General features: G+C 42.3%; 2 protein-coding genes across 4 annotated transcripts; one reads left to right on the top strand and one right to left on the bottom strand.

Moving 5' to 3' along the window:
- The first annotated feature begins 35,194 nt into the window (after window positions 1–35,194).
- Pp2d1 (protein phosphatase 2C like domain containing 1) lies at window positions 35,195–43,548 on the top strand. Its single transcript, XM_075979162.1, has 3 exons — window positions 35,195–35,238; window positions 36,707–37,776; window positions 41,996–43,548. Exons 1-3 carry the CDS (start codon window positions 35,195–35,197, stop codon window positions 42,763–42,765), a joined length of 1,884 nt encoding a protein of 627 aa, XP_075835277.1. The 3' UTR covers window positions 42,766–43,548.
- On the bottom strand, window positions 42,947–70,220 carry Rab5a (RAB5A, member RAS oncogene family). Of its 3 annotated transcripts, XM_075980978.1 has the most exons (9): window positions 70,084–70,220; window positions 69,043–69,134; window positions 68,807–68,896; window positions 66,613–66,674; window positions 65,701–65,955; window positions 50,584–50,735; window positions 49,975–50,097; window positions 47,855–47,948; window positions 42,947–44,310 (listed from the first exon to the last, which is right to left on the bottom strand). In XM_075980978.1, the coding sequence occupies exons 5-9, from the start codon at window positions 65,861–65,863 to the stop codon at window positions 44,195–44,197; spliced, it is 648 nt and encodes a 215-aa protein (XP_075837093.1). In that variant the 5' UTR covers window positions 65,864–65,955; window positions 66,613–66,674; window positions 68,807–68,896; window positions 69,043–69,134; window positions 70,084–70,220; the 3' UTR covers window positions 42,947–44,194. The 3 variants fall into 3 exon arrangements, with proteins under 3 accessions (XP_075837093.1, XP_075837094.1, XP_075837095.1); XM_075980979.1 differs by lacking the exon at window positions 68,807–68,896; XM_075980980.1 differs by lacking the exons at window positions 66,613–66,674; window positions 68,807–68,896; window positions 69,043–69,134.
- Window positions 70,221–71,849: the final 1,629 nt, after the last annotated feature.

The raw sequence follows: 71,849 nt of genomic DNA, 5'->3' as shown, positions 1-71,849 counted from the left end.
AGCTGGACCAAAACTGACCTCTCCGGCACATTCTCTGGAGTTGAGGATCAACACTCCCGGTGTCTACAGTAAAAGAGATTTGTCTTCATAATACTAAACTTGTCTCTTATGAAAAGGCATGTGTTTCTTAGGGCTGAGTTAAGCTCTTTGTAGTCAATAGACTATTATTGCCACAGTGTTGGGTGCTATTCTCGGGTCTACAATGGTTCACAATGTCTACCATATAGTTACTTTCAAGCCTCATTCAGACAATTTTGCCAAGAGCTATTTTGCACACCCTAGAGGTGTTCTACTGTCTTCTCAACAAAGATAGTTTAAAGGATGGTTTATAAACCGCCTGGTACAATTTATAAAAGACAGACTTTCAGCTATCCAAACCTTGGTCCTCACTCAGCAATATCATCAGCTTAAACAATATGATCCAAAACATGTTAAGAATGCCCGCTAGTTGAATAAATGATTTTATTCAAATTCACAAAAAGAAATGGGGGGATGAAAGACCCCTACTTAACAGCATTAAGTTAGCAGCAGCAATAACGCTATTTTACAAGGCTTGAATTTTTGAGCAATATAACTAAAAGCTAAGACAGGGGAGTTTAATTTAGAGATAAGGGCTGTGGTCAGCTTAGGGGCAGGGGCGCTGAGCAAGGCAAGATATCTCTGGCCAACCATCTGGACTGCCAGCAGGGGACTTGGGGTCCAAAGGAAGAATGGCACCCTAGATAGGCCAGGGCAGCATGTATATCTGATTTCTTGGAAACCACGAAATTGTACTCAGTTTGAACCCGAGCCTTGTTTGAATTGCCCAATCAGAACCCTGTAACTATGCATCTCGCTTCTGTTCCCACGCTTCTGCTTCCCTACCCTATAAAAAACCCACTGTTCCAACCTGAAGGTGCGCAAGTCCTCCGAAAGACTTGTTGCCCGCAGGTACCTGTGTTAACTCAATAAACCTCTTGCTGTTGCAGCCGTATGAGTGGCCTCGCTGTTCCTTGGGAGGGTCTCCCCAGACTGAAAGGCAGCCCACCTTGGGGGTCTTTCAAGAGCATTGCCTGCTCTTCCAAAGGTCCTGAGTTCAATTCCCAGCGACCACATGGTGGCCCACAACCATCTGTAATGAGGTCTGGTTCCCTCTTAAAAAGAAAAAAAAAGAAAAAAAGAAAAAGATTTATTTATTTATTTGTTATGTATGCCGTGTTCTGCCTGCACACCAGAAGAGAGCACTAGATCTCATTACAGATGATTGTGAGGCACCATGTGGTTGCTGGGAATTGAATTCAGGACCTCTGAAAATGCTGCCAGTGCTCTTAACCTCTGAGCCATTTCTCTAGCTCGCCTGGAACAATCTTAATATCATAAATTTTATTATTGTTAATGCTAGATAATTGTTTAAAATAACTTACATTCTAAATCCTATCTGTATAAAAAGGTTTAAACAAACATATATAAAATTTCATTTAAAAACTTTACAGTACTTCTTGATGATAGGCAAGCATTCTTCCTCAGTCCTCATCACTTTTTTTTTTTTTTTGATTTTTCGAAACAGGGTTTCTCTGTAGCTTTGGTGCCTGTCCCGGAACTAGCTCTTGTAGACCAGGTGAACTCCCAGAGATCCGCCTGCCTCTGCTGGGATCAAAGGCGTGTGCCACCACCTCCGGGCCTCCTCATCACTTTTTACAAAATGTTCAGACAGCTGAAGGGACCTCAAGACCAAGCTCTCATCACAAAGGAGATTTATTTGTCTCAGAGGGACAAAGGGCAGAGAATAAGAGACAAAGACAGGAGATAGAGGACGAGTGAGAAGGGGGGGGAAGGAACAAGAATATTTGCCCTGGAGGACAGTGACTGCCTCTGGATAGAGAGGAGACAGATGTAGCACACAAAAGGCAGTTTATAAAGGTATACAGGGAAGCCTTGGTGGCAGTTTTACCAATGTAATGTAAAGTGATTTTACAAAGGTAGAGAGAATGGAGGAAAAGAACAAGGCCTGCCAGATACATGTTTGCCATGATGGGGACAGCTAGAGTTAAGGCCTTCCACAGTGTTCCACAAAGTTGGGTCGACTGGCCTTGAATTCTCCTGCCTCAGCAGAGAAACTGGGATGTCAGGGACCATTGTCCTAAAGATGATAGCAGGGACCATTGTCCTAAGAATGTTTGCAGAGAGCCCCATATCCCAACTATCTTGAGAACTGTTTGTTAATGGAACCACAAAAGAGTGTTTCCGCTTACACAAAAAACTGGTGACCTTTGCTACCCCCTACCCCCCACCCCAAGGCAAGTTCCTCATTCAAGGGCTGTATAAACTGTAACCATTACCCTAATAAACGGAGACCTTGACAATTGAATTCTGCTTGGTCTCCTTCTTTTCTCTCACCCATGATTCTTACAGATAGAGCCTCTTCAGTCCCTGAATAACTGGACCTGCTGGATGGGTCACTGGGATTATGAACTGGCTATACAAGTAAAATCCTGCCTCGCTTACTTTTCTTTGTAGCAGAGTCCCATAGCCTAGGCTGAACTCCTGATTCTCCTTCCTCCACATCCTGAGTTCTGGGATTGCAGAAGGAATATATCTAATTACAAAAGTTTTGGTTACACTTCCAAAGCTACATGTAACCCAGTTTTGCAGAGTTAGAAGCTGGAAAATCAGATATTCAAGTCTGAGCAATCTCATCAGACAGATGTGGATTCATGTTTCTAATTCCAGCACTCAGGGCAGGGCTAGGCAGATCTCTCTGAGATAGAGACCAGCATGTCTACATAGTGAGTTCCAAGCCAGCCATTGCTACACATTTAGTGCCAGGCTACCAGGATTACAAAGTGAGACTTTGTCTCAAAAAACAAATAGAGGGCTGGAGAGATGGCTCAGTGGTTAAGAGCTCTGCCTGCTCTTCCAAAGGTCCTGAGTTCAATTCCCAGCAGCCACATGGTGGCTCACAGCCATCTGTAATGAGACTTAGTGCCCTCTTCTGGCCTGCACCGTATACGTAATAAATAAATAAATCTTAAAAAAAAATAGACGCAGTTGGGTGGTGGTGGTGCAAGCCTTTAATTATAGCATTTGAGAGGCAGAGGCAGGTGGATCTCTGTGAGTTCGAGGCCCGCCTAGTCTACAAGAGCTAGTTCCAGGACAGGCTCCAAAGCTACAGAAAAACTTTTTCTTGAAAAAACAAAACAGAGGGCTGGAGAGATGGCTCAGAGGTTAAGAGCACTGACTGCTCTTCCAGAGGTCCTGAGTTCAATTCCCAGCAACCACATGGTGGCTCTCAGCCATCTATAATGAGATCTGGTGCCCTCTTCTGGCATGCAACCATACAGGAAAGGAATGCTGTATACATAATAAGTAAATAAAACCAAATAGGGGCTATTGAAATGGGTCCATGATTAATTGCACTGAGTTTTTTCTTTTCTTTCTTTCTTTCTTTCTTTCTTTCTTTCTTTCTTTCTTTTTTTTTGTGGATTTTTGAGACAGGGTTTCTCCGTAGCTTTTGGTTCCTGTCCTGGAACTAGCTCTTGTAGACCAGGCTGGCCTCGAACTCACAGAGATCTGCCTGCCTCTGCCTCCCGAGTCCTGGGATTAAATTGCACTGAGTTTTGTAGCAAAAAATTTTCCTGGAGAGATGCAACACTAGATAGGGAACCTCTAACAGACCAAAGTATGGATACCACTGAAGTCCAACATTGTGGTGATATTTTGTTTGTGCTTTAACAAATGAAGCTTGCCTGGCAATCAGAGTGTGGAGTCAGCCACTAGATAGCCATAGAGACCAGGCAGTGGGGGCACACACCTTTAATCCCAGCACTTGGGAGGCAGAGGGATCTCTGTGAGCCATCACTGCCTGACTCTGATTCTCTTTTAGACTGGATAGATCTTGTGTAGCCCAAGGTGGTCTTAAACTCACAGAGATCTGTTTGCATCTGCCCCCCAAGTGCTGGGATTAATGGTGTGTGCCCCCACTGCCTGGTCTTTGTGGCTAACTAGTGGCTCGCTCTGCATTCTGATCCTCAGACAAGCTTTATTAGTTATCACACAAACAAAATATCACTATACAACATGGTGAACCAGTGAGTTTTATTGGGGTTACTTACAGAAGCAGAAATGACTCAGAGACAGACACACCACTAAAGCCCATCCAAGCATAGGCAATGGCTTACAAAATTGGGAACCTGGAGTATACTACACAGCCTATAGGCAGAGTGTTCTTTCCAAGTACCTCTTCCAGGTAGCTGAACCTGGTCTGAGGGTCTTCTTTGCAGTTCTGGCAGGGAGGGTCCAAGTGAATCTGGTAAGTTTCATGGATTTCCTGAATCTATTTTGAGTAATTTACCTTCATTAAGGAGCTTTGTTGCAAAGTGGAATATGTTGGAGGAAATTGTTATGTAACAACTGGCTGTTTTTAAGAGGACCTGGGTTCAACCTCATCAAACATCCCCATGTTTGTTTTTGTTTTATTTTGTTTTTTGTTTTTTTGAGGCAAGGTCTCACTACATAATTTTTCCTATCCTGAACCTCACAATGTAGACCAGGCTGGCTTTGAACTCACAAAGGTCCAACCATCTCTGCCTCCCAAGTGCTGGAATTAATGGTATATACTGACCCTTCTCCTTGTTTGTTCCCAATATTGTCTAAACTTTTAATGAATTAACTCATGCTACTGGGAATGGCAAGGTTTTGCCCATGCTAAGCTCGTGCTCTCTCAGTTACTGCTCTCAGATACTTCCAGTCCTAGAATTTTTGTTTTTGAATATTTTTAAAAAAGTATTCCAAGCCGGGCGGTGGTGGCGCACGCCTTTAATCCCAGCACTCGGGAGGCAGAGGCAGGCGGATCTCTGTGAGTTCGAGGCCAGCCTGGTCTACAAGAGCTAGTTCCAGGACAGGAACCAAAAGCTACAGAGAAACCCTGTCTCGAAAAATCAAAAAAAAAAAAAAGTATTCCATGTTTTCATGGGTGTCATGAATGCAATGGCATGTATGGAGGTCAGTTCTCTCCTATTGCTAAAACTACGTAATTTTATTTTGATTACTTGTGTTTATTTATGTGGGTATAGATATGTATATGTGTGTGGACATGCACCCACACAGAAGTTAAGTGTAACTTTCAGGAGTCCTCTCCTCTGCCATGAGCGTTCCAGGGATCAAAGTCAGACTGTCAGGCCTTGGAACGAGTACCTTTACACAATGCACTGTATCACTGACCCTATTTTTGTATTTTGAGAGAATATTTTGCCAAGTAGCCCTAACTGGCCTAGAATTTGCTATGTAGAACAGAGTGGGCTCTAACTTGCATCAATCCTCTTGCCTTTTCCTCTTGAATGTTGTCAACTTTTCTATTTATTTTTGAGAAAAGGTTTAATTCTGCAGTGCCTGCTGGCCCACAACTCATGAGGCAGTCCAATTCAGGAATTCAGGAAACTCCTACCACTTCGACCTTTAGAATACTGGGGTTACAGGCATGTACCATTAAATGTGGCTCCAACATTTTATTTATTTATTCACTGTATTGGCTCTCTTTGTCCACCAGGTCAGTCCCTAGCTCAAACTCAGGTATTTTCCTTGGCAGCAAACACCTTTGCCCACTGTGCCATCTAAGTACTCCGTTTGTTCCTTTTTCTGCTTTTTTGAGAAAGTGATTTAGCCAGGTATGGTGACGCTATGCCTTTAATCCAAGCATTTGAGAAGCAAAGGCAGGTAGATCTGAGTTCAAGGCCAGCCTGGTCTACAGAGTGAGTTCCAGGACAGCCAGGGCTACACAGGGAAACCCTGTCTAGAAGGAAAAGGAAAGGAAAGGTCTTGTTAGGAAGGCAGCCTGACCTTAAACTGGAGGCTTCTTAGGTCTGCTTCCTGAGTGATGGGATTAAGGATATGTTTTTACCATGGTTGCTGCACTCTCCATTTAGTAAGATAAAACAAAGGAAAAGAAATAGTCTGCCTAAGCCTGTGTCTGAGACCTGTAATACCAATTATTCTGGTAAGGTAGTGTGTTCAAGCGTGTCTCAAAAGCGAAAATGTAAAAACGTGTCCTAAGGGGGCTGGAGAGATGGCTCAGTGGTTAAGAGCATTGCCTGCTCTTCCAAAGGTCCTGAGTTCAATTCCCGGCAACCACATGGTGGCTCACAACCATCTGTAATGGGGTCTGGTGCCCTCTTCTGGCCTGCAGACATACACAAAGACAGGATATTGTATGCATAATAAATAAATAAATATTTTTTTAAAGTGTCCTAAGGTATAAATTAGTGGTCACGCACTTGTCTTAAATGCATGAAGCCTTGGGTTCAATCCATGGAAACAGTCCTTTGATTACTGGTGGCTTTATTTTCTATTAGGATGCCGGGGTGGAGCTTGGAGACTAAAAACGGTAGAAAATCACTTTGATCACTGCACCACTCCCAGCCCTGAATTGTTCTGCTTTGTTTTCCTCTTGGCTTTGTGTATTAACATCACACTCTCCAACCAAAGTTATACTAGAATACTCCATGATCCTCCTGCCTCCACCTCTCAAAACTAGAATTTCAGAGTGTGTCTTCCTGGGCTCTGCTCAAAATTAATACTTAGAGAGCTTTGACCCTCTGGGACACATAGTGGAGAGTGCCTTGTGTCAGTAGACGTAGGAGTACGGGTCCCTTGGTATTCCTTTCAGATAGGGTGACCTCACAAATCTAGACAGTCCCATCTCCACCCCACCCCAGGTGGTGAGGCACGCCTCACAGCTCTTTGTCCTAAATCCTCAAGCAACAGACACCTGCATTGATGTGTTCAGTTTTCTGGCTTGGAAATGCATAAGGGATTTGAGTGGCAGAAGTACCTAGGTAAGTAAAAAGACAAATTAATTAACTTGTCAAATCCTCCTTCTTAGCATGAATGAGAAAGATCCCTGCATAAGAAAGCATTGTTCCCAGCAGCCCAGCAGCTCTTTTCTTCTCTTCTTTGTACTCAATTCATGGTTCTGCTTATCTCATGAATTGGCTCCTCTCCAGGCAGAGTGGGGCTGGGGAACTCTTGGTAAAATGGATTTATTTCACCCTCGGTTTCATATGCAGAGAGATACAGGAAGTGTGCTTGGAGTCCTTGTTGGCTGAGATCAACTGGCTTTGTAGAGCTGCTGTAGTAAAAGCCAGGGGTGTGCAGCTGTGCTTACTTATCTTTTGACAAGACTCAAAATTCTAGGCTTTTTATATGTTTTATTCATGGTTTTTCTTTGTTTTAAATGAACTAAAAGTGTGATAGTGTTGGACTCTAGCGTCCAAACACCGAGAAGGAGTCGCCCCCAGAGACCATCTCACACACCACAGCCGATGCAAAAGCATGAGGATTTTATTAATTCTGTCATGACAGGGTCCCCCAGCATTCGGGAAGCCAAGGGACCTCGAATAGCTGGTACAGTCTACTTTTAAAGGGGCCACAGAAGCAAGGGGGGTTGTTCTTTGACTATTCTGATTGGCTTATTCGAAAGGGCTATTACCAATAATTGACTGGAGAGCTGTTGCCAGATCAGATGAGGTAAGAGGTCATTTTGACCCCGTTTCCCAGGGGACCAAACCAAAACGTACGTATATGGGTAATTGTTCAGGAACTGAGTACGTGCGAGTGTAGCTGTTAGGTCCTTGGTTCCCAGGGGAGGAGGGGAAGCACTAAGGCACAGAGGCTGAGAGGATTCAGAATTGTCAGAAATGGCTTCAGGATTGTCTTAAAGTCTTACAATAGTTACTTACAATATGACAATATCATTTAGTCATTTTGTTTTTGGAGTTTTGATAGACAGTCTCTGAATAGTTTAATTGCCCTGGTTTGTTTTTCATTGTTTTGTTTGGTCTTTCTGTGATTTTGACACCCATACACACTTGCTGGGGACAGATTCCAGGATGGGCTCGGATGAGCCAGGGTGGGCCAGGGCAGGTCAGGGCTGCTGTTGAGCTAATTCCCCAGTCCTGATATTGAATACTTCAGAATGCCCTCTCTTCGTTGCTTTTTCGAGACAGGTCACACTGTGAACAGTAATCCACACAAGCCCATTCTGGCCTTAAAATTACTATAGAGTCTAGACTGACCTTAAACTCTGTCTCAGTCACTGCTCTATTGCTGTGAGAAAAACCATGACCAAGACAACACATAAAAGAAAGCATTTAACTGGGGTCTTGCTTACAATTTCAGAGGTTTAGTCCATTATTGTTAGGAATATTCCTAAAAAACGAGCCTCTCAGCCAGTGCAAATAATTCCAATCAGACCAAATCAAACCAAATTAAAAGATATCTAGAGCCGGGCGGTGGTGGCACACGCCTTTAATCCCAGCACTTGGGAGGCAGAGGCGGGCGGATCTCTGGGAGTTCGAGACCAGCCTGCTCTACAAGAGCTAGTTCTGGGACAGGCACCAAAGCCACAGAGAAACCCTGTATCGAAAATCAAAAAAAAAAAAAAAAAGAAAGAAAAAGCTATCTAGATTTAATTGAAGGTCTGTACTCTCAGGTGGCCTGAGGGGGAACAGAAAGCCCAAACAACCTCCAAAGAGGAAGAGGGAAGACCAAGTGCTAATTTTCTGGGGAGCAGTTTAAATAGCCTGTGGGAATGGCCACGACCCCTCCTGGGGAGGGGTCAAGGTTTGGTGAGCTCAGTGGGGGAGGAGGCTTCAAAGATGGATGCCTGGGGCTGAGATTACATTCCAGACTCTTTGTATAAGGGGTTAGAGGAAGCTGAGGTTATACTTATGGCCAACATTTTAGGCTGGCATGGGGCAACATGGGGGAGGGGAAAGCTGGTTGTTGGCTGGAGAGGCATACTGTCATCCCTGAGGGAGCAGGCATCTGTTCCTTAAGAGAGATGAGAAGGCAGGTGAATGAGTTCAATGGAGAGCTTGATTAGCTATTGTTTAATGAGTCCATTGGCCCTCTCCTCCTTTCCCAAGGACTGTGGATGGTAGGGGTTGTGGAATTTCCAGGAGATGTTGAGAGCTTCAGACACAAGCTCTGTGAACCTGGAAGTGAAGGCTGGCCCATTGTCCACCTGGATCGTCAGTGGGATGCCAAACCAAGGAATGATGTGGTTCAGCAGACCTGAGCCACCACATCTCCCATTTCCCTGGAGGCCAGAAACGCTTCTATCCATCCTGTGAAAGTGTCCACAAGTGTTAGGAGATAACGGAGTTTTTTGAGTAGGCATGAAAGACCCCCCAAGGTGGGCTGCCTTTCAGTCTGGGGAGACCCTCCCAAGGAACAGCGAGGCCACTCATACGGCTGCAACAGCAAGAGGTTTATTGAGTTAACACAGGTACCTGCGGGCAACAAGTCTTTCGGAGGACTTGCGCACCTTCAGGTTGGAATAGTGGGTTTTTTATAGGGTAGGGAAGCAGAAGCGTGGGAACAGAAGCGAGAGGCATAGTTACAGGGTTCTGATTGGGCAATTCAAACAAGGCTCGGGTTCAAACTGAGTACAATTTCGTGGTTTCCAAGAAATCAGATATACATGCTGCCCTGGCCTATCTAGGGTGCCATTCTTCCTTTGGACCCCAAGTCCCCTGCTGGCAGTCCAGATGGTTGACCAGAGATATCTTGCCTTGCTCAGCGCCCCTGCCCCTAAGCTGACCACAGCCCTTATCTCTAAATTAAACTCCCCTGTCCTAGCTTTCAGTTATATTGCTCAAAAATTCAAGCCTTGTAAAATAGCGTTATTGCTGCTGCTAACTTAATGCTGCTAAGTAGGGGTCTTTCAGGCATATGGGTGAAATCAACCTGCCAGTCTCCATCCGGTTGGTATCTACGAAGCTGGTGTAGAGACTGACATGTGGAGGGCCCCCTGTGGACAGGCCTAGGCACACGTCTGTCAGGAGGAGTGAACCTGTGAAATATGATCTCAGAGATAAGTGGGGTCAAAGAGGGGCTCCAAGAAGCAGAACAAAGCTTTGGAGCCTGTGTGTAAGGTCTGGTGGATGTCTGAAATGATCGACAATGCCTGTTCTTGAGGAAGGATGAGACGGTTATTTAAGTAGAACCATCCATCCTTTCCTTTTGTGGCCCCTATTTTATGAGCTTGTCCTTTTTTTTTTGATTGGTAACAGGGCTGGTAGGAGGGAGTTAAGAACAAAATATGTTCTGTGGAAGCAGAGGCTAGACCCCAGGCCACTGAGTCAGTCTTGGCATTGCCTAAGGCCACTGGGTTTTTGGAGGATTGGTGTCCCCAACAGTGAATAATGGCTACTTTTGCAGGGAGCTGGAGGGCCTCCAAGAGTTTGGCTATAAGGGGTCCATTAATTATGGGAGTGCCCTTGGTAGTAAGGAAGCCCCTTTCCTTCCAGAGTGCACAATGGGTATGGGCTATTAAGAAGGCATATTTAGAATCAGTGTAGATGTTAGCCTGTTGGCCTTGGCTATTTGGAGTGACCTAGTCAAGGCAATTAATTTGGGCTTTTGTGAGGAGGTTCCCATTGGCAGGCAGGTCACTTCAACTGTGTTAGTAGAAGTGACCACGGCATATGCTGCCTGATGGTTTCCTGATTTATCTGTAAGGAACTTCTGTCAACAAACAGGGTGAGTTGGGGATCTGTAAGTGGCTGGTCTAGAAGACCTAGCCTAGGTGTGAGGTTAAAGCCTCTACAGAGTCTTGGAGAGGAGGTACCAGAGGGGTAGAGAGCAGAAAGGAGAGTTGTGGGGTTTAGGGAAGGACTGGAGGTCAAAATAATTTGGGGTTTTTCTAGAAACAGTAAGTGAAAAACCTGGACTCATGAAGGTCCAAAGAGAGAGAGGGAAAGAGAAGTGTCTCAGAAGGTGCGAGAGGCGGCAGGTGGAATATACTGTGATTGGCCTAGGCTACGAGAGGGCTATGGGAGTCACCAAGTCTGGGCTGCATCAATCCTCTGCAAGGTGGAGAAGTTCAAAGGCTGGCACAGTCTCCCTTGCTGATGTTGGTGAGGCTGTACCTCCGTGGCATGGCATAGAGGACAAGCCCACACAGGGGCATTGTTATTTCCAGAGTCCAGGTTGCTGGCAGATAGGGCATGACGTTGTAGGTGGAGGCCCAGGGCAATATCATGCCAAATGGCCATTTAGACCATGTTTGAAGCAGCCTACACAAGGCTGACTTAGGCTGAGCTCCAGTGGGATGGAGCCTCGTGGTTGACTTCCCTTGTTCCCCTTCTGGGGATCCTGGTGGGGCTTGGGCTTGGAGTGTTGCCACCTATTGCAGCCTCGTCCTTCGGGAGGACTCAGCAGTTTCTTCTCAGGCCTTAAAAACTTCAAAGGCCATTTTCCCCAATTCCTGTAGAGGGGTTGGGGACCTTCCTCAGTCTTTTAAAACTTTTTTAAAAAAAATATCTGGTGCTGAAAATAAAATGGGTAGCTGTGATGGAAAAATTAAAAATCCTGCAGGTTCCCTGGTGGCAGCAGGCAGCAGAAATGATGTAGGTCCCCAAGCCATGGTAGTGGGCCATGTGGCAGCAGGCAGCAGGCCCTGAGAGCGACCAGTCTCAGGCAGAGATGGCTGCCCATCCTCCAGAGTTGGCTGGTCCCCAGAAGGGAGACACATGGCGGACAGGCAAGAGACAAGACATGGATAGGCACGACACTTAGAGTGAGGCTGGGTATTTAATAAGTGGGTTATGGAAGTATGGAAGGGAAGGGGAAGAAGAGAGAAGAGGAGAGAGAGAGAGAGAGAGAGAGAGAGAGAGAGAGAGAGAGAGAGAGAGAGAGGAGAGGCCGAAGCTGCCTCTCTTGAGAGGGAGATGGAGAGAGACTAAGGCTACAAGCAGGAAGACCTGCCTGCCTCAGCAGGTGGGAGAGGGAGTGGGCGTGGCTTGTCTCTTAAAGAGACAGAACAACCATTACAGAAGCCAGTATCGTGGCTCTCCCTGGGGAGGTTCAGTCCAGTCTAGTATATTGGACCATGGTCTCTTAGAATCCACTTAAAAAAATGGCTGGGTTTTTGTCAGCTAGCTATGTGATCTTTCGAAGTTTGTCAAAATTAACTACTTTTCCTGAGACTATCTCCTTACCCTGAAGGAGGTATCAAACCATGATGTCCCACTTCTGTCATACCGGGTTGATAATCCCAGTATGGTTCTGTGACTGGCAGGGCCACTTCTCCCACAGGAACCGTACTATCTAGTAGGTGAGTCTGGTCTGCCTACTGTCTAGCTGCTGCCTGAATTCTTCTTCGCTCTTCAGGAGTGAGAGTAGAAGTCTGGATGACATAGAAGTCATGCAAGGTTAGATCGTAGGCGTGGGACAGATAGTGAAACTCGTTAATATAAATGGAAGGAACCCAACCACTTTTCTATCTGAGAGAGATCTGGAAGAGAGAAGAGAATGTGGACTTTAATAATGCCATCGGCTCCTGCTTCTTTCTGGAGAGGGCAGAGAAGGGCAGGGTTAAGGTGAGATCTGGTATGAGAGGAGATGGAGGAGGATTGGGAGGGGTTAGTCTAGTGTGTAGAGGGGGCCCAAGAAGTAAGGTGAGGTGTGTGGGGGTTAGGGAGATGGGTAGGAGGGAGGGGAGGGAGAGGAAGGTGGGTAGGGAGAAAGTTAAGCTTGAACTTTAGGTTTGAATGGGGAGGGGTCAGGTGGGGGTGGGTAAGGGGACAAATGTGGAGAATTGTTCCACAGGAGGGGGATGGGTAGTCAGGGTACCAGGGAGTGGGGGGGGGCAGTGCCTTTGGAAGCATGGTCATGGTGGAGGGTATTTAAGTGGGCTCCCCGAGGAGAAACACGTGTGCCCTGCTTTCCTGTCTCCCCGCCATGTGCTCCGCCACCTGAGAGTGCCGTATTTAATAAAACAATGGGCGTTTTAATTTGGTTTGATCTGACCTAATTGGATTTCTTTGTGCCAGTGGAGCTGCCCCTCTTAGGCTATTTTCCCTTGACCCCTTCCCAGGAAAAGTCAAGACCACTCCCACAGACTATTTAACCTGCTCCTCAGAAAGTAAACACGTGGTCTTCCCTCTTCCTTTTTGGTGGTCTTGTTGACTTTCCGTTCCCCCACTCAGGCCACCTGAGAGTGCAGATATCCAATTAAACCTGGATACTTTTTAATTTAGTTTGATTTGGTCTGATTGGAATTACTTGCATCGGCTGAGAGGCTCGTTTTTAGGAATATTTGTAACATTTATCATCATGTTTGGTAATATGGAGGATGCTGGAGAAGTAGCCCAGAATTCTACTTCCTGATCTGCAGGCAGAAGTGAGAGAAAGAACTGAGCCTCAAAGTACACCCCCATAGACACATTTCTTCCAACAAAGCCACTCCCCTAATCCTTCTCAAATAGTCCCATTCACTCATGACTAAGGATCCAAACATATGAGCACATAGGGGTAAATCTTATTCACAACACCGCAAACTCTGGTTTTGTTTTTATTTATTTTTATGTATGTTGCTGGGGAGTAAGCCAACCCTTGAGCAAGTGCTCAACCTAGAAGCTATACTCCCAGCCCTGACCTGGAACTTCTGACCTTAGTGCACCATATTCCTGAATGCTGAAACTATAGGTGTTTGCTGCCCCACTCAGCCTACAATTACATTTAGCCATATAAACACAGTAACACTTTAATCATGCACATTATTACTTCGAATTAAAAAATTAAACAAATACAAAGAAAATCTATTGCTTTTGAAGGCAAACTATTGCTATGCTCAGATAGCTGAGAATAGAGGATTTCTTGAATCCATGAATTTGAGAACCAGCTATCTCAATAACAACAACACAACACACACACACAGCATAACAACACATGCACTCACACACAGGACACACAAACACATACACACACACACACCACACACACACACGAGCATGTGTGCACACTGAATAAAAACTGGCCATCTAAATCAGTTGGCAGAGGGTACACATGAAACCCTTGATTCAATGGTCAGTAACTACATAAAGTGTGGTGACATGCACCTGTGATCTCAGCAAGTAGAGGTGGAGGCAGCAGGATCAAAAAAAATCTTCAAGAGCATCTTCACAGAGTTTGGGCCAGCCTGGACTGGGTGAAACCATAGCCCAACATCAGAGAAGTAAAGGAACAGCTACAGTCACCTCTTACCTCTCAGAATCCTCAGAATGGAAGGGCCGAGATCTTATCACTTCCTGTCTCCTGTCTGTGGAGACTCCACACCTCTGTGGTTAACTAGTGGCTAACTCCATCTGATCTTTAGGCAAGCTTCATTTGTCAGAACATAAAATATCACAACAAAAATGAATAAAGAAACCAACAAATAAGGTTCAGAGCCATGTTTAGAAACACTGGATTTTCAGTAAATATTAGGGGTATTCTAATTTGAAATTAGCTAAAATATGGCTTCTTTTCTTCCTTGTCTTCTTCCTTCTTCCATACATACACACACAGCCTGTTTGGAACTGAGTTTCCTTTATCAAAACAGGTCTGAGACGAGAAGACAACAGCCGGCTAACGAAGCCCTCTGAATCTGTTAGCAGAGTTTTGACTTCTAGGCCTCATGAGGAGATCTAGCACTCAGAAATGTGGGTGTGGCAAAGGAGAAGCTAATTCTTTTAAGTATGATTTCATGTTGGTTTGCCAATTGTTGGCAGAAATGAAGGAAAGTGCTGGAAGTTTGCATTGCTTGTGCTCTCCACACACCCTCAGATGCACATCTGGGCTGTCTTCAAGTCTGAAATCTAATTTCTGAAGCAATTCATGAAAAACTAAGATCAGAAAAAGAGCTAGCTGAGGTATCTCAGTGTGACCTAGCATCAAGGCAGACTGCCAGACAGGTCAAAACTAGCTTGATTTATTTGGTGAGTTCTAGGCCTGCCTGTGAAAAGCTATGAAGGATGAAGGAGCAAAACAAACTCCATTTTGGAAAAAAAAAAAACTTCATTTTAGACAGAACCTAACTAGGGGGCTGAAGGCCGTCCAGCAAAGTCAAAAACGTTCCCAAGAGACTGTGTCTGCCCTGGTCAAAGTGGCCCCACCAGGGTACTCAAACAACATCTGTTTACATCTGCTTGCTTCAAATGTCCTTGTCGGTACCTGACTAACCACTGTTTCACCTCTGTGGTTAGCACAGAGTCAGCAGATATCTGGAGGAGATAACGGGGGGTGGGGTGGGGGTGAGACTGTTGCTATCCCCTCTTAGATACTAATAGCCTATCAGGAACTAACAGCTGAGGTGAGGTAAAAACCTCACCTTTAGCCATTGTGATAAGTATTTTGTATTTTGAGACTGTAACCTTGTGACTGCTTTGTGGCTTTTGTCTTTATAAACCCCTTACAAAAATAAACAGGGTCCTTCTTCCTCTGTCTGCTGTGTCAGACTGTGTGACAGGAGACCCATGTTAGCCTGTACTTAATAAACAAAACCTTGCTTTTGCATTCAGAAGTGTGGCTCCATGGTGGTCTTCTTGGAGATAGATAGATAGATAGATAGATAGATAGATAGATAGATAGATAGATAGACAGATAAAGCAGGTGGAGATAGAAGAGATCTTTGTGGAATGAATTTTTATGTTTTGGTTTTTTTGTTTTTGTTTTTTTTTTCCCCAAGACAGGGTTTCTCTGTGGTTTTGGAGCCTGTCCTGGAAGTAGTTCTTGTAGACCAGGCTGGCCTCGAACTCACAGAAATCCACCTGCCTCTGCCTCCCGAGTGCTGAGATGAAAGGCATGTGCCACCATCGCCCGGCTGTGTAAAGAATTTAACAGGTGGTTTTTAAACAGATTTGTGGCCAGGTGATGGCGACACAAGCCTTTAATCCCAGCACTCAGAAGGCAGAGGCAGGCAGATCTCTGTGAGTTAGAGACCAGCCTGGTTTACAAGAGTTAGTTCCAGCATATGCTCCAAAAGCTACAGAGAAACCCTGTCTCGAAAAAATAAAATAAAAAGATTTGTGTGTGTCAAGTATATGTATATGAAACACACATGTAATGTCTAAATGGGCCACGAGAGGAGGTGAGGTCTCTACAGTTACAGGCAGTTGTAAACTACCTGTGGATACTGGGAATTGAACTCCAGTACTCTCTGAGACTGGAATTCAAATCTAAGAGATGCTCTTAACTGTTGAGCTTGCACTCCAGCCGGAACATATGCTTCTTACATTTTTTTTTCTTATTGAATGTCAGTCTGTAAGTGTGGGTTAACTTGCGCCACAGTCTTGTGATTGTTTTGTTTTGTAGTGCTAGGGAATAAGCCCCATGTCTCGTGTAGCTTGAATAATAAAAACCCAGAGTCAGAAACTGGGGTTCAACCCGAAAACCAAAAAAGCAAAGCAACCAAGCTACTAGAGAAGTCTTACCTCTACCAAGGCTGAGCGACCATAAACTTAGCAGCCTACTCCAAAACCACAGAGAAACCCTGTCTCGAAAAACCACACACACACACACACACACACACACACACACCAAAAAAAAAAAACAACTAAGCAGCCTAAGCTTCTCTCACCTCCCATTTTATATTCCCTCTAGTGCTGAGAATAAAGGTGTGTGACTCCCTAGGACTGGGATTAAAGGTGTGAGCCACCACCACCTGGATTTGTTTCTGCATTGATCTTGTGTAGCCAAAGGTTTTGCCTTAAACTCACAGAGATTCATCTGACCGTGTCTCCCAAATCCTGGGATTAAAGGTGTGCGTCACCATTATCTGACCTCTAGTGGCTTTAGTTTTGCCTCAGGTCTTCAGATAAGATTTATTTATCAAAATACAAATAATACACCCCCTACAGTCTCACACGAGGCAGACAAACTTTCTAACAATAATCTAAAGAACAGAATTCTTTCATTGTCAGGTATTGCAGTATTTTTTTTTATAATCAAACCCAGCATGTGCTAAGCAGGGCCCTGAATGAATTACACCCTCAGCCAAGACAACACACACCTTCACTATATTTTTGTGTTTGTTTAGCTTTATTGTGGCACCAGTGATTGAAACAAGGTGGGCCTCCACGCATTTATGGGGCAAATGCCTACCACATAGAAATATTCTGGGCAGTTTTTGGTTGGAGGGGACAAGGTCTAAGTAAATTACCCACTCTGTCCTTGAACTCATTCTGTAATCCGGGCAGGCTTTGAATTTGGGGGATCTTCGTAGCTCAAAACTTCCCAGAAGCCAAAACTTCAGGTCCAGGTAAAGCAGTAAGGTTTTAAAGAGTAACACTGCTTGGTAGCTAAGCTCTTAACAGAGTTCTCATTGTTTTGTTTTAGCTTGTGTGACTTACCTGAAGCTTTCCAAAGCCCCGGGGACACATGCCAGTGAATACCAAAGTCTATATTCTCTGTTTGTTACACACAATATGCCTGTGAAAAAGTTAATTTGTAGATTAGGCACAATAAGAAATTACCAGTAACTAGTAAGAAACAACTATAATAACAAACTACAAAGGCTAGCCAAGTGTGGCACTGCACATCTTTAATCCAAGTACTTGGAAGGCAGAGGCAGACAGATTCCAGGCCAGCTAGGGCTATGTAGTGAGTTCTTATCTCAGATAAGCAATATATACCGCAATGAATGTGTTGTGAATGTGGTGTTCCACTCTCGTCTTTTCACTGCTCTTGTTTTGTTGTCTTCTTTTGCTTTCTTTTCTCTTTCTTTTTTTTTTTTTTTTTGAGACAGGATCTCCTATGTAGTTTAGGCTGACCTTCAATTTGCAGGGATTCTCCTGCCTCTGCCTCTTCAGCATTGGAACTATGGGCTGGTACCACTTCCTTCTGGCAATGTTGAGGATTACTTGTGGAAGTGAGAAAAAAAATTGAGAAAGCAAGGACTAACTGGCCACCATGAAGGACATGGCTGTGAGGGTGGTGGCTTTGGGGAGTGCAGGTTTAAGGAGTGTACAGTGCATGCTTGAAGGTCCTTAGAGGATGGGAAAGTGCAGAGACAGGAAGGGTCTGACTTTCACCAGATCCTATAGACCTTGTGACTCACTGTAGGATCACTGACTTTTGCCCTGAAAGCAGAGCTGTTGAGAAGTCAGGCAGAATGACAGACTTAGAAAATAAGCTGACAAAGGAAAGAAGCTGGCAGAGTAAACGTGGCTCTTTACAACAGTGGCATTGTTCTTTGTTTGCTCCGTCCACCTCAGCAGGCTGGCAACTCAGGCCTGAAGCTGGCACAGAGGCGACTCCTCTGAATACACTAGCAGGCTTGATCTGGGACCATGAGCTGAGCAGGCTAAGCAGGCGTTTTCTCTAATGTGTTCTCTCTGTGTTTCTACTATTAAATAAACATCTTATTAAATAAGATGTTTATAAGACCAGACCCAAAAAGAGGAATATGGGATGTACTCACTCATATTTGGTTTCTAGCCATAAATAAAGGACATTGAGCCTATAATTCGTGATCCTAGATAAGCTAAATAAGGAGAACCCAAAGAAAAACATATAGGCATCCTCCTGAATATTAACCTTCATCAGGCGATGAAAGGAGACAGAGACCCACATTGGAGCACCGGACAGAAATCTCAAGGTCCAAATCAGGAGCAGAAGGAGAGAGAGCATGAGCAAGGAACTCAGGACCACACACTGAGACAATGGGGATGTTCTATCGGGAACTCACCAAGGCCAGCTGGCCTGGGTCTGAAAAAGCATGGGATAAAACCGGACTTGCTGAACATAGCAGAAAATGAGGACTACTGAGAACTCAAGAACAATGGCAATGGGTTTTTGATCCTACTGCACATAGTGGCTTTGTGGGAGCCTAGGCAGTTTGGATGCTCACCTTACTAGACCTGGATGGAGGTGAGTGGTCCTTGGACTTCCCACAGGTCAGGGAACCCTGATTGCTCTTTGGCCTGATGAGGGAGGGGGACTTGATTGGGGGAGAGGGAGGGAAATGGGAGGCGGTGGCTGGGAAGAGACAGAAATCTTTAATAAATAAATAAATAAAAGAAATAAAAAAGAATAAAGAAACATGGATAAACAGGAAAAAAAAAAGAAGTGCAAGATGATCCTTGGAAGTACTCAGTTGTTAACATGGTCCAAGAATAGAGGTGTGTGAAGAGTATTCTGAGTGTTTGTGAGAAAACAAGGCGAGTCCTGTGACCTCAGTTTCTTTAAAAACATGGAATTGTTCTTGGACTGTGCGTTTGTGCCCTCCCTGGTGTAGTGGATAAGAGTGAGTTTACAGCAGGCTATTATTATTTGTTTCTATGCTTCTATGGAAAAACATATTTTTGCCACATGCATCTTGTCCTTGTGATTAAATACTCATTATGACTTGAACTCATGAGACTTTACTCAATTGACCTTTCTTAACTAACACTCAGAGAATAAATTGTCTAATGTTCTGAGTAAAGTTGGCTATATCCTGAAACTTTAGTCCACCTCTATTTTAGACTCCACTCTCCCAGATTCATGCTTTCAACTGATGGCCAGCCTAACTCCATCTTAAGATTAAAAGTCCTCTTGTTCCGAGATCAAAATAAATTCATTCCTGTTTTTTTTTTTTTAAACTTGGGTTGGACCAGGTCTTGACCCATTTTCTGGAATGTGATATTTTCCACACACTGTGCCCTGACCACCACCCTTACAAGATGTTCTGCTAAGTATCTTGAAGTGTTAAGTCAAATTCTTTTTTAAAAATATTTATTTATTCATTATGTATACAATATTCTGTCTGTGTGTATGCCTGCAGGCCAGAAGAGGGCACCAGACCCAATTACAGATGATTGTGAGCCACCATGTGATTGCTAGGAATTGAACTCAGGACCTTTAAAGAGCAGGCAATGCTCTTAACCTCTGAGCCATCTCTCCAGCCCTTAAGTCAAATTCTTATGTAACCAAAATTCATCTTGAAATCCTCCAACCTTGAAAACTGCCTAGTCTTACACTTTGTTTTGGGCTATGTGAACCCACTGTCTCATATGGTCACTGCTAGTTTCTCAAATTCTGCTTTAGGGACATAGCCCTGACTGTCAGAAAATAAAGCTTGCTTAATTTGACCAAATGAATTTGGCTAATGGTCTTTATACTCTTCCAGTGGGATTGATACAGCTAGAGCAGTAAGCACATAGTGACTGTCAGACGGGGTGGATGAGACCTTGTTTCTTCTAGGCCAACAGGGCTACATGAGATCTGTCCCTAAGCAAAATTATTTGGTGTTTTCATATATATATATGTATATGTATTGATTACATCATGTCTCTTTTCCCTTTCCTCCCTCCAACCTTTTCATGCCCTCTTTAAGTTCTTGACCTTTTTTCATTATTATTTTATATATAGTGAGAGATACACACATATATAATACAATCTGCTGGGTCTATTTTTGTTGTTTGTGTGTATATGATTTCAGGGCTTATCACTTTGAATTGGATAACAAATTAAGGGTGTCATCCCTAGGAAAGATTAATTGCCCTTCTCTCAGGAGTCATTAGTTGTCTGGATATCTGTGTATAGTTGCCTGTGAAATTTCCTACCTTCTGAACTAGCATTTCTATTGATATTGTTACTGTTTAGGTATTACTGTAACAGGGCCCCATAATTTATTAGGCTCCCAAACCTTAACACAACTGACCCCATGATGGAAGTAACATTCAGGTTGTAAAACTCAGTATATAGACAGTTCCACCTGCCCAAACTAAAAGGTCAAATCCATCAAAGTCTATATAGTTCTGGGAAAATCTCAAAGTGTACTAACATTGACTTTTTGCTTCTGTAGTTCCACTTCTGACTAACTGTTCTTGTTAACTAAAATATGTCAACCCAGAACGTACATGTGTATGTGTATATGTGTGTGTGTGTGCATGTGTGCTTAAAAGCTCACCCTGAGAAATGCCCAGTGCTACACTGTGATCTTGAACACCCAGTGTTGCTGGCCATCTGATAAACACTTTGTCTTGGATCCACATCTGAGCAGTTGTCTCTGGTGAACATTACTAAGACAGTCATTTCTAGGAAACCTAGTCTCACGTTAGACTTCCCTGTCCTTCTGCTATTACAATCATTTCATTTATTTGTTTGTTTGGTTTATGACAGAGGGTTTCTGTAGACTGCCCTGGTGGGTCAGTTAGTCTAGGGGTGGTAACCCGCCTGGCAGGTCAGTTATTCCAGGGTCCCGAAGAGGAGCTATCTGAAAAGACACGGGCGGGAGAGAGGAAGGAGGCCAAGCAAAATTCTTTTGTCAAAGTCTCCCTTTATTAGCGTCATGGCTAATGCTTATATAGCCCCTGGATGAGGAATTTGGGTTGGGATGGGAGGCAGGGGTATGGGCAGGAAGGAATCTTGCAGAGGTAGTTCAAGCTGGTCACAAGGTCATCTGCCAGGAGGTTACAATCGGTCACGATTCCTCTCAGGTCACGATTCCTCGGTCAGGAAGTCCCGAGCTGACACACCTAGTTCTCTAGATAGTTGGAATGTGGGGCAGGTTCCGCTAACAGATAGCTCTCAAGATAGTTGGGTGTGGGGTAGGCTCTGCCAACAAAACAGTTCTAAATACTGTTGGGGTGTGGGGCTCTCTGCAAACTCCCCAGGACAATGGTCCCTGCAATATTTTTTGGGGAAATGGCTCCTGACAGGTTTCTCTATGTAGCTCTGGTTGTCCTGGAACTCTCTTTGTAGACCAGGCTGGCCTCACATTCAGATCTGTCGAATTCTGCCTCCCAAGTGCTGTGATTAAATGTGTGTGCCACCACATCCAGCTTTTTGCTTTTTATGGACTTTTTGCCCTCTCTTCCTAGATATTTCCTTAGCCTCAAGTATAGGCATTGTGCTGTAGACGCAACCACTGGGCCAGGCTAACTTCCCAAGATTGGTTGAACTCTGTGTTGTATCCAGTTGTGATTGTTTTTTTGTATTTATCTCTATATGATGTAAAGAGAAACTTATTTGATGAAGGGTAAAGTTATAATTACCTATGATTATAAGGATGATTTTTAGAATGTAGTTATGAATTATGCTCCTCTAATAAAGTGGTAGGTTCACTTCTTAGATCCATGACTCACTATCCCTGGATAGCAGGCTAGGTTTCTTTTGTTGTCTGGGTCTTAAGTATAATTTGACAACTTTTGGTTGTCACCAACATACAAATGCCACCATTTCACCTTTTAGAATATCTGGCCATGCTGACCATTATTGTGGCTCATAGATAACATAGCTAGAGGGCTATGGATTGCTTTCTTCTCCTGGCAATTTGCAGAGTACTTTCTGGCACTATAGAAGCTGGACTACAGGAAAGAAGCTGTCAGATGAGATCAAGCCTAAGTCACTGAAGTTTTATGTCCTAACAAAATTTATTTTTATTATTCTTAACTATGTCTATATGTGTGTCCGTGTATCTGTGTTCAGGTGTGATGGAGGTGGGTCTTGTATCTTATCTGTTGCTTTCATTGTTTAGCTAATAAAGAAAACTGCTTGGCCTGATAGGACAGAAAAATTAGGTAGGCGGAGTAGACAGAACAGAATGCTGGGAGAAAGAAGCCGAGCCAGGCAGTCGCCATGATTCTCCCACTCCAGACAGACGCAGGTTAAGATCTTTCCTGGTAAGCCACCTTGTGGTGTTACACAGATTATTAGAAATGGGTTAGATCAATATGTAAGAGCTAGCCAATAAGAGGCTGGAACTAATGGGCCAGGCAGTGTTTAAAAGAATACAGTTTCCCCCAGCACTTGGGAGGCAGAGGCAGGCGGATCTCTGTGAGTTCAAGACCAGCCTGGTCTACAAGAGCTAGTGCCAGGACAGGCTCCAAAACCACAGAGAAACCCTGTCTCGAAAAACCAAAAAAAAAAAAAAAAAAAAAAAAAAAAAGAATACAGTTTCCATGTAATCATTTTGGGTAAAGCTAGCTGGGAGCCAGGCTGCGGGAAGTGGCCCACCTCCGCTCCATCTACACAGGTGTCTGCAGAAGTATGAGATGTTGGGTCTTCTGGAACTGGAGTTGTAAGCTGCCCTGTGTGGGTGCTGGGAACTGAACTCAGGTCCTCTATAAGAGCAGCAAGTGCTCTTAACCACTGAGCAAGCCCCAATTTCAAAAGGTTTTAAAATTAAACTTTAAAAATATATCAATATAAATTATATAATCAAACTCAAGGCCAATGTTTCGCATCCTCGGTGATTTATTTTCTATTTGTTGATTGATTGGTTGTTTTTTTCTCTATGTAGCCTTGGCTGTCCTAGGCTCTCCCTTTGAGACCAGACAGAGATCTGTCTCTGTCTCCCCTGCGTGGTAGGATTAAAAGTGGGCATCACCAGCACTCAGCTCACTTAGTTATTTTTGAAATAAAGTCTCATGCAGCCTAAGATGGCCTAGAACATGACATTCTCCTACCCACAGTCCATGTACTTAGATCATAGACCTTTACCACCAAACCAAAATGGGTTGTTTTTAAAAGACAGAAATTCATTAAAGTTTATATGTAATGTCTTTAAAAGAGTAAGACATAGTGTTATAACCTACAATCCTGACAAGTGGAGGCCAAGATGGAACTCAAGGCTAGGCTAGATACATTACAAGATATTGTCTCAAAACTAATAAAGGCAGACCTCTGAGAGTTTGAGGCCACTCTGGTCTACAAGAACGAGTTTCAGGACAGGCTCCAAAGTTACAGAGAAACCCTGTCTTAAAAACTAAACCAAACCAAACCAACAAAACAAAAACCCCAAATCCCCAAAAATCTAATGATTGGGAATGAAACTCAATGGTAAACCTTTTTATTTTGTTATCTATTATATGTGTGTGTATATGTGCACATGTGTGCAGATGCACATAGAGGCCAGAAGAGGTCATAATTCCTGAAACTAGAATTACAGATGATTTTTTTAGCCCACAGTGGGTGCTGGAAATCAAACTCCGGTCTTCAGCAAGAGTACTGTATACTCTCAACTACGGAACTGTCTCTCCAACCTTTGGTTTTGTTTTAAAATTTAAAATTATTATTTTCTCCCAAGGATGATCTGATTGTCCTGCTTGGGTTACAGACATTGCTTTTTTTTTTTATTCATTTGTTTTTGAGGAGGTGCGATGTAGCTGTGCAGCCTAGTGGGTTTGAACTCTTGCTGCTCCACTTGCCTCCCTGCTGGGCTATAGGATTAGAGGTGTATATACTACACTTTTAAAATGTGGTGCTTAGAATAAACTCGAGAGCCTCACATATGCTAACAAGTGCTATATTTGACTTCTATCTTTCAGTCCTAAACATAAAACTCAATTTAGCAGTTTGGAAAACATCATAATGATTTCTTTCTTCTGTTTTTCTTTCTTTTTAACTACAGAAAGAAGTTTACAGGCTGGTTTTCATTGATATATATATATATATATATATATATATATATATATATATATATATATATATGTTGGTATATTCTTGCAGCCCCAGGACTTTGGGGAGGATTAGCACAAGACAGGTGACTTGGGAGACGGAATTCTTGCTGACTGAGTCACAGGGTGGTTCAGGGCATCACATGACAAGGAGTAGGGAGTAGGTGGTGTAATCCCTTAGAAGTAGAGGCAGAAGAGCAAGTTCAGGATAGACTAGACTACTTAGGCAAATGACGTGTCTACAAGCCAAATCCATGTTTTAATTAAGGTTTCTTTTTTTTATCTTTATTTTTATTGAGAAAATGAGAAAAAAGAAAACAAGTTTCCACCTCCTCCCAGCCTCCCATTTCCCTCCCCCTCCCCCCACCCTTCTCCCCCTCTCCCCCTCCTCCCACCCTTCTCCCCCTCCCCCCACTCCTTTCCCCCTCCCTCTCCAGTCCAAAGAGCAGTCAGGGTTCCCTGCCCTGTGGTAAGTCCTAGGTCCTCCCCCCTCCGTCTATATCTAGGAAGGTGAACATCCAAACTGGCTAGGCTCCCACAAAGCCAGCACATTACGTAGGATCAAAACCCCTTGCAATTGTCCTTGGCGTCTCATCAGCTCTCATTGTTTGCCATGTTCCGAGAGTCCAGTTTTATCCCATGCTTTTTCAGTCACAGTCCAGCTGGCCTTGGTGAGCTCCCAATAGATCAGCTCCACTGTCTCAGTGGGTGGGTGCACCCCTCGTGGTTTCTAGCCATAAATAAGGGACACAGAGCCTACAATTGGTGATCCTAAAGAAGCTAAGTAAGAAGGTGAACCAAAGGAAAAACATATAGTTATCCTCTTGGCTATGGGAAGTAGACAAAGTTGCCGGGGAGAAAATTGAGATCTTGGGGGTGGGGTGGGATGGGGGTAAGGGGAGATGGGGAGAGAAAAGGGAGAAGGGGAGGAAGGGGGAAACTTGGGGAAAAAGGAGGATTGGGATAAAGGAAGGTTGGATAGGGGAGCACGGAAGCACAATTCTTAGTTAAGGGAGCCACCTTAGGGTTGGCAAGAGATTTGAACCTAGAGTGGCTCCCAGGTGCCCAAGCCGAGGTCCCCAGTTGATTCCTTGGGCAGCTGGGGATAGGGAACCTGAAATGACCCTAGCCTATAGCAATACTGACGAATATCTTGCATATCATCATAGAACCTTCATCTGGTGATGGATGGAGATATAGACAGAGACCCACACTGGAGCACTGGACTGAGCTCCCAAGGTCCCAATGAGGAGCAGAAGGAGGGAGAACAAGAGCAAAGAAGTAAGGTTTCTTTTTTTAAAATTTATTTATTTATTATGTATACAATATTCTGTCTGTATGTACGTCTGCAGGCCAGAAGAGGGCACCAGACCTTATTACAGTGGTTGTGAGCCACCATGTGGTTGCCGGGAATTGAACTCGGCGGGACCTTTGGAAGAGCAGGCAATGCTCTTAACCACTGAGCCATCTCTCCAGCCCCTAATTAAGGTTTCTGTTGCTGTGATAAAACTCTATGACCAAAAGCAAGTTGGAGAGGAAAGGACAAGTTATAAATCACTAATCTCTCCTAAAAAAACATCTCTCTCCCATTCTTCCCCTCTTTCTCTCTCTCTATCTTTTTCTGTGTGTGTGTGGTCAGAGACAACGTAGCAGAGTTTGCTTTCTCTTACTATGTGGATTCTGAGGTCCAGCTTAGGTTGTCAGGCTTACCAAAGGCTACTGAGTCATCTCACTGGCCAGCCCTCCCTTTTGACTGTGACTGTGATGCGACCAGCAAGCCATCTCATTGGCCTGCTCTCTGCTTATTACAAGTTCCTATTGTCTAGATTTTTCAGTTGTGACAGACCATCATCTGGAATCGTGAGCCGCATGACCCCCTCCCCCTACAGCTCTTTCTGCAGAGTCTGTGTGCATGTGCCTGCATGGTGATGGCCGAGGAGGACAGAAGAGTGCCAGGTCCCCTGAGACTGGAGTTACAGGTGGTTGGGAGCCACCATTTGGGGAGAGGGAATCAAACTTGGGCCCAGTGCTCTTAACCCCTGAGTCATTTCTCTAGTGTCCCATAATCATTGTTTTCAAAATCCCACAATTAACCAGAAATAAAATAAGAAAGCCAACCTCTGATACTTTTATTCTGTGGAATAAGTGTGAGATGGTGCATTTCAAGCTTGAGCCTCCTTTAGAAACCCCACTGGGAAGTTGGCTAACACTCTTGGGACCTACTGTTTTAGATCCTGGATCACAAAGGTTGCTGTGGCTGGAATTCTAGGTGAGATGGTCAACATTCTAACAGGGAGCCTCCATTAATCAGGGAAGACCTCACCTCCTCCATCACCACCCCCTTCACTGTTTGCCATAACCACTTCTTCTTCACGCCTCCTTTTTTCCTCTTCCCATCCTCCTTATACTCCTCTTCTTCCTCCACCTGTGCACAAGATAGAAGAACAAACGCTCTGAGACTGGAGTAAACTAAGAACAGAGAAAAGTATTGTGTCCAAAGAAACATGGAAATGGACCTGACTAGTGCTTTAAGGTATTTATTTATTTTGACTCTTAAAAAGAGTGATTGATTGATATGTGCATGTTCCCAGGGGCCAAAAGAGAGCATCAAATATCCTTCCCCATCACTCCTTGCCTGTTGCTATTGAGGCACCACTTCCTGACCCTGAGCTTTGGGTTTTCTTGTCTGGACTGTAAGCCAGCAAGCTCTAGTGATCTTCCTATCTTTACGGTCCTTGGAGTTGGGGTTATGGGTATGCATGTGACACCCAGTTGTTTAGTGGGTGCTGGAATCTCACAATTGCTCAGCAAGTGCGCTTAACCTCTGAGTCATCTGTTTTGATTAATTTTTCTTTGTTTGTTTGTTTGAGACAAGGTTTCTTTGTAGCCTTGGAGCCTGTCCTGTAACTAGCTCTTGTAGACCAGGTTGGCCTTGAACTCACAGAGATCAGCCTGCCTCTGCCTCCTAAATCCTGGGATTAAAGGCGTGCACCACCACCACCTGGATGTTTTGATGAATTTTTTTTTTTTGGTTTTTTTCTAGACAGGGTTTCTCTGTGGCTTTGGAGCCTGTCCTGGAACTAGCTCTTGTAGACCAGGCTGGTCTCGAACTCACAGAGATCCGCCTGCCTCTGCCTCCCGAGTGCTGGGATTAAAGGCGTGCGCCACCACCGCCCGGCTATGAATTTTTTAAAGATTTGTTTTTTAATTATGTGTATATGTGGTGTGTGTGTGTGTGTGTGTGTGTGTGTGTGTGTGTGTGTGTGTGTGTATGCAGGTGCCCAAGGTGTTCAGAAGAAGAAACATAATCAGGTTTCCCTAGAACTGGAGTTACAGGCAGTTATGAGCAACCTAACATGGGGGCTGGAGTTGAAATCAGGCTCTGTACAAGAGCAGTAAGCACTCTTAACTGCAGAGCTATCTCTCTAGTCCCCTAAAATATTAAAATATATTGTTACTATCATTTTGGTTTTTTGACTTACGATCTTTCTCGGTAGTTCTGGCTGTTCTGGAACTTGCTATGTATAACAGGCTAGCCTTAAAATGTATTATTATAGTATATATTTGTGCTCATGAGGTGTGTGTGCATACGTACCATTGGTGCACATGTGGAGAGCAAAGGACAGATTCCACCTGTACACTTGTGGAATGGAGCTCAGGTTAGCAGGCTTGTGTGGTAAGTACCCCACAGTTTTTCAAGTTTTTACACCCTCCCCATTTTAACTTTTCTTTCTATCTTTCCTTCCTTTTTTCCTTCCTTCCTTCCTTCTTCCTTTTTTTTTTGTTCAAGACAGGGTTTCTCTGTTATTTTGGAGTCTGTCCTGGAACTAGCTCAAGGCTATTGAGTTCAGGCTCACTAGGCTGACCTTGAATTTACAGAGATCTGCCTGCCTCCACCTCCTGAGTGCTGGGATTAAAGGCGTGCACCACCACCACACGGCTTATTTTCTATTTTTTAATTTAATGTGTACGGCTGTTTTGCTGGCAAGCGTGTGCATGCTTGGCATCTTCTGAAGCTGGAAAGAGGGTGTCAGATCTCGTGGAACTGGAGCCATGTGGGTACTGGGAGCTGAACCCACAGTCTCTGCAAGAGTATCAAGTATAACTGCTAAGTCAAGTCTACAGCCCTTATTTAACTTAATTTTGTTGTTGTTTGTTTGCTGTGGTGCCCTGGCTGACCTTGCGTTCACTCATTGTGTATATCAGGTTGGCCTATCTGCTAGCCTATGATCCTGAGGGCTGGGGTTAAAGACTTGTGCCACCATGCCCACATCTTTCTTTCTTTCTTTCTTTCTTTCTTTCTTTCTTTCTTTCTTTCTTTCTTTCTTTCTTTCTTTCTTTCTTTCTTTCTGAGACAGGTTTTTGGGTATCACTGGAAGTCCTGTAACTCACCCTGTAAACCAGGCCAGCCTTGAACTCAGTTGCTTGATTGCTTGGATTAAAGGCGTGCACCACCAGCACCCAGGCCAGTTCACATTTGAAATTATGTATATGTGTGGGTATTTGCACATAAGACCAGAGATGTAAAATTTTCTCAGAAGTAGACCAGAATGGGTGTTGGGAACTTCACTTAGGTTCTCTGAGAGAACTCTGGACATTTGTAACCATTAAGCTATCTTTCCAGTATCCCTCATTCTGTTAGCCAGGCTGATTTGACATCATAATAATCCACCTTCTTCAGCCTCTTCAGTACTAGGATTATAGATGTGAGCCATTGGTAAAGTCTGACAATTTTACAAAAAGAGAGAAAGAAAAGAAATGAAACGAAAACTTGAAGGCCAGGCAGAATGATTCACAGGAGGATCAGAAATTCAAGGCCAGACTTGTCTAACCTATCAAGTTAGAGACGAGTCAGTTTTGTATAAGATCCTGTTGTAAAAACCAAAGCAAAACAAACAAAATCCCTAAGCTACAAAGGGCCTAAGATGGCACTTGCCACCTACCCTGATAGTCTGTCTGAATTTGCTTCCGAACTACATAGTGGAAGGAGAAATTCCTCTAATTTTCACACTTGGGCTGTGGTCTATGCACATCCACACATATACACACAGATAAATAACAAATATTTTTACATTAAAACCTAGTTGGATAGTAAATATCATCATTAGATAATTATATCCACAATATTCTTTTTTCAGTATTTAATGGAAAATAATTTTATACGGTATATTCTGATTATGGTTCCCTTCCCTCACCTTCTATATCCTCCCCACTCCCCTACCCACCCAATTCCATACTTTCTTTTTCTGTCTTTCTCTTTAGAAAACAGGCCAAAAAACCAAACAAACAAAAACCCCACAAACTACAAAAAACAAATAAAAAATAGAATAAAAACAAATCAAAAGCTCAAGAAGCACACAATACAAACCCCATAAAAATATAAAATCAAAAACCATAATGCATAGCAAAAGACTGGTTAGATTCAAAAAATGCCCAAACAAAGTTAAAAAAAATAGTTGCAGAAATACCTTTGAGTTCATTTTGTCTTGGCCATCTACTGTTGTGTGTTGAGGTTTGCCCTGATGTGGAATATATATATATATATATATATTCTCAGCAAGAGACCCCTTTGGAGAAAGTTAACTTTCTCTTTGCAGGCAATTGTCAATTGGTGATAGCTTCTATCTTTGGAATAGGGGCTTCTGTCTTCTTCTCCCTCTTAGCACTGGTGTTATGCCCATGTCATGGGGCCCCCAAAGACCATCACAGAGCCAGCACTGAATGCAAATACACTGGGGTTTATTGATTACAAGTTAGTTCACTCGGACAACTATCCAACACACCAACTGCAAGGTAGGGTAGCACAAACCTTGGCATTTTGGGATTGGATAAAAGTATACAACTTTTGAATTTGTGGGTTGGGGTATAGAGGAATTTCAAAACAGTCAAAACAGTGGTCAATCAGGACCTACAAGGAGGTTTGAAGCAAGCAGATGTTGCTTGGATAGCCTGCTGGGTCACTTTGACCAGGGCAGGCACAGTTTCTTGAGAATGCTTATGACTTTGCTGGGCTACATTTACCCCCTTAGTAAGGTCCTGTCTAAAATGGAGTTCTTTCTCAAAATGGAGTTTGTTCTTATCCTTCAATGGGACCCTGTGTAGTTTGGACTTGTGCAGGTCCTGTGCATGCTGTCACGGTCTCTGTAAACATGTATGTAAGACTGTCAGAAGCCGTGAGAGTTACTGCAGATGAAAAGTGGTATGTAGTCAACCCAGCAGAGGAGGGGTTCTCTGGTGGAGGTTAATCCTGTCCAGGCAAGGCCTGCTGGACCATCAACTCTGGAAACTGTTATTCACATTTGCCAAAGCATCTTGGTGTCTCCCCAATACCACCTGGATTGTAGTGTGTACTCTCATGTGATGTGTATATGTAATCTCATGATCACATCTCAGTTTTATTGTGGGTGGTCAGGAAGATGACTTTTCATTTATTGTACAATATTGAAATATAGAAATATATTAGAACATGCTTCATAACTAGATCTATTTGTCCCACAAGAATTGTAGATACTTAAAAGCCTGCTTTGTTCTTTTCGCTCAGACTGACTGCACACAATTAGCTCACTTTCACCTCAGGGCAAGTATAAATTAGACTAAAGGCTTCTTGTAAATAGATAATAAGTTGAAAACTTTACGGCTATGCACAAGGTCAGAGTTACAGGTGTCCAACCAAGGTTGCTACACAAAGCACCCTAAGAAAAGCATGCCAATTCTTCGCTTGCCAAGTCTAGCTGATAAAAGACCTACGGACACTGTGCCACTGGGCTCTGATTACAGTCTTACTTCTGTAACTTTAGAATCCTGTGTTGCCATGGTAAATGGCTCAGCTACTTATTGCTTACCTTAGGAATGTGCTTTTGACAATTGAGAGGTTAACTTTTGTAAATTTTTTGTTGCTCCAAGCCTCCTGTAAAAAGAGAGGTTTTAGGCTAGAGGAGAAGCTAGGGGGAATTAGAATTAGGACAGGAGAACTATAATAGAGACAAAAGAATAAAGAGACTTGTTTACAACAGCATGGAGTGAGAGGATTCATTCTCCCTCAAATACAATGAAGAAAAAAGTTCATTTCACTTCCTGTAGTATCCGATCTGAACCTTGAAGAGGAACTTGGGGCTGAACCTCAAATGCCTCATTATTGACCTATTGTGTCTGATATCACTGACTCCTTTGAGTTATCCATTACTTCTGACTTCTATGGTTTTTCCACTTCTTCTGTATATATCCCAGAACATCAAAGGAAGCAGTTTAATGGATGTGTCCTATTTTGGACTGAGTGTTCCAAAATCTTTCTCTCTACACATTGGTTATTTGTAGTCTGTGTACTAATTCCCATCTATTGCAGGAGGAAACTTTTTTGATGGTGGTCAAATGAAATACTGACATATAGGTATAGCAAAATGTCATTAAGGGTTATTTTATTGCTATGTTCTTTTAGCAGAACAATAGTATTTGGTTCTCCCCTAGGACCATTATCTATCTAGTTTCAGGTCAGCCATGGGTTTCTAATTAGGACTCAGGGAGTGAGCAGCAAATCTGTTCAGGCAGTGGCAGGCTATTCCCACAACATTTGTGCCACTATTGCACCAGTGGAACATGCAGGAGGTCACCACTGTATCCTCAGGGTTTGTAGCTCAGTTGGTGTTTAGCTTTGTCCTTTGGTACCATGCAGAGTACCTTCTAAGATGAGGAGCACTAGTCAGCAGGGGTAAAGGCTCTAGGTGGTCACCATGTTCAGTGATGGTATACGTGTTGTCTTCAATAATAGGGCTTTACCACCAGTTTTCAGAGAGAACCGATAGCTTTGGCAATAACCTGTGGTTTTCAGATTTCCAAAGGGCCAATGGCTCAATTAGAAGTAACCCATCCTTGGCACTGGAAGTTTCACTTTGCAGTGAAAAATGTTTAGTTGAAGCATTGTCTCTCCCATTATTTATTGACTGTAGTTAGATTTCTTTCACATATATAAGTCTGCAGTATTCTTTCTGTTTTTGTTTTGAGACAGTATTTCTCTGTGTAGACCTGGGTGTCCTAGAACCCAATCTGTAGACCAGGCTGCCCTTTAATTCAATGAGGTCCACTTTCCTTATACTCCTAATGCTGGGATCAAAGGTGTATGCCACCACTGCTTGACTTGCTTACAGCATTCTTTAGAGTATTTTTTTCTTCACTCTCTTAGCAATAGATGAATCTTTGTCTTCCTGTTAGACTATGCAGATTTAGGAATGAGCTACTCCTTTACCTTGTCCAAAAGAGAGATTCTGGCATAGCCTCCCCGCTGCCACCACTTTTCTCCCTTTTCCCTCCCTCACCCCCCCCCCCCTTCTTTCTCACCTGCTTGCTTACTTACTTGCTTCCTGGCTTGTTTGCTTGCTTTGTTTTGGCAGGATCTCACATAATCCAGTTTAACCATGAACTTCAGATACTACTACTTTCACTTCCCTAGCCCTGGGCGACAGGTATTTATCACTGTACCTAACTCCTTTCTCTGTGCTCTTAATTTAGCTATACTTTGTTTTATTTTTTGAGCTAAGGTATCATTCTGGAGCCCAGCTATCCTTAAACTATATATTCCAGGTTGGCTTTGAACTTGCAGCAACCTTCGTTTTTAGCTTCCCTGGTGCTGGAATTACAAGCATGCACCACCACACTGAGCTAAGTATGGCTCCATTTTTGACAGAGCTATGTCATAGCTATCCCATAAACATGGAAAATTGAAGTTCTGACGTAGGGAGTAACTGCTGGTGAAGTTTTATTATTTTGTATTATGTCCCCGAAGGCCATCATAGCTCATAAAACTATATGCTCTACATGCATATTATTTTTTAAAGCAAGTGAAAATTTTATATACATTTTATTCAAAATAGCTTAAAACCTTTGGGGCTGAAGATATAGTTTAGGTGGTTTTGGACCCTGGAGTCCAATCACCAGGGTGAAGTCACTCCAAGAGACCACTCACACTTCAGTTGATGCAATAGCAAGAGGAACTTTTATTCTGATGCTAGAGGTCCCTCAGCAGGTGAAGGACCTTGAAGAACTACCATAAGCTTCTTTAAAGAGAAAAAACGCAGAACTAACAAAAAAGAAAAAAAAAAACGGAGTGCTGAAGTCGTTTGTCAGCCACTGTGACCAGCTCAGTGGTCAGCTAACTGATGGGTGGTTGCTATGGTGATCACTGGGTTGGTTGAACAAGGAGAAACATCTGTATGTTGTTTTACCCCAGTCCCAGGGCCTAAGTCTATTGAGGAAAACCTACAAAAGGGATAGAAAATTCTGGGGGAAAGGTACACTCACACACACACTCACACACACACACTCACACACACTCACATACATTCACACACACACACATACATTCACACACACACTCACACACATACACTCACACACACACACTCACACACACACATTCACACACACACACTCACATACACACACACATTCATACACACACACACTCACAAGTACCCAAAGCTAGCGCATGTGTGGGTGATTCTCAGGTTCCTGGTTCCCAGAGGAGGAGTAGGGAAGGATTAGGGGCGGGGTTTAGCTGATGTGGCCCAGCCAGAGTCTTTCACCCCCCCTCCCCCGTCCCCTTTGATTGGGTCATATCCCAATCTTGGGATTTTTTTTTTTTTTTTGGAATCTCTTCTAAGGGTCTGGTATTGCTGGGTTAATAGTAAAGCTTGAGTAACGAACATCAGGAGTCGGTTGAAGATGCAGGGTCCAAAGGTTAAAAGAAGCAGCAGAATGATTAAGGGACCAGTGATAGCGAAGGTGAGGGTTGTGAGCCATGGGGAGCTATTAAACCATCCTTCATACCAGCCTTGCTGTGCCTCTCTATTTCGCTGTCGTTTATCTAACCTATTTCTGAGCTTAGCCATGGAATCCTTGATTACACCAGAGTGATCTACGTAAAAACAACGTTGTTCTTTTAGGGCAGCACAGAGTCCTCCTTCTTGGAGAACAAGTCTAATCCACACCTATTCTGTAACACCACCTCAGAGAATGAGGTCATCGACTCTTCAAGCTTAGAGATGGACTGTTCTAGGGCTTTTAAGTCTTCATTCATGGCTGTCCTTAATTCATTATAATATTGGGGAGCCTCCACCAGAGCAGCAATACCAGTGCTGACACTGGCTGCAACTCCAAGGCCTACGATTACTGCTAGAGTCAGGGAGATAGGCTCCCGCTGATAGTGGTTCAGGTGCTCATCAGATTCATCTTCAAATGTGTCAGCAGAATCATAAAAGACCCTAAGTACTAGTTGAACGAGCATACAGTAACCCTTGGAGTTATCAAAAAACCGAAGTTGCCACACAAGGCGTCAGGCCCATATTACAAGCCCACCATCTTCCTGAATCGGGAACCAAGTACCCGGCATTAGGAGTATCTTCTTTACCAATTGGGCCGTCTCTCGTTTGGTGGGAAAAGCTTCTGTCCAACCAGCGGTGTCTATAAACACTAGGAGATATTTATTACCATATTTTCCCAGTTTTGTTGGTGAAGTCTACTTCCCAATGAGTACTAGGTCGGTCTCCCCTTATTCTTATGCCCTCCGGGGCATTTTGACGCCCTGCATTTACCTTGGTGCAGGGGAAGCAAGTTGACATTGCCTGCTGTATGAGGGAGTTAAGACCTGGAATATAAAAATCTGTCTTTTTCATTAGAGATTTAATCTTTTTGTGTCCTAAATGAGTCCATCGATGCATTTGGCTGACCAGCTCAAAGGCATCTTTCTTGGGTAACACGATTCTCCTGGTATTTCCAAGCTTTTTGTTGTTCATCAAAGTTCGCATTAAGTTTCTGGATAGTCTCTAGATCCTGGGCGGAATATTGGAAATAATCTGTGGAGGGAGGTGCCTCTGCCAGGGCTAATATTTCTGAGTTCAACGCGGCCTTTTTAGCCGTCTCATTGGCCATCCGGTTCCCCTTGGAAATGGTATCATTGCCCTTTTGATGCCCTGGGCAATGAATAGTGCTCACCTTCTTTGGCAGGAAGAGGGCCCTCAATAATGCCAGGATTTGAGTCTTATTTTAAATCTCTTTTCCAGCCGAGGTTAGTAATCCCCTCCTTTTTTTTAAAAATATTTATTTATTTACTATGTATACAATATTCTTTCTGTGTGTATGCCTGCAGGCCAGAAGAGGGCACTAGACCTCATTACAGATGGTTGTGAGCCACCATGTGGTTGCTGGGAATTGAACTCAGGACCTTTGGAAGAGCAGGCAATGCTCTTAACCTCTGAGCCATCTCTCCAGCCCCCAATCCCCTCCTTTTATAAGTTTCCCTGTGAATGTGGGCAGTTGGAAATGCATGTCTGTATAGATGTTTACTTTTTGTCCTTTTGCTAGTTCCAAGGCCTTGGTAAGGGCTATTAGCTCTGCTTTTTGAGCAGAGGTCCCTGGTGGCAGTGTCTGTCTGTCCATCTACCACAGCTGTCCCTGCCTTGGTCCCTGGTGGCAGCGTCTGTCTGTCCATCTACCACAGCTGTCCCTGCCTTACGCTTACCTTTTTTGAGGAAACTGCTGCCATCCGTGAACTAGGTATGATCTGCATCATGAAGCTGGCAATCGGTCAAGTCTCCCCTGGTTCCATGGTATTCAGCTAGTATCTGATGGCAGTCATGAGGTACACAAACAGTAGGTTCCAAATTGGGGAGCAGGGTGGCTGGGTTTAGTGATGTCGCATTCCCGTTCAGGATTCAGGGTTCAGGGTTGAGTAATAGTGACTGGTAGTGGGTTATTCAGGCATTCGAGAGCCATCTGTCAGGAGGTTGGAGGATAACTGTCTTTATGGCATAGAGTGCTATTATAGTCAGTGGTTCAATTTATCTGCATCTTTGACCAGGGTGGCTACTGCGGCCACCATACAGAGGCAAGGGGGCCATCCTGTCACCACACTGTCCATCTTTTTGGAGATATAGGCCACTGGCTTCTTCCAGGGCCCCAGCCTGAGTTAGCACCCCTTTTGCCACCCCCTTATTCTCATCCACATATAAGGTGAATGGTTTGGTGATGTCAGAGAGACTCAAAGCGGGAGGCCGAAAGGAGGGCTCTTTTTATTTTGTCAAAAGCCCACTATTGGTCCTCTCCCCAAGAGAAAGGGATGTTGGCCTTGGTCCAGCACTCAGGAGGCAGAGGCAGGTGAATCTCTTGAGTTCGAAGCCAGTCTGGGCTACAAAGCAAGTTGCAGGACAGGCTCCAAAGTTACACAGAGGAACCCTGTCTCCAAATACCAAAGAAAAACTGCACTTGCCCACCACATACAAGGCCCTAGGTCCAGTAGTGACCAAAAGGTCCTACTTTTTTACTTGAGACTTAACTATTTTAATTGAACACCCTTTGGTTTGTCTGCATGTGCATGCAGTAGTGTCCACAGCGGTCAGAAGAGGCCATCAGATCTCCTGGAATGAGTTATTGATGGTTATGGACCTCATGTGGGTCCCATGTAAGAATAGGTGCTCCAAACCACTGAGCTACCTCTCTAGTTCCTGATCCGTAAACATATTTCACCTTTCTTGCAGAGTATTTTGGAGAACAAAAGAGTGGAATAAAAAATCTTCAACATTTGCTTCGGACAAGTCGCTGACACAAAGTAAAAAAAAGCGTGTTAAAAAAGGAAAGCCTAAGATACCAAGAACCCCCAGTGACCATGAGGAGTCTATCGAGCAGCTGAGTAACGGTCAAGAGGTCACGTTCCCCTGCTCTGTCTGCCACCAAGAAATCAACACAGCTGGAACTTTTCTCCATAAGAAACATCATAATGCTCTGAGTATGCTGGGTTTCCAGTGGATGGGAGGGAAGAAACCAAAGCCCTCAGTGATCAGTATGCAGAGACAGTTTGTGATTTCTAAACTAATGACATCCTTCATGTTCAGTGAAAAAGTCCTTCAGAGTATGAATTATGCGTTTGAGCTGCTTTGGAAAAAACAAGTCCCATCATACTTCAGACTTTGTGATAAGGTTGGCCACACTTCCACGCATTCTCCAAACATCTCCCATCTGGTGATTAAAGGGGTAGCCATCTGTGGCAACAGCAATTCCACCTGGAAAGCTGACCCGAATGGTAAATTCACAGTCATGAACGATTTTGGTGGTAAAGCCAATGTGTGCTTTTTTGGCTTGTTCGATGGCCATCATGGCAGTGCAGCAGCGGACATGGCATCAAAGGAGTTCCAGGTTTTACTTCTCCATCAACTGTCTAAACATGATCCTTCCTACCAAATGACAGCTGAGCAGCAGCAACTGATCGATTCCTTTCAGACTGTGTTCAGGGAAGAATACAGAGCCAAAGAAGAGGCTATCTCTTCCATATACAAAACCTTCAGAACCCATAGACGGGAATATGAGGAGATACACAAAATCTTTGCAAAGGCGTTTTGGAGAATGGATAGACTTCTACGGCTCGGAAGGAATGAGGTTTCTCGGGTTCGGTGGAGTGGCTGCTCTGCACTCACTTGTATAGTAGAGGGTGCAATTAAGAACCCATATACTAGTAAGGACTTGACAAAACCAGACCAGCAGGGCGTTGAGAGTTTTCATTCCCAGAAGACCTCACAGATCATCTCTGGGGTACTACACATTGCAAATGCTGGTGTGTATCCTTGACACCTAAATATTGTAAATGCCCACAGAAAACCTCTCTTGCTTCTAGAATTAGTCACTTAGTGATTTATTAATACCTAGACATTGCATTTAACAATTAAGAAACAGGGCCGGGCGGTGGTGGCGCACGCCTTTAATCCCAGCACTCGGGAGGCAGAGGCAGGCGGATCTCTGTGAGTTCGAGACCAGCCTGGTCTACAGAGCTAGTTCCAGGACAGGCTCCAAAGCCACAGAGAAAGCCTGTCTCGAAAAAACCAAAAAAAAAAAAAAAAAAAACCAAAAACCAACAATTAAGAAACAAAAACCTCAGTTTAAATAGATTTCAGGAACAAAAATAATTTTTTAACTATTTTATAGGCACTGATATTACTGTGTGACAAAACTCTTCTTCAGGAGACACAACACACACATCTACTCACCCCAGATAAGGGACCCATAATAGAGCAAAGTACTGATACCATCAAAGTCCAACTTGGTGATCCAATGAGCTTTACTAGGGTAAATTACAGGAATATGGATGAAGAGTTACTTACAGGAGCATAAATAATTCACAGCCAGCTGCGTCACCAAAGCCCACACCAACACACTCACAAAAGCTGGGAACTTGGAGCACACTGCACAACCTGAAGGCAGCTCAACAGGTTGAAGACTGTCCTTTCCAAGTGACTCTTTTCTAAACCTTTTCCAGGCAGATAGGCTAGTTTCTGCTTCTTCTAAGTAGATGGTCTGGCCTCACCGCCTTTTTGCAACTTGTCTCATCTTTGCAGCTTGGTTTGTCAGAGTGTGACTCTTGGCAGCTTTATAGCTTACGCTGGGAAGGAGGGGCCTAATGAGTCTGGTAAATTGCAAGAACTTCCTGAAGCTATTTTGAGTTGTTGCCTTTCTGCTTAAGGAGTGGTCTTTGCAGGATGGAATGTTTCAGCCTTGAAGGAAAATGTTATAAGTCATGTCCAATGTGACAAAGTATTAACTTTTCCAAATGTGACTGGTGAGATGACTCAGAGGGTTAAAGTACTTGCTGCCAAGTCTGATGACAACCTGAGTTCAATCCCTGAAACCATGTTGGAAGAACAGCGCTGAATCCTAAATTGACCTCTGACTTCTTCAGATGGATACACACACACACACACACACACACACACACACACACACACACATTTTCTCGCATATATTGTACATATATACACATATTTATGTATATATACATTTACTTGTATACATATACATATATATGAAAATTTAGTGTGTACACATATATACACATGTATACTTTAGTTAAAAAATTTCCAAATGAGGTAGTAATAGAGATGTTGATATATGTGAAAAATGAATACCTATGATAGCTAGATCAAAACAAAAAACAGACATAAGGAACAGCCCACTGCCTTCTTTGTGGAGACTGCAAAGTTGATTTTTCTCAGCATACTTGCTCAGATTGGTCCATTATAACTGTTAGGACAACTTTTGGTGCCAGGAGTCTTGTATCCCAGGCTGGCCTCATACTCACTACGTAACCCAGGAGGATCTCATCGAACTTCTGATCCTCCTGCCTCTACTTCTTGAGAGCGAGAGCTGGAGTTACAGACATATGCCACAATTCTTGGTACTGCCAGTAAAACCTTTGTGCATGCTGGTCAAGCACCCTGATTGTTTTCATACTCAGTCGTCACGTGTGTCAAACAGTAGAATAGCCATTTTCCTTCAGTTTTCCTGGCTTTCTACTGGCTAAGATGCTGGGCAAACCCCCTATCACCAAGCTACATTTCCAGCCCACTTTGTTGTTTTCGCTTTAGCATGGGATTTCACTACATTTCAAGGATGGCCTTGAATTTGTAATCCTGCTACCTTAGCCTCTTAAAACTGGAATGCCAGCCTATAATCAGCTCTGGCTAAGTTTTTGTCCTTATCATTTATATTCTACCTAATAATTTTTCTTGACCTTCTATTTCTTTACTTCATTAAATTCTTACAGGATTAAAATACAAAAATACATATACTGGGAGTGAAACTTTCAGTTTTCCAGAATGGTGATGCCATGACACTATTCATTTAGCAATAGCTAAAAGTTCTATTTGTCCATGTTTCTTCAACATTGCCATCTGTTTGTTATCCTCTGTAAAAGCAGTTTACCCCTGCTCCAGCTCTCTGCACCATATTTTGTGTTGACTCTTTCTAGGTGTCTTAGGGTATCCTGGAATCTCTGACTCCAGAGTGCTGGGATTACAGGTGTGTATGGCTCAGCCATATTTTGATTACATATTCTGCATTGTATTAGATTTTTCAGCAGTTGTCTTGATTAGGGTTTCTATTGCTGTGAAGATACCATGACCACACCAACTCTATTTATAAAGGAAAACATTTAATATAAAGGTGGCAGCTCACGAGTTCAGAGGTTCTGTCCATTATCATGATGATGGTGCATGGCTGCGTGCAGGCAGACATGGTGCTGGAAAGGTGGCTCAAGAGTCCTACATCTTACAAGATATAGGACGTGGACTGTCTCACTGGGCAGGGCCGCCTCCACAGACACTTCTTCCACTAAGGCCACACCTAATAATGCCACTCCCTGAGTTTATGGGTGCCAACTATATTCAAACTACCACAACAGCCCATTATTTTTATATATTTCAATAAGAAAAAAATGTTGCATCCTTTAGGAACTCATACTCCTCTTGTTCTTAACTCCCTTTTAGACTTGTTCATCTGGTGTTTCTCATCTGGAGGATGTCCTTGGTCTCTGTGATGTCTGTCTCCTGGTGATAAATTTTTGTTTTTTTTTTTTTGAGACAGAGTTTCTCTACTATATATCCCTGACTGTCCTGTAACTCACTATGTAACCCAGGATGGCCTAAACCTCATCGGCATCCACTTGCTTCAGCCTCTTAAGTACTAAGTAAAACGGCATCCACCACCCATATCATTTGCCTCTCATTTTCAAAAGAAATACTCAACGTGGTGTGGAATTCGATTGGCGGGATTTTCTGTTGCTGGAACCTGCTTCCATTCGGCCTGGCTGGCATTGCTGTCTGTTACTCTTGCTCTTCTCTTCAGAATGTGGATCCCCCTTGTGGCTGCTTCAGAGAATTTCTTTATCTGGTTTTATGCCAGGTGACTGCTGACTACTCATCTTTTCAGTCCTCTGGGACTATGCTTTGTTTCACTCTTCTTTCAGTCAACGAAGCAATATGATGTAAACACCATCTCAACTACAATCATATTATACTGCCATCAGTTTTCAACTGCAGGATTTAATGTGGTTGCCTATTTCCCTAATAGGAATTTTTATAGAACTTATGGTACAGAAAACAATTTTATCATCCACATCCTAAATACATTCGGGTTTTAACTTTGACCAATTACAATTTTTTTTAAACTTTGTGTGTCTCTGTGTGCACCTATGTATGTATGGAGGTCAGAGGACAACTCGCAGAAGCCAGTTTCACCACGTGAGATCCTAGAATGGAACTCATGTTTATCAGGCTTGGCAACTTTCCTTTAAGGATTTGTTATTGTTATGTGTATGTGTGTGGGTCTGTACACACAAATACAGGTACAGAGGCCAAGGGCATCAGATTTTCTTAGACCTGAAGTTTTCCTCTGCCACTGTGTGCTCTTTACTGCTGGGTTCTCTCTCCAATCCTCAAAGTTTTGTGTTGTTTTGTTTTTTTTAACTAAAAAAAGTACCCACTGCTGTAAAGATGTTTCAGTCTTTAAGAACACCTGCTGCTTTCCCAGAGGATTAGAGTTCAATTCCCAGCATCCATATCGGGTAGCTCACAACCAACTATAACTTCAGCTCTGGGGATCCAATACTCTCTTCTGGCCTCTGCCCTCCTCATGTGCACATACCCACATATACACATAATTTAGTCATTAAAAATCTTTATTTGAATATTTCAAAAATCTGCTACATAGGTGTTAATAGTAAAAATCATATTTTAATAGTTTCATAAAAATTTGATTTAGAAGTTAATTTTCAAGACCTGTAGTTTTAGTTATTTTAAATGCTACTGGGTTATCACTGATATTCAAATATTAGGTGGTTTCCCAGTTCAAAATCATATTTGTGCAGTGCTGAGCTTATGTATTCTAAAGATATTTACATGGTATACTTTGTGTTTAGTATTGAAATAGAATAAGTAGCATATTTTTACACAAACTGATAATTAGAACTCTCTTTAAAAAAAAAACCCACCCTTTCCTTTTAGGTAATGTGCAAGCAGTCTTATGCAGAAATGGAAAAGGGTTTTGCCTGACAAAAGAACACTCGACACGAAACAGCAAGGAGAGAAGAAGAGTCCTTCAGAGAGGAGCAGTCATCAGTTCAAATGGCCTCCTGGAAGGGCTCATAAAGACCACCAGAGGTCTTGGATTTCATGGGAACCTCACGTTGAAGAAGTTCATTATTCCAGCACCCCAAACAATTTCTGTCCCTCTGGATGATCTATGTCAGTTTCTCATCGTAGCCACTGATGGGCTTTGGGAAGTTCTGGACAAGAAGGAAGTCACCGCACTAGTAATAACCTTGTTTCATTCATATGAAGATACATATGTTTCTGGCCCTAAAAACAAGTCCTGGCTATCTAACAAGCCTCTTTCCCCATCAGACAGTAACATCCGAGTGCTGTACCAGTACAAACCTGGATATGAAGAAGGTATGTCAACTACTAATCTAATGAAAAGGCCGTCTGATTCAATATATTCTGAAGCTTGCATTCATCAGGCTAAAAATGCAGAAACATTTTCTCCAGAAGGGAGTAATTATGACCCTTGTAGCAAGAAAGAAACTAACAGTTTACCCAATATAGACAGTAAGAAGGGAAGCAAGAAAGAACTATATGCTAAGAGTTTCTATGAAGATGCAGCTGAGTACATTGGTTGTGAACTTGTAAGTGCTGCTTTAGAAGGTGGTTCCAGAAACAGCATCACTGTTATGGTAATGTTACTCAATGGGAGTGAGTATCAGCTGCTGACATAAAAACATTCCAAGACCCAGAGCAGCAAACAGTACCACAAAGATTTCAGTGCTCTAGACTCTAGGACAGATCATGACTGTAAGATTCATTCATAAGAACAGGAAGAAAATACAAAAGCTTCCAGTTACATACTATATGTGTTATGCTCACTTCTTTATGTAAAGAGAAAAAAAAACCTCAGTGTTGCTTTTTATACCACTTTATTCCAACCTGAGCACCTCAATATAAAACTAAACACTGGTGAACTGTTTTCCTTACTAATTTTGAGTTACTGTAAAATGTACAAGTTCTGCTAGCAGATCAACACTTAAATAGATTAAATCATCTGACACATGGTATATTTCATATAATGAAAATACCTAAAATAATTAGTGCAATATACTGATCAAAATTAAATGGACTTTGAAAAACAATGTTTCAAGATTATTACTAAGAACATTGTAATACTTATGTTACAAATTGCAGGTACAGTGTTTATTATGGTTCGAGCCATGAAAGAACAGCAAAGCCCCTTCCTTTTACAGGAGACAAATAATTAGCTGTTTTAGTAACTGTACATTTTGTATATGCTTAGGTAATTCTTAAATATTACAGAAAATAATAAACAAGGAAACTACAACGCAGTACTCTATTTACAGTACAGCTGAAGATCATATTTAAAATCAAGTTTGAATGTACATAATTGTTAGTGCACTGACTAATCATGTCCAAAAGGAACCAGAGCTCCTTCCCTGCTCCAGACAGACCTCTATGTTATGGCCAACAGTGATTAAAGAGAAATCAGACACCTGGTTTGTTTCCACTTTGTTGAAGAGCTCACATGAAGGGACCACTACCCATTAAAATGCATTTATCAGTTTTATATTCCTAAAACAAGATGGGGTTACACATGACTTCTTTTCAATCAAATATTAAGAAATAACAGGACTGAGTAAGATATCACTAATATTCATTCTTTCTGGAGATGTAGGACTGTTTTAGGATTATTTTATTATTATGTGGAATGTACACTTTTTAGACAATAGAAGAAATTACCATTTGCTTGGCTTCTGTTGCTAAGCATAAATATTTTTAGTCTTCTAAAAACGTTTTTCTAAAGCTCACATTAGTAATTCTTTTCACACCTGACTATTATACCAGTTTGAAGACTGGTTGGGTTAAGTGTGGGTCCACACCCACTGGAGATAAATGGTTCCCCTTTTATCCACTTTCCCATGGAACAAATTGTACACAGTTCTCATTTTCCCTTCTACTGCCGAAACATTAGTCGGAAGAACACATGCATGTTATTAAAAATTAAGTCAAAAACACTCAAAATAATTCAGTATTAGAAACTTGATTCTACCAAAAGTCTCTTTTTTGAAGTCACACTGGGCCGGCTAAATGCTCCCACTTCACGGGTTTTGCCATTTAGGAAGTTCACACTGGAGTTCAGTTACTACAACACTGGCTTCTGGCTGGCTGTGCAGGCTCAGTAAGGTCTACTCCTCGTCCTCTGGCCGAGTTTGCGCCTAGATTCTGTGGTTCATTCTTTGGCAGCTTTTTAGCTAAGAAAGAAAGGACCAAAATAAAATTATAATACTCATATTAAAATCACTTAGACCTGCTTATTTATAATACACTTTTCCAGTTGGGTTATCTCCAAAGTTTCAAGTGATTGACTTATGTTTGTTCTTTTCAAATGCTTATTTATCTACTAAATGCCACAAAGCAAAGCAAAACACCAAATAACCCACAAAAAGGATCCTGCTGGTTGCTGTACTAAAGGAATTTAATTGCTTAGTGTTTGCAAAGGAGTAGGTAGAGGCCAACTGTAAGCATACCATTTAAACTTAAATTTAACTACAACTATACGCAATTTTTATATCAATTCCCTTAGAAATAACGTATTTTTCTTAATTATTAATACTTTGTGTTGTGCTGGTTCACGGGCAAACTAGGCAAGGCCACTACCACTTAGCTACATTCAGACTTTCATAATCATTAAATTTCTATTATATACAATCTGGTGGACATGGTGGGACATGACTGTAATTCTCATGGTTCATTCTGGAGAATGAATTGTGATAATCAGTTGAGCTGAGGAGGTTAAAACTAGCTTTGAGTAGCATATTACGACTCCATTTTAAAAAACAAAACCAAACAAGACATAGAATCCAGTCAACAGACCATGACCAGCTATAAAGTTTATAAAGAAGCTCACATAACATTCTCTGGCTTGTCCCAAATAATTCTGAGAACAAGTCAAGATATGAACAAATTTTATCAATATAACCACCACATCAACCCAACCAAACCTGTCCATTACTGTGCAACCTAATCAGCAAACAGAATTATATGACACACAGCATTTACTTCCTTCCTGGCTTCCACACCCTTCAAACATCTAAGTTTTTCCCTCTTGGGCTATGAGAACCTCCATCTAATTTACCAATAGTGAGACTTAATATATACAACAAATAGCTCTGTGCGTTCTATACAACTAATAGTGGTTCTGTGGAGTATGTTCCCCACTAAAAATTCACCTGCTAGATCCATGGCTTAATCCTGAGACAAAGTAGCAATATTCCTAAGAATAGTACTTTATATCCAATTCCCACCTGGAATTCTGGACCCTGTTTGTTTTGTACTAGGAAACCTGGGGCTTGTACACTTTACACAGTTAACAGCTACCACCAAGCCATACACCCTCATCCTGCATTTTTTAACCCTTCGTTTTTTTCCCTGTATCAATATTATCTTCAGAATTTCAGGTGCTAGAAGCAGGTCCAGTGAGCACTGACGTTTGTAAAAAAAAAGTTTTCACTGAGCCACCCTATGTTTGGCTATAGAAATGGTACCATAAAGTACAATAAAAACGAATGTTCAGTCAGATGTTATTTATAAGCAATGCCGAGGAAATGGATTAACAATAGTACTAAGAACACAGAATAAGCTTAGCACTCACTGCAGACTGTATTATAATAAATACTGAGTTGGGTTTTGGAATGTGCATAATTTCTCCTTCCAGCCTACTGCTCTAAGGATTTTCTCTATTCACATCTGACTGAGATCAAGAGGAGGAAGGAAGTAATCAGCAAAAGGACAGTTTCTGTTAATTGGACTGTATCATGTGATTTGAGAGTCTAACTATCAAGGAAAGAGCAAGGTTCCATTTACACTGGGGATTTCTTTAAAGAAGGAGTTTAATTTGAAACAAACTGTGGAAGTTGGGAATGCAACACAAGTGCTGTAGCACAAAGCTACTTCCCCAGCCTATAAGTCTTAAACAACTGTAAAGTGGGGATGGTGGCTCCATTCCACAATCCCAGCACTTTAGAGACTGAGGCAGGAAGATCTGGAGTTGCAGGCTAGCTTTGGCTATACAGTGATTCAGTTAATGAATGCTTTTGTGTAACCATTAAGTTCTGAGTTTGGATCCTCAGCACCCATATAAAAACATGAACGTGTAACTCCAGCACTGGGGGGTGGACCATGTAGGAAAAGAATGATCTTAGGATTTTCAATGACTCAGAGTTCATTGAAAGACTCAGACTCAAAACAATGATTCAGGAGGTAAAGGTGCTTACTGCTAAGCTTTATGCCATCAGTTCCATATCTGGAACCTACATGGTCTAAGGAGTAGACCTCCAGAAATTGTTTAGCCCTCCGCATTGGTGCTGTGGAACACACACAAAATAAATGTTTAGAAATAAAACATGGAGAAATAGTGCAAGAAAACATCTCCACGCTAACCTCTGGCTTCTATGTATACTCACACAAACAAGAGCACTTGTGTGCAGGTGTGTATGAAACAAAAGACACATACTGAACTCCTACATTGTCTCCACCTTCCTGCCATCATTGTCTAACACACCAATAATATGTACCAACTACCTACCTACTTGTAGTCAGCTTGGTTATCAGACTACCTTGGCATCACAATGTTTATGTTCAAGTAACACTTATTTTACTTAGAATGACCTTTAAAGCACAAAAGCCAGGTGGTGGTGACCCATGCCTTTAATCCCAGTATTTGGGAGGCAGAGGCAGGTGGATCTCTGAGTTCAAGGCCAACCTGATCTACAAGAGCTAGTTCCAGGACGTGTTCCGCTCCAAAGCTACAGAGAAACGCGGTCTCGGAAAAACAAAACTTTACAAGTACAAGGTCATCCTCAGATCCTATCCCAAAGCAACAACAGAACAATCAAAATAAAGAATAAATACAATAAAAAGGAAACTTCCATGCCAGGCCTGTTGGTACATCTATAAACCCAGCGCTAAGGAGTCTGAGGCACAAATTCTAGTCCAGCCTAGATAGATACCAAGACTAAACTCGAACTCAGCCATCAACAAAACTCAAATTTGGAAAACAATTTTCAACACCCAGATGTAGTTCAATAGTATAGCACTTGACAACCATATTTAAAGTTTGGGGTCTGATCCCTTTCCCAGGCAGAAGAGAATCTTTGTAAAAATGGGAAGAATGAAATCTATGCTATTTTTGCTATTCCATTTCTTGATATACTTAGGACAGAAAAAGTACCAAATTAAAAGCTTGTTAAGCTACCCACAGTTTAGGCATCCCTGTAGATAAGAGGTACTATTGTACACAGAAAAACTGTTATTTGCTCGGACTTTTCAGTGTAACCTTTGGAAAATCTACCTCTAATCTATGAGATCAACTTTTAATTCATCTGTATTATATAATCCAATATTCACTGAATTCATGAATAAATTTGACAATACTGGGGCTGGGAATGTAGGTCAGTGGTAGGCACAGGGATTGCTGGAGACCCTCAGTTTAATTCATAAAATTGTAAAGGGGGGAGGGGAGAGGAGGAGCAACCTTCTGACAGTCCATCAAATCTTTTCTTCTTCCCCCACTCTAAGACTCCATTAAGACCATACTAAGAGGTAGGGTCTTATGTACAGGCTGGCCACTATGTCCTGCTTCCCAACCAGTCTTTACAGCATTCCTAACAAAATAGTGTTTAGTGGAAAGGATCTAAAAAAACAGTATCATCAGTTAAGAAAACCAAGTAATGTTTTAGAGGGCATGAACCAAATATCCAATATATTTTGCTTATCATTTGAAAATATTAATCTTACCTATTGCCATGAATATTTCATTTACATTCATTGATGTCTTAGCTGATGTCTCCATGAATAATAAACTGTTGTCATCTGCATAGGACTGTGCTTCCTGTTCATAAAAAAAAGATTTTTCCCTTGAACATATACTGTACCTGCTTTATTTTATAGACTCTCTTACTTGATTACTTATTACTAACAGCCAGAGACTATGCTGTGGCAAAGGAAGAAACAGCAAGTACAATAATTTTTTGTTGCTGTTTGTTTTTTCGACACAGGGTTTTTCTGTAGCTTTGAGCCTGTCCTGGAACTAGCTCTTGCAGACCAGGTTGGCCTTGAACTCACAGAGATCCACCTGCCTCTGCCTCACTCTAAAGGAGTGCCCACCACCACCCGGCTCACCATATTTTTTTTTAACATTAACTTTTTGCCTATGAGACTTTTGGTCATCACTTCAATTTCAATGGCAATTTTTATTATGCCCTTTAAAGATAAAGATAGAATTTGCACTAAAAATGGAAATCCAATATCTTAATACTGTAAACAACTACTGAATAACCTCATGTTTAATTTTTAATGACATACAGTATTAAAATTCCAACTATATTATGAACAATTCCCTTCAAAATTAAAACTGTCCTGTATTTCTGTCACACTTTCCAACTTACCTGTATTGTTACCTTTGGTCCCCACAGCTCTTCTGAATAGGAACAACTGAGGCCCCTTTGAGCTGTTAGAGCACAGGGCCACTTTTGAACAAAACTGAAGCTCTCTAACATGTTTGCTGGGGAGCTTAACTGACTGGACAGCATAGCAGAAAACAGACTTCACATGGCTGTCTTAAGAATTAAATGAAGCTACAAGTGCAAAGTGTTCTGATTAACATGCAACAGTAGCTTCCTTTCTATCCCTGTAATGTCAGGAAGAAAGAATTCTGTCACTGATCTACATATTAGGCAACAGCTATGAGAAAGAAATAGAAAGTTTTTATAAATCTAGAACCATTTGTTTTTAAATGACTAGCATTCATTTATACACTCTTTTATAGTGGAGGATATTCTGAATTAATTATCTTAAATATACACAAATTGGAAGTCTTAAAAAAATTCTTTTTACACTAATTTATTTGGAGATAAAGGAGACCACACTAGAGGTCAGATGACAACTTGCAGGCAGTCAGTATTCAGTTCCAGAAATTCAGAATGTCATGACTGACAGTACCTTTGCCCATGAGGCCTCTCATACACTTGAGGCTTCCCCACTTCTTCTTCTTCCGAGATGGGTGCAGCCCTGATTGCCATGTAACTGTGCAGAAGACCAAGCTGGTCTAAAACTTGTAGTAATCCTCCTACCTCTGCCACCCAAGTGGTGGGATAATAGGGATGCACTGTCATGCCTGACTCAAACAGTTATTTTTACACATACACAATACTATTATTTATTTAGATGTATGTGTGTATGCATGTATGTATGCCTTTGCTTGGGGTATGTATGTGCCAGTATGCATATGGAGGTCAGAGGACAATCTGCATTTCTAGGCATAGAACTCAGAACCTTTATGTGCTAAGTCACATTGCTGGGCCTCGAATGAAGAGCAGTTGAACTTCTATTTTTTTAATTTCTTTTAAAGGATAGCTATCTAAATGTGTATGCATATGTCTGCGTGTACGTGTAGTAATATATGTAGTACATAAGTAATATGTAGTACATGAGGAAGCTGAAGAACATTAGTCTTTCTCAGGTGTGTATATGAGAGTGGAGGGATGGAAGGTACAGAGTAGTATTTCTCTAATCTTTCATGAAATTATTTTTTGGTTAAGAGACAGGGTGTCATGTGGCCCAGACTATCTTCCTGCTTCTATTTCCCCTGGTTATTATATGTGCTACAATCTCTGGTTTATGCAGTGGCTCAGAATAGAACCCAAGGCACACACATACATGCTAGACAAATGCTATCTATCTACCCACCCACTCACCCATCCATCCACCTGCCTACATTTGAGCTATATCCCTGACACTATGTATGTATGTATGTATTTTGTATTTGTTTTTTTAAAAGCCTGCGTTTTCAATTATTTTCATGGTTTAAAAGTATTTATAAAAAATATGCTTGTAAGTTAAAGTAAAATTGCACATACCTGGAAGTCTACAGCTCTTTTATTTGCTAGGTCAGCCTTGTTTCCTGACAAAGCTATCACAATATTAGGACTTGCTTGCCTCTGAAGTTCTTTAACCCAGTTTTTTGCTCTTGCAAAGGACTCCTGGTTAAATAAAGAAAAAGTTATTTGGCACAGGCTCAAAACAGAGTTAAGAAGCAGCTTCTATAAGACAAGGCTGAAAAATTCTAGAGCAGTGGTTCTCAATCTTCCTAATGCTGTGAACCTTTAATATAGTTCCTCATGTTGTAGTGATCCCCGACCATAAAATTATTTTTATTGCTACTTCATAACTGTAATTTTGCTACTGTATGATCCATAACGTCAGTATCTGATATCCAGGATGGTCTTAGGTGACCCCCGTGATGGGGTTGTGACCCATAGGTTGAGAGCACTAGTCTAGCATGACTCTCTGGGAAGAAAATCCTTAGGACTCCTGTATCAATTAGATACCTTCATATATATCTCATTCACAAAAGCTTTGGCAGAAATGTTATGACTGGCTACAAAGGAATTTCCAAAAATCTTTAACCAAATTCTGAATACTAAGATGATTATTCAAACTGGTTTCAGGGTAGATTTTATACCCACCTCATTTGTGATATCATACACAACTATGGCTGCTTGCGCTCCTCGGTAGTACATTGGTGCTAGGCTATGGTACCGTTCTTGGCCAGCTGTATCCCATATTTCAAATTTTACTGTTGTGTCATCAAGACACACAGTTTGGGTTAGAAAGGCAGCTGAAAAAGAAAATATCTGTGGTAAGTTTATCCTCTTCCTCAACTTTTTGATAAGACATGAATGAAGGCCAGGTTGACCTGGAATTCACTTCATAGTCAAGGATGACCTTGAACTTTTGATTCTCCTGCCTCTACATCTCCATTGGTGCCACATCATAAGCAGTTTGTCTAGTGCTGGGGATGGAACTTGGGGCTTCATGCATGCTAGACAAAAGCTCTACCAACAGAACCAAATCCCAGACTATCAACTTAAAGAAAAATTCTATTTATTGTGTAATCGATGGATATACACTACTATCAAGAATTAACGTTCTTATTACACTATGGGAGACAAAAGAGAACAAACTCAGGTCCTGCTAAGCAACCTGATATCCCCAATCCTGTAAACCTAGTAGACTTGCTTAAAAGCTAGATAAGTACATTTCTTCATAAAAGACCTTAATGGTGAAATTAGATTAAGTTCTTTCTTTGTTTTTTTTTTTTTTTTTGGTTTTTTGAGACAGGGTTTCTCTGTGGTTTTGGAGCCTGTCCTGGAACTAGCTCTTGTAGACCAGGCTGGCCTCAAACTCCCAGAGATCCGCCTGCCTCTGCCTCCCGAGTGCTGGGATTAAAGGCGTGCGCCACCACCACCCGGCAGATTAAGTTCTTTCTTACATTTTAAAATTATATGGCAAGCAATGCTTGCCTAGTCTACCCCAAACTTCAGTTTAATACCCAACAAACAAACACAACAAAAAAGAACAGCTTTACAATTTAAGAAACAGAGAAAAAACTAATACATCCAGTCTTCTGAATCCATGCTTTCAACCAAACATGGATTGAAAACATTTGGGGGGAAAAATAATGTGCACACAACACTTTTACCACATTGTTATATAGCATTTACATTGTTTCAGGTATTATAAGTATCTAGAGGTGACTGAAAGTAAGAGGAAGGTGCTGATGATGTAGCTTAGTAGGTAGAGTACTTGCTCAGCACATACAAAACTAGGTTAGCTTCCCAGCGGCATGTTAAGCTGGGTACAGTGATATATGATGGTAAGCCTAGCCCACTAAGGTGGAAGGCAGGATGACTAGAAATTCAAAGTCAATAATGGGTATATAGTTAAGTTCAAGGCCATCCTGGTCCACAAGAGGCATCACAAAACCAATCACCCTCTCCCGCAAAACCCCCACAGATGTACACAATTACCCACAAACAATAAACATATAAAGAGCGTGTGTTTCCTAAAACCAAGCCCTTACACATATCTAGGCACGCACGCACGCGCATGCGCATACACACACACACACACACACACACACACACACACTCTCTCTCTCTCTCTCTCTCTCTCTCTCTCTCTCTCTCTCTCTCTCTCTCTCTCTCTCTCATTGCTTCAGAAGAGATCCGATTTGTCAAAAATCAATATCCCCCTTTAAAATTAATTTTTTCGTATGATATTCTTTCTTCGTTGTATAGGCTGGTTTTGTGTGTCAACTTGACACAAGCTAGAGCCATCAGAGGAGTCTCAGTTGAGGAAATGCCTCAATGAGATGCAGCTGTAAGGTATTTTCTCAACTAGTGATCAATGGGGAAGAGAGTCCAGTCTAACATGCATGGTGCCATCCCTGGACAGATGGTCTGGGTTTTATAAGAAAGCAGGCTGAGCAAGCCAATAACCAGCTCTCCTCCATGGCCCCTTCATCAGCTCCTGCCTCCAGTCCCACTTGAATTCCTGTTCTAACTTCCTCTAATGATGGACTCTGATCAGAAAGAGTAAGCCAAATAAATCTTTCCTCTCCAAGGAGGATGCTACGGTGTTTTGTTGTAGCAATAGAAACCCGAACTAAGACACCCTCCCAATTTCCTCCACATTCTCCAAACCCCCAAACTTCACGTTCTCCGCTCAAAACAACTGAAAATCCAGTCAAATCTAAACAAATCCAGTAAGACAAAACAAAACATAAAATAAAAAACCCATGAAGTCCATTTTATATTGGTCAACTACTATTAGGCATGGTGCATGTGCTAGAATGTACCTGCTAATACCCAGTGTCACCCACTGGATGAAATTCATTTTCCCTTTCCCCATCATCAACTGAAAAATAGCTTCTTTGTAGTTAGGGATGAGATGAGACTTTTCCTTCTTGCTGGGGTTCCGTCAGACTTGAACTTATACAGTTCTTGTGCATGTTGTTAGTCTCTGTGAGATCCTATGTTCTTTTTAAAAACAAATTTATTATATTTTTTGTGTGTATGGCTTAGTTGAGAAGACCATTGTGAGAATTGGAGTTTAAACTCAGGTCACTAGATCCTCTCTAATTTTAAAAAGAAAAAATTATATTACACACACACATGCAAGCTCTCACTATGTAGCCCTGGCTGGCCTCAAATTTAATGACCCATCTGCCTCTGCCAGACGAATGTCAGAATTAAAGGTGTGCCATGATGCCCAAGGGTCATTTTTTTAAAAAATATTTATTTATTTAATATGTATACAATATTCTGTCTGTGTGTATGTCTGCAGGCCAGAAGAGGGCACCAGACCCCATTACAGATGGTTGTGAGCCACCATGTGGTTGCTGGGAATTGAACTCAGGACCTCTAGGAAGAGAGGCAATGCTCTTAATCTCTGAGCCAGCTCTCCAGCCCCCCAAGGGTCATTTTCGTATGTTTATTGTGTGTGCTGGTCTATGTGAGAAGATGGTGGGAAATAAACTTGATTTTCTGCAATTCCTCTCCTTCTTTAACTTTGGTACTAGAAAATATCCTACGGAATATTCCACTTTAGCCTAGTGTGGTGGCACATGCCCGTAATATCAACATCAGTAGTGTCTGGGGCAGGAGGACTGCTGTCCAGGCCAGCTTTGGATTATCCATTGAGATCCTGAGATGCAGACTGAAATCCTGTCTCAAAAAGCCAAGAATTAAGAGGCAGAGGCAGGCATAGCACCTGTTATGTTAGCACTCATAAAAAGGACTATTATAAGCTTGTAGCTAGCCTGGGATACACTGGGAGTTTCAAGACAGCTTGGGCTACAGTGATATAGGAGTCCCCTCTGTATGCTTTGATTATCATTAATGAATAAAGAAACTGCCTTGGCCTGTTAATAGGGCAGAATTTAGGTAGGTGGGGAAAACCAAACTGAATGGTGGGTGAAAGAAGGGCAGAGTCAGAGAGAAGTTATGGAGCCTCCGCCCAAGACAGACACGCTGAAACTTTGCTAGTAGGCTGTGACCTCATGGTGATACACAGATTAATGGATATGGGTTAAATTAAGATGTAAGAATTAGCCAGAAATATGTTTAAGCTATTGGCCAAACAGTATTGCAAATAACATGGTTTCTGTGTGATTATTTTGGGGCTGAGCGGTCGGGAACCAACGAACGGCATATTACAACACTACAGAATACCCTGTTCAATACCCTCACCCAAAACTCCAAAAAGGGAAAGCAATGTGTGTAACTAGGAACCAATTCTAAGTCCATGAAGACAACTGTCAATTATTTTACCTTAATGAACGTTCAGTCCAGTTATCAAACAAATTATGTCATAAAAAATGACCACTTAATTTATTAGGTAGGTGAGAGATGGCTCAGCAGACAAAAAAAAAAAAATCTGAGTTTCATTACTGGAACTCTCAAGGAAGGAGAAAAAAATCATCCTTCTGATTACTATACCCACTGTGGTGCATGCTCACATGTATACAATAAAGAAAGCAAAAAGGGTTAGATGGGTCAGTGGTTAAAAACACTGGCTTCTGTTCCAGAGGACTTGGCTTCAATTCCCAACACCCACATGGCAGTTCACAACTGTTTGTAACTCTAGTCCCAGGGTTTCTGATATCCTCAACACAAACATGTATTTAGGCAAAAAAACCCAAACCAAACAAACAAACAAAAACAAATCAAAGCACATAATGACACCGGATGTTGATTCTACTACATGTACTAGCTTTTTGGGAGTCTAGTCTGTTTGAATACACACCTTCCTAGACCTGGATGGGGGGGGGGCTTGGACTTCCCACAGGGCAGGGCACCCTGACTGCTCTTAGGACTGGAGAGGGAGGGGGAGGGGGAGTGAGGGGAGAGGGAGGGAAATGGGAGGATGTGGAATTCTTTTTTTTTTCCGAGACAGGGTTTCTCTGTGGTTTTGGAGCCTGTCCTGGAACTAGCTCTCGTAGACCAGGCTGGTCTCGAACTCACAGAGATCCACCTGCCTCTGCCTCCCAAGTGCTGGGATTAAAGGCCTGCGTCACCACCACCTGGCAATGTGGAAATTTTTAATAAATAAATTAAATTTAGAAAGACAATCATCTTCAAAATGTTAAAAATGCCAAGTACATACTAAAAATACTAAATACATTAAAAGAACTCAATAACTCAGTAAGAGCCGGGCGGTGGTGGCGCACGCCTTTAATCCCAGCACTCGGGAGGCAGAGGCAGATGGATCTCTGTGAGTTCGAGGCCAGCCTGGTCTACAAGAGCTAGTGCCAGGACAGGCTCCAAAGCTACAGAGAAACCCTGTCTCGGAAAAACTAAAAAAAAAAAAAAGAAACCTCAGTAAGAGTTTCTTTCAGAAGCAGTCTAAAACAAATAGCGTTTTCATCTAGACAAACTATGAAAAACACTGGAGTTCTTTCTTAAAACAGAGCAACTAATCTATTCATAATCATGAAACTAGCAGATCACCCAATAGCAAGGTTCTTAGGAATTTTGACTCTGTGAATAATGCCCACATCACAATAATTTAATATTAATTAGTATTTTCTCTATAATAAAATTGTTATGCAAAAATATTTTAAACACAGAGATATCAGCTTAACTAATACAGGAGCTCTTGACTGGTGTTGAGTCAGCAGTTGTATAAAGGAACACTGCCTACTAAGCAGATGAAACTTCCTGAAATGTGAAAGGGTTCCTTCCATGAACCGCAGCAAGAACACACCACTGTCCACTTAGTAGCCAGCCGTGCTCACCTCTCCTTCTGTCACTCTTGTTATGTGCTCCCAAAGTTCCCTACATGATGTTTCACACTTCCTTCTTTTGGTGCTGGGGATTGAACACATGCCAGGCATATTCACATAGGTAGAGCATATGCTCTACATCTGATCAACTGTCTTACTGACTTACTATTTTAGTTGTTTTGTTTAGAGATAAGGTCAAGACAATTCTATTGTATTGCAGACTTGACTCAGCTCCTAAAAATTAGGCATTACAGGTATGAGCTAAACACTGGCTGAAACTGTAACTACTGAGTCTGGAAATACTCAATATAAAACGTAAGAAAAAAGACACTGTACTCCACCGAGAGGGGGGAGAAAGCATTCAAACTGATGGCATCAAATGAATGCCAAAAACGAGTTAATCTCTCCTATAACTGCACCAATTAAACACAGAAGCAACAGAAAAACTACAGGAACTGATTCTACTCCACCCGAAGATGGTTATTTTTAATGCTCAGGATAGAACTCATGGTTAGCCACTCTACCACTAAGCCACATCCCCAGGTATCCAAGGTAGGTATCAAATTCAACTAAAAATCACTTTTTATCAGAATTAACAAAAACAAAACAAAAATCCTTAAGACTATTGGATTTAACTATACAAAAATCTGAGACTCCTAAGTTTTGAAACATCCAAATGCACAGGCGAATAAACTCAGAAAAATTCCTATGGTGAATGTGAAGTGAATTTTAGTGTGTAAAAAGCTCCTATAAACTGAGCATGGTGCCACCTGCCTGTAATCCAAGCACTTGGGAGGATGAGACAAGAGGACCTGAAGTTGAAGGTCAATCTCACCTACACAGGTAGACCCTTTCTCACATCAAAAGTCCCAAAATATGCTGGCAGTTGGTGTCTGGGGTCACCTACTGGTGACCTCAAAAAATACTTCCATTCCACATACAGCACAAAGCTCAAACTGAAGAAATAATCCAGCGATTAGAAGCACTAGCGGCTCTTACAGAAAACCCAGTCTGTATACTGTTCACAATAGCTACCAAAACACAAAAGCAACTGAGATTATTAAAAACTGGATGACCCGGCCATGGTGGGACATTCTTTACTACCAGTATTCAGGAGGCAGAGGCAGGTGGACTTTCGTGAGTCTGGGACCATTCTGGTCTACACAGTGAGCTCCAGAGCACTCAAGGCTACATAGTGAATCCTGTTTCAAGAAAGAGAGATGGATGGACTAGACTGAACAGTGGCTCCACAGTAGAGGCCTGGGTCTAATCTTTCATACTGCAAAGACGAAAAAAGAGAAAGAGAGGAATGAACCCATATGCTTATGACCTTGGCAGTTGAGAAGCAGAGACACGAGGGTCTCCCTTCCTAGCATAGCTTCCTGAGTGCTACAATGAAAACTATGTAAAAAGTTCTTTAAGGCAGTCAACTAGTTAGGGGACAAAAGTTAGTCATGTTATCGCTTGAAAATTACCATATGGGGGAAACCTGCGAATGCATGGATATGGTTTTAAAATTAGTCTTAGGCATTTAACATTTAGTGCCTTATACTTGATCTATCATCCCGACACTAGAGAGGCAGGAGGACTGCCTCAAGTCCAGAGTTAGCCAGGATTACACTGTGAGCCCTGTAGGTTATCTACCTCCCAACCCCCACTCCACGAGACAGGGTTTCTCTGTATAACAGCTCTAGCTCAGCTTGGTCGTAGAGATCCACCTGCCTCTGCCTCCTGAGTGCTGGGATTAAAGGCATATGCCACCTTGCTCACCTGCCGAGCCTTTTCTTTTTAAAATTCAAAACCAAAGCAAGTCAGCATTTCAACTTTCAGGTGTGTAATCCTAATGAAGCAGAATAAAGGTATGCATAATCCGAAATAACGGGGTTGGAGAGATAGCTCAGTGCTTAAGGGCACTGTTGGTTCTTCCAGAGGACTGGGGTTCAACTCCCCCAGCCATGCAACAGCTTATAATGTCTAATTCAAGTTCCAGAGATCTAACACCCTTCTATGGCCCCCACAGGCACTGTGTGAAGACATACATGCAGGCAAAGCACCCTTGAGTACCAAAAAAAGAAAAGAGATTGTTAAAACTTATTAACTAGGGGTCAGAGATGTAGCTCTGTTGCTAAAGTGCTTATCCAGCATGCACCAAGTCCTAGGTTCCATCCTTAGCACTAAAACAACCAACCAAATAAACAAACAAACACAAAACAGGGCATAGTGGTACACACTTTTAATCCCAGTAGTGAGAGCTGGGGAGGGAAACAGAATCAGAAGTTCCAGATCACTCTAAAGTATAGAGTTCAAGGCCAACCTAGGCTACTATGTATGACCCTGTCCCAAAACTAAACCCAACCCAATCAGGCTGCATGTATGCGAGTACACAGGTATGCTAATGTTAAACCTGTGATACTAATGAGGCCGAATGAACTGTTTTCTTTCTCAGGTCCTTTCCTCACTCCTGAAATGACACCAACAGGAATTTTTGTTTTATACTACTTCATGAACTGACACAGGTGAAAATGTTCATGCTATTGCTCAGATAGTCTACTTTCTTTCCTCTCTTTTGTCTTTATAAAGTGTACTAAGAATATGCTTCATGTTTTTTAACTTTTAGGGTTGTTTCTTTCTAAATTAGGATCTTTGCTTTAATTATATTTCTCCTATTAGATGAATCACCCAACTATCAATAGGTATTTACTAGGTACTGACTTTATGTCTGGTTTTGCACTTTATGTCACATCATAGTTCCGGAACCCAGACATCTTTATGGTCCTAAGCACAGCCCTTAAGCAAACCGGTGCTTTTAAGAGTAGAAATTCAACAGCAACCATGTGACTTGATCTAGTTTCCTCAGGGAATGTGTTATTGAATTCAGTCATGAGATGCAGCAGAAAATGCTACATCATTTCCTGTTTGGGTTTTGACTACTCTCCTTTCTGTAGCACTATTTATGCCTTACCCATCCCCCTTCTCTATCCCTTCTTCCCCCACTATATGCCAAGAACAACATAATCCCGTGACAACTGATGTCTCACCATGCATTCATTTGGGCCCACAAAAAGGTGCTAACAACAATCACAGGAATTAGTCACAATTTACTCATCTTGATTTCATATGTATTTTCAGTCAATTTTCTTTACATGAGAAGGGAAAAGAGAAAAAAAAACAAAAGGGGGTAAGATAAGAAAAATAGCAAAGGGGAAAGAAAAGTAGAGAATCAAGAAAAAGTAGAAGCAAAGAAAGATATAGAGACTTTGAAGGAACACTGGTAAATACCTTAATGTTAATTCCTAGTGGACTAGAGGGAGGGGGTAGTATTAATAAAGCAGAGATATTTTGAAATGTTGAATTAATGATCTTCTTGTCACCTAATTAAGTATCTGTTGCCTATTATCACATTTCATAATATTTTGCTTCCTGGTCTGTTTACCTAGTGATAAATTTTTTCCTTGTAGTAAAAAACAAAACCAAAACCAAAAAAAAAAAAAAAAAAAAAAAACAAAACCAAAACCAAAGTCAAGACTTAGTAGTATCTAAGTCCTGAACATACACCACAAAAAAAATTTTAAGCGGTTTTAAAGTTAGGCTTAAACGGTTTACCTATATGTGGAAAAAGCCTACAAAACACTTTAGCATTCAATCATTCATTTTGTTTTTCAGGACAGGGTTTCTCAGTAGCTACGGAGCCAGTTCTAGAACTCTATTGAACAGGGTAGCACTGTACACACAGAGATCCACCTGCCTCTGCCTCCCGAGTGCTGGGATTAAAGGCGTGCACCACCAAGCCCCGCTTGCATACCTTTTATTACAAGTTGAGAATTTAACAAAAGAAAAAAAAAATTATGAGGTTGGGAGCTGTTTAAGAGCCTCTATAGAGGACCTATATTGGTTCACAGCACCCACATGCAGTTCACAACCACTAGTAACCGCAGTTGGAGGGTATCCAATGCCCTCCTTCCGTTCTCCGGCACCAGGCATGCAGGTGGATATACACATTTCAAGCAAACAAAATACTCATACATATTTTTAAAATCTTGAAAAATAAACAAAACCAGGGTTTTGCTACGTAACTAACTATGGCTGGCCTACAAGGGAGACCAGATTGGCCCTGAATTTGGCAATAATCCACCTGTTTGTGGCTCTTGAATGGTAGGATTACACTACCACACCCAGCAGAGACAGGGAAGAAAGCACAAATAAGGAAGGTGGGTGGTGGCACACACCCCTATAATGTCAGTACTTGGGAGGCTGGGGTGTGAGGATGTTTTGAGTTCTGGTCCAAAACAACAACAAATTAACCCCCCAAATCTAGCCAATTAACAGGAATTAAGTCTAGATACCCATAGAAACTAGCAATGTTCTAAGGGAGAAAACTTTTGAAAAAGTTAGGAACCCCTTAAATCTCAGCTTTTTGGGTTTTGTAACCATATGTAAGGATCACATTACAAACATATGAAGATGACATCTACTACTGGATTGTAACCTGAAACTGCAAACAGAAAAGCAGGGCTAACACTGGAGCTGGGGACATAGCTCACTCAGTAGCAGAGTGCTTTGCATAACTTATAAACACTATGTTAGCTTTGGTCCCTAGCACTGTGAAGGTGTGTGTGTGTGTGTGTGTGTGTTTGCGCTCGTGCGTGAGTGTAAAGGTAGCTAAGAAAAAAACAAGAAACCACAAAAATGAGATGGCAAGACAGTAAAGAAAGTACGATAAAAAAAAACACTGATAAATTTTAGCATTTAACAAAGAAGATGGAACAGTCATAGACCATTCTAAAGAAAACTAAGAAAGTTCTTCTGCTAAGACTTCACAGTGAAGACTGTCTGTGCCAGGAGGCCTACCAGCAATGGTGTTACATTACATTTTTCTTATACCATGACTGGCATTGACACTGTAACTTGAGCTCTATCTTCCTTCCACCTGGTACTTTCATAACACCCATGCTTCAACTCAGCTCTTTTAAGGGAAAACCTAGGCTGAAATAAACATAAAAAGCCAGCTTGCTACAACTGAGTCCAAATTCCAAGGACCCACATGGTGGTAGGAGAACAACTCCTGCAAATCATTCTCTAATCCCAACATATGCAACCATAATTTGTAAAATAATGTACAGCTGTAAGAATTGCAAAATGGAGATGAGCAGGAAAAGAGTGGCCCTGGAGGACAATAAAGTGGTATCTCAGAGACCCACTGGAAATCTTACTATTATCTTACTCCCCCCTCCCGTTTCTTAAGAAAGGGTGTCATTATGCAGTCTTGGCTGGCCTGGAGATGAGTCTGTCTCTGCCTCCAGAGTTCTGGGATTAAAGGCATATGCCACTGCACCCAGCCTTCTTACCTTCTTTTTCTAAGACAAAACTTTTGAAAATACCTTCACATTATTTTCTTTAACTGATACATAAAAGGAGTCAGTAACTTCCAATTATTCAATTACACAGCACAATGCTTGTTATGTGTACTGATTTTCTAGTCTCAACTTCTTGCAAAAAACAAAACAAAAACAAAAGATGCATGTGCACACTTATATAACAATGGTTGCACAGAGGACCTGCTCTGAGTCAACTGCAAAAACCTTACACAAACTATTTAAGTTACTGCCGTGCTTCCCTCAACTATTAATGTTTTTATACAACCATGCTAATGTACTGACGAAACCCGGAAATACGTAGTCTAAATTAAATACCATGAGTGCACATGGGATGAGTGGGGTACCCTGTCTCAATAAATTGTTTCTGTAAAGTAGTATCTTTCTGAAACTTAAAAATTAGATACAAATGCAATTAAGTCCCCAAATATACTCCTGTTATTTTATGTTGTTTTATTTTTTCAAACATAACCTCCATCCCAGTGCCCTGTCATTTCAGTAGTTGGAGTTGAAGCAAGAGAATTGTGATATGAAGACCAGCCTGGATTACACAGCAAGACTGTCTCAAAAAATAAAGGGAAGGAGGGAGAGGCAGAGAGAGGTTTGTAAAATACCGGGATTATCTTTAAAGTCCAATATATGACCAGATCTAAAAACAAAACAAAACAAAACAAAAAAAACCCCAAAAACCTCAGTTACTTTGGAGGAAGATTCAAAATTCAAGTCCTGCTCTGAGACAGTGAGTTGAAAGACAGCCAGAACAATTGAAGGAAACCCTGTCTCAGAATGAAAATGAGGAGAAAAAACACTATCTAGGTTGTAACTCAGTGACAGAGCACTTGTTCAGTTCTTGTCACTCCTTAGTGGTAAGGCTCTAGGCTCAATCCTTAATGTTAACAATATGAAAAAAAAAAAGTCCAGTATGCAATACCGATAAAAATCTCTTTTTGAGCCAGGCAGTGGTGGCATATACCTTTAATCCTAGTGCTTGGGAAGCAGAGGCTACCGGATCACTATGAGTTCAAGGCCAGCCTGGTCTACAAGGTGATTTCCAGGATAGTTAGAGCTGTAACACAGACACCCTGTCTTGAAAAATCAAAATCTCTTCTTGATGGATTAGCTATTAAGTAGCTCGACTTTATGCTTACATCAAGCTAGTTGATAACTTAAAAACAAAAACCTGTGCCAGCAAAATGGTTGTGGGTGTTTGCCATACATACAAGCCTGATGACTGGAGTTCCATCCCTAGAATACACAGCAAAAGAAAGGAGCTGATTCCCCAAATTAGTCCCTCTCCAACACAGAGCACCCACACTGACACATACGAAAAAAAAAAAAGCATAAACTTCTCAAACTGAGCCAAGAATGTAGCTTAGGTGGTAGTAATCCATGGTTAAGTCCCTGCACCACATACTCCAGGCTCACTGGCCTATAATTCTCGCATTGGGAAGGTAAAAACAGAAGGAACAGTCATCACTATATAGTGAATTCAAAGGCAGCTTGGGCTACAAGAGACCTCATCTCAAAAACATACCAATCACAAAAAGTTTCCTGAATTATTACTTCCTTTTATAGAGACATGACCTCATACCTACTACATACTTGAAGCTGGTGTTGAACTTGTCCTCTCTGCCAACTCCCAAGTGCTTGGATTATAGGTATGAACCATTATATTCAGCTAAAACAGGTAGATCACAAGTGATTTCAAGTAGAACAGTGTTTTCAGACAACCAACTATGCCTAATATACAACACAACAGTCAAGTGAACAAAGACAGTTCACTAGCTCAGAGCTCCTTAGTCAATTTAGGCAGCTTCGAATACTTTAACAGCACCAACCTAACCCTAACAAAATTGAGACAGGGAAAAAATTAACAATCATGATTCATACTTCTGCTTCCCAACTGCAGGAATTAAAAGTGTGCACCATCATAAGCAATTTAAACAAACACCTGTGGGGTAGCACATCGGTGGAGCACCAGCCTAGAAGGCATGAGGTTCTACGTTCAATCTCCAGTACTGTAAGCAAAATAAAACATCAATAAAAGGTGTTCTTTAGAAATCCTTATCCAATTCAATACTCTCATTTATAAAATGTGTAAACAGGGCCCGTGTATTTATAGAATACATATAACTACAATCAATCCTACTCAACAATGATATTTCAATTATACAGAGTGAGGACTGATAATACAATTACTGAAACATCAACTCCTTAGTTCCTAAGTGCACAAACTAGTATGAAAATTCAAATTTTTACCAACATCTAATACAACCTACAAACACACAGATATAAATGTCCTAAGAGAAAATACCACTATTCATAAAGATAATATCCTTTCACTTAAAACCAATGGACACTGTACACTAACTTTATCTTTGTAGTAAAAAGCACAAGAAATTATTTGTGATGGCTCATACCTATGGTCTCAGCACTCACGGAAGCTGAGACAGGAAGATCATTGCAAGTCAAAAGCTGCCTGGGCTACAGATAGACAGCATCTCAAAGTCTAACTAAGAAACCAAACAGCAACAACAAAAACAGTGAAAAAAAGAATCTTTTTTCAGAAAGCAAAACAATAAAATAAATCAGGTCCAGCTCTCAAGAGGACCTGGAATTCACGGCCAGTGACCTACCCTTGTTTCAAATAATAACCCCATTTCCCACATTGGTATCTTTTACCATTTTCTTAAAAAGTAGCTTTAACAAAAACTAGGATATGGTACTGGTACACACTATAGTCTCAGTTTGAGTTCCTGTCCTGACTTCCTTTAGCGATGAACAGAAATATGTAAGCCAAATAAACCCTTTTCTCCCCAACTTTTTGATCTTGATATTTCACTGAGGGAATTAAAACCCTAACTAAGATGGTCTCAGTATGCAGTGGTGGCTTGCCTTCTGGTGGTTGGGATTTAAAGGTGTGTGACTACACGCCACACTCACATTGTTAATGGTACTACTGTATTTTGACACAATATCTCATGCAAAGCTGGCTAGCGTCACACTCATAGCCTATGATAGTCTGAACTTCAATTCTCTTGCTTTCACCTCCCAATTCAGAGGGATGCACTGCCCCTGCCTTTTCATGCTAGGATTAAAGGGATGCCCCTGCACCTGCCCCTGCCTAGCAACTATAAATTTTAGTAAGACACTTTACTGTCTAAGTCAGTTGGTCTTAACCTTCCTATTCCTAACCCTATGATCCTTTAATATAGTTCCTCGTGTTGTGGTGACCCCTACCCACCAAAAAATTATTTTGTTACCACTTTGTAACTGTAATTTTGCTACTATTATGAATTTCAATGAAACTATCATATATCTGACTCTTCTGAAAGGATCATTTGACCCCTGATGGGGTTTCGACCTATAGATTGAGAACCACTACCCTAAGTAAAGAAAGTCTGGGCTTAAAGTTCTTACCTCTGTAAGAGAAACCAGTACTCCTAACTGCTTAGCCATCTCTGCAGGCCCTACTTAAACAAAACTTTAATATCCTAAATCAACTACTAAGCAGCTATCACCCAAAATATTATTATATAACATATCAACAATGCTAGAAATGACTCAGCAAAAAAGCTAGATTGGTGTTTAAATGCACTTATTAAGCATTTATTCTCTTGTCACTTAAGACATTAATTAAGACATCTGTTTTCATTTCAGGCAAGGCACTGTTATTTCTGTTTCACCTAAGAGGAAAATAAACATGTGACTTCCCTAACCTAACAAAAGTAGTATTTGCTAGAGGAAGGATTTAAGATAAAAACATTGTGTTAAAAATGACTCAGGCTTAGAGACACACGTACCTTAGTTGGTAGTATGCTTTTCTATCACACATAAAATCCCCACAACCACAAACATAGGGTACAGTGGCCTACCTGTAATCTCTACATTCAGGAGATAGGCAAACATTTAAAGTCCTCCACAACTACCTAGCTCAGTTCTAGGCCAGCCTAGGCTACATGAAACCTATTTTACAAATGCCCCCCTGCCCCAGCCCACCCCTAAAAAAAAAAAGCCTATGAAATAAAGTCTTGTTAGGTTTGAGACCCTATCTCACAAACAAAACAGGTGAGGCACGGTGACTAGACCTGAAACTCCAGCACTTGTTGGCTAAAGCAAGTAGGATCACTAAGAGTTCATGAGCAGTATGAGAATCACCGCAAGACCTTGTCTTTGAAAAGAAGACTTTCCTACTTAAATAAACAAGATGTTTCAATTTTGTGTTTTGTTTTCCTTTTTTGAGATAGGCTCTCACTATGTCACAGCCACTGGTTTGAAACTCACAGTCCTCCCTCTTCAGGTTCTGGAATGCTAAGCTTGTGCCAACCACCCCATCTAGCTTGTTTTAAGTTTTTCCACATTAAATACTGTTTAAGTCCCCAAACCATGCTGGCCTGGTAGTGTACATCTGTAATCCAAATAATGAGGAGGCAGAAGAGTAAGTTTATAAAAATTTCAGATAGCTTAGGATACAATACCTTGTTTACAAATAAAATAAAACACCAAATTAAAGTATATTTTAAAGTCCAAGTTCTGCTGAAAGTTTTTTCTTCCCTGCATGATCTAATTAGTTATTCAAAATCACATTTAGAACAAACATTTATTAATGTAAATGATTAAAAAAAGGAAAAGAAGAATCTCACCCCCAATGGTACTCTCTTGAAATTCATGAAATTGGCCCTTCACAAAGCGAAGCACCAGGCTTGATTTGCCAACAGCAGACTCTCCTAGAAGTACCAGTTTGAACTGGCATATTTTATTGCCAGTATTTGGCCCATTGGGTCTTGTTGCTCCTCGATTAGCCATGTCCAAATTTGAAAGAAGTCCCTAATTTCAGATTTCTAAATGAACTTCCAGGATGCAAGGTATCAATTTTGTTTTCTTTCTGGAGAAAATACCTGTGGAGACACAAATAACAATTAAATAAGCAAATCAAAACTAAGTAAATCAGTATTAGTCACTTTTAGTCAGTTTAATACAAGAGTACTGAAATGAACAAGTAGACAGCCAGTGTCATTTAGTTTCATCACTTTTCAAGGAAAATAGTATCATAAGATTTGAGCCTAAAATCACCTCAAATTAACCTTCAAAAGAAGGGTGAAAAGTCTAAAGAAAAAGAGAGCTGGACAGCGATGGCTCATGACTTTAATTCCAGCACTTGGGAGACAAGGCAGAGGTGGGTGGATCTCAATGAGTTTGAGGCCAGCTAGGACTGTTCCACAGAGAAACCCTATCTTGGGGGAGTCGAAGAAACGAGAACGCTTGGAAGAAGAGAAAGTAATAGAATTTATATATTTGTATGTCATGAAAGCAGAAAGGAGACAATCTATAGAGAGGAAGGGTATGAGAGAGAACAGGGAAGAATGACACAAATGAAAACATTACCTGTAACCCACCTCTTTGTATGTTAACAACAACAACAACTTAATAAAAAAAAGAGGCAAGCATTTAGCAGGGTGTAGTAGCAACGTCAATTCCAACCTTGGGAAGGCTGAAACAGAAGCTCAAAGCCACAGACAACATGTAAGACCTGACTGCAAAGCAAAATAACTAACCTTCAACAATTTGACTTTGGGGTTGAACACTAGTAGAGTGCTTGCCCGACAAGTAGAAGGCTCTAGGTCCAAAACAAACAAACAAAAATTAAAAAAGACTTGACTTTTATGCCAATTAGTATTTTAAATACTTAATACATCCACTCAACAGTATCAAGTACTCTTATAAGTGAGGAAACAGGTACTGAAAGGTTAAGTAACTCCATTGAGGTTACAGAGCAATTTGAGAGGTCAATAAGAATCAGGGCTTTGGGCGCTGAGAGATGGCAGTTTAGTCTGAGCACTGCTATTCTAGGTGACAGGAGCTCAGCTTGTAGGGTGATTCACAACCACCTGTAATACCAGTCTGGGAGATCTGACATCCTCCTCTGCCCTTCTTGGGCACTGGCATTCACATGCACACACCAACAGACATATTAACTAAAACAACAAAAATCTTTAAAAATAAAGAAAAAAATCAGGTTCTAATGTCATACTATTTGGATTAAATTGATTTTACAGAAAATTATGCTAGTAAATGAGAAGCTTTTAGAAAAAATCATCGAATTTAATATTTGAAGGCCTCCATTAAGTGATATATTTTTCACTTAATCGTAATTCCCAAACACCAAGTATTTTTTAACTCCTGAGTTTATGTGCCTGACTGATAAGGATTTCTCTATCTGGTAAGATTAGGCGTGAGTTATTTCCTTACAGCAATTTTGGAGGGTAGTTTTTAGGCTAACAATATATGTATTATCTGTTTAACATTGCATTTGGAAAAAGCCTGAGTGACAGTCTCCTCTCCTCCTCTTTAGAGAAAGTAGCACAGGATGGTGATCTTCCCAGTTCAAGTTCTTAAGATCTGCACCAAGACACCCAGTTTGTTTTGAATCTTGGTAGAACTGGCAAATCTTTAAAACAACCTTTTCAGTTCACTTACAAGTCAACTTTGATAGTTTAGTCCAAACTTTTTTATCAATATATGGAACCTGGATGGGGCAATCCCAGTACCCAGGAACCTGGAGGAAGAGGGGCTGTGAAGTGTTCCTGAGGTTAGCCTGGGCTACATAAAGTCCTTGTTTCAGAAAAAGGGAGAAAAAAAAAATCACCGAGTAAGGCACTTGCAGTGCAAGCAAGGGTTTGGATTCTGGGAACCACGTACGGTGAAAAGGTAAGGACCAAGACCTGAGATTGTCCATTTGATCTCCACACAAATGTTCACCTTCACACAGGTATACATACATATACATCCAAACTAAAATAAATATGACTTATAAGCTTATTAACAACAAAACTCACCAAGGATTCCCCCCCGCCAAATTCTCTGCCCCAAAGCAGCTACATTTAATTTATACTTCAGGTAAGAAATTTGTACTCCCCATAAAATTTGAGTTGTTACATGGAACACTCTTGATAATGGCATATCTACCAATAAATACTGACACATTTACAGATGAAAAGATATTTAAGCTGCTTCTAACCAAGAGAACACAAAACTACCATTCCAGCCTGGCATGATGGAGCTTGCCTGTGGTCCTAGCACTTGGGAAGCTGAGATAAAAACATGTCCATCAGAGATATCAAAGCCTTGTCCCCCTTCCCGCCAATAGACATGGTTGTTGGCCGGGGGTGGTGTACTACTTTAATCCCAGCATTGGGCAGGCATATCTCTGAGTTTGAGTTCCGTCTGGCCTATAGAGCAAGTTCTAAGACAGTTAAGCCACACAGGAAAACCCTGTCTCGAACCCCCCAAAGACTTGGCAGTTCAAGATTGTTAATGCCATCACTCTGGGTCCAGAGGAAGATGGATGAATCTCTGTTGAGTTCCAGGTCAGCCTGGTCTACATGCATGTTTCAAGCCATCCAGAGCTACACAGCGAGAGCTTGTCTCAAAATAAATAAATATAGCTCCCATTTCTTCTAACCCACAAAACCAGATTTTGAAGTCTAAACCTAGCTATGCCAATTTCTGCCAGAGCAAAGTTTTACTTTCCAAATCTTGATATCCATTATATTCTACCATTGCATAGTTACTGTGAAAATTAAGACAACAGATGTAGTTTGTAATACAGTGCCTTCTAAGTACACGGTGTTTGAAATCGGCAATTTAAATGGCTTCTTGATGAGATAATGATGTAGATCAATAGACTGTCATGCGCCAACACATGCCCAGATACATTTTCAGCTTAAATATTTCCCAATAGTTCCTTACCTACAAAACAATAAATACAGGGCAAAACTTGTTCCGAATGTCCTTGCTGCTTCCAAATTTTCAGGGCAACATCAGATTCTCACAGAAAAACTGAACAAAAGTTCGTATTTAGTTTTGCTTTGTGAAGTATTTCCTCCCCTCCCACCCCGTCTTTTTTGAGACACAGTCTTATATCTTGTAGCCTAGGCAAGCACAGGGGCAAGTTAGGGATAGCCTGGAACTCCGGATCCTCCTACCTCAGCTTCCAGAATGCTGGGATGACAGATGGGTGCCTCCATATTCAGCGCCTTTTAAAGTTCAAAGCTACTGAATCTTTACTTCCAAAGACCTCAAACAGGAAATAAGCCAAATTATAAACATACACACATTGACCACGGTATTAATGCTAAAAATTAAGTGCAAGGGCTGGGAGTAGCTCACGGAAGCTCCTCCTGAGCACACAGGTTGAGTTCAACCCCCGGCAACACACACACACACCTCGGCGCGCTACTTACAACCCTTTGTACTTATTGCTTGTACTTCTTATCCGGCAGCACAAACCTCTTGCATATTATATCTCGAAAAATAGTAATTATTTTATGCAGTTCTTATCTTCTACTTAAAAAAAATTACCGAGTCCTTCAATTGTGCCGGGTACTGTTGTGCGTACTTTGCTCACAACCCTACGGGTTCACATTTTACGGTAAGAATGATCTGAGCAGTCCTGAGTATCCCGAGAGACGTACACATAGGGATTTTGTTGTTTGGTTAGTTACCTGCAAGGCAACTGATTCAGCACTTTGAATCCACTTCAGTAAGGCAAAACTAAACATGCAAGGCGAGACAGTCAGAGCTTTAAACTTCTCAAAGTGTCAATCGGATGTTAGTTAACCTGCTTGCAGGGAACCCCGCGGCCTCGGTTCACCGCCTCCCACGGAAGAGACAGGAGGATCCCACCATTCGCACAGCTCGACCAAGCCAGTCAGAGGTAGGCGGAGCTCCCCAACCCCACCTGCTGTAGGCCTGGATTTCCGGAGCACCCGAGAAGCAAGTCGGGGTGCCGGGCCGGGCCCAGGGCCCGTGCTCCTAAGCCACCCCACTCAACCCCGCCGCGGCCCGGCCAGGAGGGAGACCCCGGGACCGGGCCGGACACTGCCGCGGCCGACGGCGCCATCTTGGGAAGAGGGTGCCACCGCCACTCCCTCGGCGGGTGTCCGCATCCCAGGCTCGGAGCCGCCGGCAAGATGAGTCTGGAGCTGAGGCCCCGCAGAGGCCGGGCGACCCCGACGGCGGCTCACCTGGGGCTCCCGGCAGCGAGGCCACGCACGGCGCGGAGGTCGAAGGCGCCGCAGCTGCAGCCGCGTCGCCTGCTCGCTGCTTCTCACACTGGCCGGCGCGGGGTGGGCGCTCCGAGTCGCCCCTGCCGGGCCGCGTCTCCGCCTCTCCGCTCCGCCTCCGTCGGTCCTCCTCCTCCGCCGTCGCCGCGCTCGAATTCCGACTTCTTCCTCCTCCTCCCTCCGTCTCCTCCCCTCGCAGCCGAGCTCCTTCCCGAACCAAAACACAAACACTCAGGTCCAGCGAAGAAACCACTTCCGCCGGCTCCGCCACGTAGCCGCACGCAGCAAAGTACGCCGTGTGGTCACTTCCGCTGTCGCCGCACCAGACGCCCCACGAAGGCCTCCTGGGGGGGGCGGGGCCGGCGACACGTGACTCGCCAGCCCGACCTGGCCTCCGCCCTCTGCTCGCAGGCTGGAGGCGCGGGTCCAGCCCTCTAAGGCCGCCTTTAGCGGAGCAGACGACATCTTTTGGCTCCCCCGGGTGCGAGCGGCAGGACGGAAGGGGCGGGGCTTGCGTCACGTCGTCTCGCCCTCAGTCTCGGCCTGACCTGCTCAGAGCCCAGCTCAGCCTTCCTCTACCGGCCCCGCCCTCAGGAGCGCCATTGTTATCCGAGCCGGCTGCGCTCTGCGGGGGCTGTGAGGCGTGGCGGGAACCTGAAGGGCGTGGGCCATGCCTGAGTCACGGGGTCTCTTCAGGACTGGCTCTTACTCCCCACCTCCATCTTGGCCAGGCGGCAGCGGGGCGACCTGACTTTGTGGCGAGATTCTCTCTGAGGAGTCACTCTCAGACTAGTCGAGGTAGAGGTCTTACTCTCGCTTGGTGGGATTAACAACAGCTCAGCAAAGGAGTTTAGGTGAACAGTTTGTGTGTCCCTGGAAATGCCCCGGCTCCTCCGAGAATGGGTGTTGGACCCTTTCCACTCGAAAGCTGCCTTTAGACAGCAAACCTTAGTAGAATAACTCACCTTTATTGAGAGTTTACCAATATTTCTCAAGGAAAGGGGCAAACTCTAATAATTGCGTTTATTCAGAATTTACCTTTGAACTAAACACTTTGTGGAGTCCGTCTTTCTGAAACAAACATACCGTTTAGGATCAGATCCCACCACACCCAACCTTTGCAAACCCGTGTCTCTGCTCCCAGCAGCCCGGATTCAGGTCTTATTTGTAGAATGAATTAGGGAGGCAAGTAACTTGGCCAAGATCACTGCCTGTTTGGTGATGAAGATGCAGTTATCCTGCAGCCGGCTCCAGGAAAATAGTTCTTAAGTCTAGGAAACAGCAGCCAAAGATGTTCATGGCAGTCCACAGCACACTTCTTTAATCGTCACACTGTCAGGGCTAAAAGAAACTCCACCCCCCCATAATTTGGCACCTGTTTACCAAAGGAGCCATTGCCTCACCATTACAAGGGACAAAAGGCTATGTGTGGTGCCAATTAGCATACCAAAGCACATACTGGCTTCCAGACTCTCCGTACTGGTGGTTCTCAGCTCTTCTTACCCGCCTCCTTTCCTAAATTCTGCTCACATGCTTCCCTCTCTAACCCTATTTTGCCCCCCCTCTCTCCCTCCCTCCCTCCCTCCCTCCCTCCCTCCCTCCCTCCCTCCCTCCCTCCCTCCCTCCCTCCCTCTCGTTTCCTCTCTCCCTCTCCTTCCTCCCTCTCCCTCTCCTCCCTCTCTTCCCTCTCCCTCTCTCCCTCTTCCTCTCTCTCCTTCCTCCCATGG

This window comes from Microtus pennsylvanicus, chromosome 7 (genome assembly GCF_037038515.1).
Source record: "Microtus pennsylvanicus isolate mMicPen1 chromosome 7, mMicPen1.hap1, whole genome shotgun sequence".
NCBI classification, from domain to species: Eukaryota; Metazoa; Chordata; class Mammalia; order Rodentia; family Cricetidae; genus Microtus; species Microtus pennsylvanicus.
The sequence above is the reverse complement of the archived record's forward strand: the minus strand, read 5'-3'. Positions and strand labels throughout refer to the sequence as shown.

What these genes read in the sequence shown, in the direction of transcription:
- Pp2d1 (XM_075979162.1), top strand. Translation starts at nt 35,195, where the DNA reads ATGCCAGGATTTGAGTCTTATTTTAAATCTCTTTTCCAGCCGAG. An exon ending in AAATCTCTTTTCCAGCCGAG is followed by an intron (nt 35,239 to 36,706) that starts GTTAGTAATCCC and finishes CCTTTCTTGCAG; the next exon opens with AGTATTTTGGAGAACAAAAG. An exon ending in ACTACACATTGCAAATGCTG is followed by an intron (nt 37,777 to 41,995) that starts GTGTGTATCCTT and finishes CTTTCCTTTTAG; the next exon opens with GTAATGTGCAAGCAGTCTTA.
- Rab5a (XM_075980978.1), bottom strand. Translation starts at nt 65,863, where the DNA reads ATGGCTAATCGAGGAGCAACAAGACCCAATGGGCCAAATACTGGCAAT. An exon ending in TCAAGAGAGTACCATTGGGG is followed by an intron (nt 50,736 to 65,700) that starts GTGAGATTCTTC and finishes TTTCTTTTTCAG; the next exon opens with CTGCCTTTCTAACCCAAACT. An exon ending in TGAAATATTCATGGCAATAG is followed by an intron (nt 44,311 to 47,854) that starts GTAAGATTAATA and finishes TTTCTTTCTTAG; the next exon opens with CTAAAAAGCTGCCAAAGAAT.